At 39.5% G+C, this 60,948-nt stretch overlaps 1 protein-coding gene, 1 non-coding gene and 2 pseudogenes across 6 annotated transcripts; 3 read left to right on the top strand and 1 right to left on the bottom strand.

The window, feature by feature from the left end:
- Positions 1–1,225: 1,225 nt before the first annotated feature.
- Positions 1,226–52,240, bottom strand: RAP1B (RAP1B, member of RAS oncogene family). Of its 4 annotated transcripts, none has more exons than XM_054443538.2 (8): positions 52,003–52,240; positions 14,107–14,189; positions 12,431–12,499; positions 10,845–10,901; positions 8,633–8,773; positions 5,838–5,981; positions 5,054–5,170; positions 1,226–2,468 (listed from the first exon to the last, which is right to left on the bottom strand). In XM_054443538.2, exons 2-7 carry the CDS (start codon positions 14,161–14,163, stop codon positions 5,084–5,086), a joined length of 555 nt encoding a protein of 184 aa, XP_054299513.1. In that variant the 5' UTR covers positions 14,164–14,189; positions 52,003–52,240; the 3' UTR covers positions 1,226–2,468; positions 5,054–5,083. The 4 variants fall into 4 exon arrangements, with proteins under 4 accessions (XP_054299513.1, XP_054299515.1, XP_054299514.1 ...); XM_054443540.2 differs by having other exon boundaries at positions 14,107–14,182; positions 52,003–52,207; XM_054443539.2 differs by having other exon boundaries at positions 51,994–52,206.
- On the top strand, positions 19,835–20,480 carry LOC129009946 (ATP synthase subunit d, mitochondrial-like; annotated as a pseudogene).
- LOC129011051 (small nucleolar RNA SNORA70) lies at positions 35,690–35,824 on the top strand. Its single transcript, XR_008493183.1, has one exon. It is a non-coding gene; the product is annotated as a small nucleolar RNA SNORA70 (small nucleolar RNA).
- LOC129010734 (large ribosomal subunit protein uL16-like) lies at positions 35,690–36,251 on the top strand (annotated as a pseudogene). The gene has a single exon (XR_010122626.1). The product of XR_010122626.1 is annotated as a large ribosomal subunit protein uL16-like (transcript).
- Positions 52,241–60,948: the final 8,708 nt, after the last annotated feature.

The following is a 60,948-nucleotide window of genomic DNA, read 5'->3' as shown; positions in this document are numbered from 1 at the left end:
CCTCCAAGTTCACCTCCCTCGTCCCCCAACAATCCAACTGGGGAACATCTGGCAATGTCTGGAAACATTTTTGGTTGTCACAACTTGGAGGCTGGGGTGGTGTTACTGGCATCTAGTGGGCAGATATTAAAATTCCTATAATGCACAGGAGAGTCACCAGAATACATTATCAAACATAAAACATCGATAGTGCTGAGGCTGAGAAACTCTTCAATAGAATATAAATTCTAGGAGGGCAGCATTTTATAGCTGATCTTGGTTGCTGCTACATCCTTAGGCCTAGAACGATTTTTATACTTAAGTACTTAATTTGTCCAATGAATGAATATTTAGCTGTTTTGAGCCTAGAACTGGGCCTGGTACATAGCTGGTAGGCAGCAAACATTTATTAAAAGTAATTACTGAATTAATGGCAGTATCAATGGATGTAACAGGACATGGTAAATTGAAGTAATTTTAGTGTTTCACAGTCCCAGTTTTTTGGGCTTAATTTTTTTCCCAAATGATTATAAATAAAACCAGTTCTGCCAAAACAAGTCCCTTTTGTAAAGAATCAGACTTTTTTCTTAACATGAAAGCCTTTAAAAATGTATCATTCAAACAGCATGTATTTAGGGGATTAGCAGATACCCCTCTATTAGATATTATCACTAATTAATTGCTCCAGTAGCTGGCAAATACTTTCAAAAAGTTTTGTGTTAATAAGAGCTTTACAATTTTCAAAAACATTTTTAAAATAATTCTGTAAGAATTCAGTTCTTACAGAATTATAGCACATTTAAGAAAAATATCGATTCTCTAGAAGTGCTTAATCCACATCACTCAAAGATTTTTATAACCACAATATTCTAACTTCAATCCTATATTTTAAAAAATCCATAGTGTAACATCCATCAAAGTATGTTAAATCGTTCCTCTTTTACCTACCTCATCAAAGAGCTACTTGAACACTACCCAAAGGCATTTGTTCATAAGTAATACTGCTTGATTTACAAAATTATTTCTCAAGGAAAAGTTCAAAAGATGGTTACGCGGATATTCAAACAATACCAGAAAACTCACTACTTCCTTATTCCTGTAATTAATGAGTCTGGCTTGCCCAGATGTTAAATTATGAAACCACGCTGTGTAAAACGCACCTATTACAATTAAAACCAGGGTAAACCCGTATTTATTTACTAGCACTGTTAAAACATTACACAAAACACATTCAAGTGGCAAGTAATTATAATGCAAGCCCTTGCATGGCAATCCAAATTTATTGAACTACTGATGCTAAGTTATACAAAATTGCACCACTTTAATTAAGGCTTTTAGTTTACATTTGGCCACCTCAAAGTAGTTGTAACATTAGGTTGGTCAATTTAAATACTGTGGCTCCCTGTTGGATAGACACACAATCTTTACATCCAAACATTAATGCATACAAAGCAACAAGGCATTGTTAAATAAAACAGCAATAGTTACTGCAAATTAGGCCTTGTGACCAATTACATATGATTAAAATTACTTCCCACATTCACATCCACAGTACTCGTCCACCATTTAACATCTCAACCAAAACGTTACACATGTGAAACAATCACTAACAGGCAAAAATACTAAACCTGTATATTTGGTATTGCAAATACACTTATGCATGAGCAAGCAAGGGATTCACAGTGAGAATCTACAGCTGCAGAAGCCTGAAAATGATTTACAAAAATTGTTAAATCATTAAAAAATTGTTTGAAAATATACACTTCTTGTTGTAGACCCCCACTGTACACATGACTATAAACATTGTTCCCTATGTAAACAAAAAAAGGAAACATATAATAAGAGATTTGAAAAGTCTGGACATTTCCTTCCCAACAGATATTAAAGGCAACGTCTTTAATCTAAGACATTATACTGAAAGGACTATCATATTTTAAAGACAAGATCACTGTCTCCACAGGTTTTTTAAAAATTAAAAAAACTATATAGCTGTGTTAATCAAAGCGCTTATTTTGTACAATAATAATGACCTTGAATTTCTTAAAAAAAATTACAATAAGCTACAAGTATCAAAGAAGCGAAGTTATCTGGAGTAGTCTATATAGGAGCTCTTTGGACTTTCTTTTATTATGCTAAAATAGTGGTGCTTTTAGGATTTACATTATTGTACTCTCCAATACAAAGTATGGGGCATGTTAAAGTATACAGTACACCATTTTCATACATGTACAACATTGGTGGATGAAGAATGTCTCTTAGCAGTAATACTGGATGTAGCCTCTGGTTTTACCAGCTGCATACTCTAGGACTATTATATAAGTAAAAATCTCTCTTGTGATACTGGAAAGTGATTAGAATGTGCAAACTGATATAGTAGCTTTCATCCGCCTCTTAAAGGGTACCACCACAGGAAAGTCCATTTAAGATGTTGGTAGGTTTAACAAAGTTGGAATGCTGGCACTGTTGAATTGGGCAACAGTTCTTCAGACCTGTCAAAAGGAAAAAAGTTAATTAAAAACATGGGCTAGAAAAAGTAAAGACCCAAAAGGAAACAGTTAAGGAAACAGTCTTAAAAGTGTTAGAAATGAATATAATCTAGGCTCTTGTTCTAGGCATTACATTAGTGGCAACACACCACAATTCATGGCAGACCTTTTCATCTTTTCATTCCAAAAAGATGAAGTCTATTCTGCTGCCCTCTTGAAAGTCAGTTAAATGAAAATCTTAGGAACAGAAAGGGAAAGTACCTTTGTGCAAATTTTTGTGCATTACCTTCCAAGGATTAAAAAGGAAAAAAATCACATTAAAATTGTTAGTCAAGTCAACCTTATTAGAATTAGGATTTAAAAGTCAGATAGCAATATTAACAAAATAGGTGATCCTGTGTTTACACAATCATAATGTACTCCTAGAATTAGATCATAAGTACAGAATGCACATCTAACCAATGTTTCTAGTATCAGATAATCAAGTTCTTCCTCACTCTTTCAATAAGAGTGGCTAAAAAGCTCGTTCAGAGAAGCAGACAAATAGAATTTATTTCATGATGGTGTTTTACAGATTTACAATCACATTATATACTTCCTAATTCCATATTTAAACATTCTATTAAGACTGATGTCAGAAAAAGGTGGTATTATACTAAAATCACATGTAATTAAAGTTTTTTAAAAAGTAAACTTAGAACTGTTAAATATGTACTTTGAATAATTTTCTGCATATATGCCTTGGCTAAAAAAATGTTTCCTATTATATTTTCCTGGTGATCAGACTTGTTACAAGCTCCAGAAGAGTTGTTAATATATATGTGGCTGCTGAAATAATTTTCACAAATGCCTAGAACTTTAGGTCCTCATTCTGAGTCTGAATGAGGTCTGCAATCAAGTTTTCTAAATCCTAGCAGACTGTTGCAAATTAAAAAGGACAGATGGAAGTGTGTGAGCTCAAGCACATGTGTGCTGCTAAGAATGGGCATGTGGTCAGGAACTATAGGATATCAGAATGAGAGGATATACTACTAAACAGAAAGCCCTAGATGGAAGGCAGGAATAAAAACTCTGAAAAGATGCAGAATCAAAGTGCTATGGCAGCATTGAGTCAATTAACATAGGAAGAAATAAGAGTCAGCAATGTCAAAGGTTCTTAAGAATAAACAGTTTAACAATTAACAGTTCAATGACAGCTGAAGAGGAAATCATTATCATTGGCAAACAACAGCAGCTAATAGTTGAGTGTTAACTATGTGCCAGGTACCGATGCGAGATCCGTGCAGCAAACCCCATGGTACACCTTTACCTATGTAACAAACCTGCACATCCTGCACATGTACCCTGGAATTTAAAAGTTGAAGGAAAAAAAAAAGTGACTGGCACATGATGAACATGTCGGGGGGGGGGGGGGGGGCGGCGGTGTGTGGGTGTGTGTGTATGTGTTTTAAATTAGGGACGGGGTTGGCTGGGAGCGGTGGCTCATGCCTGTAATCCCAGCACTTTGGGAGGCCGAGGTGGGCAGATCACGAGGTCAAGAGATCAAGACCATCCTGGCCAACAATGGTGAAACACCATCTCTACTAAAAATACAAAAAAACTAACGGGGCGTGGTGGCAAGCGCCTGTAATCCCAGCTACTAGGGAGGCTGAGGCAGGAGAATTGCTTGAACCCAGGAGGCAGAGGTTGCAGTGAGCTAAGATCGCACCACTGCACTCCAGCATGGCGACAGAGCAAGATTCATCTCAAAAATAAATAAATACATATAAATAAATAAATTAGGGACGGGGTCTAGCTATGTCACCCAAACGGATCTTCAACTCCTTGCCTCTAGCAATCCTGCCTCAGCCTCCCAAAGTTCTAGGAATATAGGCATGAACCAGTGTACCTGGCCATGTTAGGGGTTTTTATTAGCAACACTACCCTGTATTTATCTTAATACAGAATGTATCATGTTTTGCGATTAACTTTCTCTTTCAGTATACCTGAATTAGCTTAAAGTAATTAAGAGTCAAGGAGAGAAGGTTGGTCTTGTTCAACACTGTATTGCCAGCACCAACCAGTATACTGAATGAACTTATTTAGAATATTCACTTAGTTGGGTGTGGTGGCTCATGCCTGTAATCCCAGCACTTTGGGAGGCCAAGGCGGGTGGATCACTTGAAGTCAGGAGTTCAAGACTAGCCTGGCCAACTTGGTGAAACCCCATCTCTACTAAAAATACAAAAATTAGCCGGGCATGATGGCATGTGCCTGTGATCCCAGCTACTCGGGAGGCTGAGGCAGAAGCATTGCTTGAACCTGGGAGGCGGAGGTTGCAGGGAGCTGATATTGCGCCACTGCACTCCAGCCTGGGTGACAGAGTGAAACTCCATCTCAAAAAAAGAATACTTACGTGAAATACTTTACTCATGATGATAAGTAAATAATTAATTAATAAGATAGCATACTAACTCATGGATATCTTATAAAAACAAACCATTTATTTTTCAGAACCAACAAAAAGAATTCTGTACTTGCTTTCATGACAGAATGCCCTTAATAAGGTTGAGTGATTAAAAGTTAAGAGGAAAGATAAGTGAACATACCTGGCTCAGAGCTACAATGCATTTAGTATATTAAAGCAGCTGACATGATGACTTTTTGCGAGCCTTCCCAGGCACTGGAGTTTTTCTGTTAATTTGCCGCACTAGGTCATAAAAGATCTGCAAATACAATAATTTGTTTTAATTTACAGGAGGAACACCTCCCCCCGCCCCCAATGAAAAAAGTAAATCGAAAAAAACAGGAATCTCCATAGATATAAATTAATCCCCAGAATTGTTCAGCTAAGGAATGACAATAAAATCAGGTGTTATAACTGCCAAACTCAAATTTTTGGGGAGTGTTAATATTGTGCTCCTTAAAATACTTAGTTGAAGGAGCTGCAGAGATCTTAACTTAGTTCAATTAGAACATTTACCATCACACGAAGAAAAAATCCTTTTAAAAACTATAAGTTTTTGCTCTACAACACGACTTGGAGCCTTTCAAAAACCATGCATACCTTTCGGAATTTTAGTCTCTATTTTTTATATAACATCCTTCATATACCTTAAGTCTTAATCTGTCTTCCCTATCCCTGTATTTTCTGTCCAGTCTTCCTTTTTCATGGTAAATATCAATGTACAAGTATTTAATAGAGACTGAATTAGTATTGTTGTTTATTTACTACATAGATACATTTGACATAAGAGGTTTTTTTTTTTTTTTTTTGCCTGTAACATCAACATATTACTCTGAGTACATATTAACTTGGGGTTAAGACATTTTCCATTCATCTTCAATGTGGTACTTCAAATGAAGACCCATTGTAAGTATATTTGACCATACCTCATTAACATTTATTTTTGATTTTGCAGAAGATTCTAAGAATGCACAGTTGTTCCATTGTCTTGCTAGATTTTGACCTTGTTCCTTCCCTACAACTCTTTCATCTTCCAAATCACACTTATTACCAACAAGAATCATTGGAACCTAAAAATACATTTGTGAGAATAAAAATAAATAAGTAAATATGCTATATGAATTCAAATCAAAAGAATTCTAACAGTCAAATCTAAGAATTACTTTTCATATAATGCCACAGAAAAATATTAAATAATATATAATAAAATGTACAGCCTTAACAATTTAATCTGTAACATAAACGTAGGTATTAACTTTGATGTCAATTATCTCCACTGCCTTCTCTTTTCATGGAGATGTCAAACGATAACGCCAAAGGGAAGAAAAGAGAGAAAGAAAACTCTCATATGTTAAGTAAAATGAACACAACCTAGTCAATGTAGACATAAATAAGGCACTTTTACATAAAATTTTGAGAAAACAAGCTATGACCCTGTTATGAGAGATGGGGGGAAAAAACCTTAAAATTTTATCATAATGGACTTTAATTATAGTAAGCAAAACATATAAACTTTTTAAAAGGAAGTATGAAAGGGTGTTACTGTGAAAATCCAATATATTTCAGCATTTTAAAATGTTTCTCTAAAGGGTGTGAATCAACTTCAAGTTTTCTGGTTTCCTGACGTGCATTTATTAAACTCAGCATTCTCAGTTGCACAACACGAAAAGGAGAAATTTGGAAGGCCCCCAAAATAGAATTTTTAGTTTCTCATAGTCTTGTATTAAAAAAGTCAATCAAGGCCAGGCACAGTGGCTCACACCTGTAATCCCAGCACTTTGGGAGGCCGAGGTGGGTGGATCACCTGAGGTCAGGAGTTGGAGACCAGCCTGGCCAACATGGTGAAACCCTGTTTCTACTAAAAACACAAAAATTAGCTGGGTGTGGTGGCACACGTCTGTAATCCCAGCTACTTGGGAGGCTGACACAGGAGAATTGCTTGAACTTGGGAGGCAGAGGTTGCAGTAAGCTGAGACTGTGCCATTGCACTCCAGCCTGGGCAACAGGGTGAGACTCGGTCACCAAAAAAAAAAAAAAAAAAAAAAAAAAAAAAAAAAAAAAAAGCCAATCAAACTTAATTTACTAAAAATCAAGCCACTTAATTAAATGGATTACAAATTAAAAAATGTTCCCTGAGGTTGCTGTAATTATGTAGGGTCCCCCCAAATTCCCTTGTTTCAGAAGTCCAGAAAATAAAAGCATTTACCCATGGGTGTCTCCCAGCTCTCACAATATTTGCTAAAATTAAACTGCAGTACAATGAGCCTTATTTATGTATTTATTTTGAGACAAGGTCTCACTATGTCACCCTGGTTGGAGTGCAGTGATGTGATCTCAGCTCACTGCCAACCTCCACCTCCCAGGCTTAAGCGATCCTCCCACCTCAGCCTCCCAAATAGCTGAGACCACAGGCACGCGCCACCATATTGGCTAATTTTTTTTTTTTTTTTTTTTTGAATTTCTGGTAATGGCAGGGTTTTGCTGTGTTGCCCAGGGAGGTCTTGAACTCCTGAGCTCAGGGGATCTACCCGCCTTGGCCTCCCAAAGTGCTGGGATTAGAGGTGTAAGCCACCATGCCCAGCGTGGTTCTTACAGTACGCAGATCAGCATCACCAACACCACCTCAAAACTTGTTAGAAATGCAAATTCCTGGGTCCTACTGCTGACCTACTGAATCAGAAGCTCTGCGATCTCAGCCCAGCAATCTATGTTTTAACTGGTCCTACAGGTGATTCTGATGCAAAATCAATTTTGAGAACCACTGCTATATTTAGTGTGATGAAGAATTAAACTCCATTATGGTAGACTCTGAAGGGGCACCTAAATTAATGTTAGAATCTAATGTATTTGTTGCCTTTCTTTAAAAATTACTATTATTGGCTGGGCACAGTGGCTCACGCCTGTAATCCCAGCACTTTGGGAGGCCGAGGCGGGTGGATTACCTGAGGTCAGGAGATCGAGACCATCCTGGCCAACATGGTGAAACCCCGTCTCTACTAAAAATACAAAAATTAGCCAGGTACTGTGGCACGCGCCTTAGTCCCAGCTACTCGGGAGGCTAGGGCAGGAGAATTGCTTGAACCCAGTAAGGTGGATGTTGCAGTGAGCCGAGACCATGCCACTGCACTCCAGCCTGGTGACAGAGTGAGACTCTGTCTCAAAAAATAAAAATTAAAAAAAAAAAAAAAAAAAAAGGCCGGGGGCAGTAGATCACGCCTGAATCCCAGCACTTTGGGAGGCCGAGGCAGGCGGATCACAAGGTCAGATCATCGAGACCATCCTGGCTAACATGGTGAAACCCTGTCTCTACTAAAAATACAAAAAATTAGCCGGGCATGGTGGCAGGTGCCTGTAGTCCCAGCTACGCGGGAGGCTGAGGCAGGAGAATGGCGTGAACCCGGGAGGTAGAGCTATCGCGCCACAGCACTCCAGCCTGGGTGACAGTGCAAGACTCCATCTCAAAGAAAAAAAAAAAAAAAAAGGAAGGGTGTAACATTTAATTTTCACAGGATAATGGCAAAGGAGGAAATTTCTCACTTTCCACATGATACATATTTGAAAACATGTATGGGTATTTTTGCCTTTCAAGGAAAAAGTTTAAAAAAACCGACACCCCCCTCCCCACCAAAATACACGAGCTTTAAAATGAATTTAAATTTAGACTTAAACAATTATAATCAGGGTTTTGAAATAAAATATATTTATTAGGAAGTCAGCTTACATCATCAGTGTCTTTAACTCGAAGAATCTGTTCTCTCAGGTCTTGTAAATCGTTAAATGTGGACTGTGCTGTGATGGAATAAACTAATGCAAATCCTTGTCCATTTTTCATGTATAAATCCCTCATTGCTGTAAATTGCTCCTACAATACAAAGAAAGGAACGTTAAAAAAACAAGAATGTTTTGACAGTTATTTTTACAATTTTCACAGTCTATAATTATAGCTCAATGAAGAATACTGTAGTATTATGTAACTTTGTTAAAATTATAATCTATGACAAGATACTATTTGAAAAATTAGCATTTTAGTTTCTTTTTTTTTTTTGAGACGGAGTCTTGCTCTGTCTGTCACCAGGCTGAAGTGCAGTGGCGCGATCTCAGCTCACTGCAACCTCTGCCTGCCGGACTCAAGTGATTCCCCTGCCTTAGCCTCCCGAGTAGCTGGGACTACAGGCGCACACCACCATGCCCGGCTAATTTTTTTCTTGTATTTCGGTAGAGACGGGCTTTCACCATGTTAGCCAGGATGGTCTCCATCTCCTGACCTTGTGATCTGCCCGTCTCGGCCTCCCAAAGTGCTGGGATTACAGGCGTGAACTACCACGCCCAGCTGGAAATAGGTTTCCTATTTAAAAATAATACACCAAAGTCGATTTAAATACAAAAAATATACTCAAGTGGAACAGAGATATCCTGTCCCCAAAAGTTACTAAAGGCAGCTTTTAAAATATATCATAATGTATAAAGCACCCCAACTGTATCTGCCAAGTTAATCCATATAGCTATGACTCAAATGCTGTAGTTCTGTAGGGCTCCATCAGCATCATCTAGACCATCCCATTTTCCCACACTACTTTGTCTTCGCTAGACTGTGAGCATTCGAAGGTAACAACACAGTGCCTGACATGTATCAGGTATTCAAACATTAGCTGAATGAATACCATACACCAAGAACAAATCTTCCCTTCATCTTCACATACCTACAAATTTAGTTTGTCTATAAATACATTGAAGGAGAACAGATACCAATCAAAATATTTCTTTTTCTTTTGAAATGGAGTCTCACTCTGTCACCCAAGCTGGAGTGCAGTGGTGTGTTATCAGCTCACTGCAACCTCTACCTCCAGGGTTCAAGCGATTCTCCTGCCTCAGCCTCCCAAGTAGCTGGGACTACAGATGCCTGCCACTGCACCTGGCTAATTTTTGTATTTTAATAGAGACGGGTTTCACCATGTTAGCCAGGCTGGTGTTGAACTCCTGACCTCAGGTGATCCACCCACTTTGGCCTCCCAAAGGGCTGGGATTACAAGGCGTGAGCCATCATACCCAGCTCAATCAAAATACTCACACAGCTGCTGAGGAAATGAATGTATGCCTGTATTATTTGAAATATGGTAATATATTGTTTTAAAAGTACCAGTGAGACTGAAAATTTTTCTTCTAACATATTTTCTAAACTTTTCAATAACTGACCCACTGCAATTACAAAAAGTGCAATATACTTCCTCCGCCTCCCGGGTTTCAAGCTATTCTCCTGCCTCAGCCTCCCAAGTAACTGGGATTACAGGTGTGTAACACCAAGCCTGGCTAAATTTTTTTATATTTTTAGTAGAGATGGGGTTTCACTGTGTTGGCCAGGCTGGCCTTGAACTCCTCACCTTAAGTGATCCACCCACCTTGGCCTCCCAAAGTGCTAGGATTACAGGCGTGAGCCACTGCGCCTGGCCAATATAAAATTAAGGATTCAACGGAACAACAAAAAAAAAAGATTTAAAGTTTAGCAACTAGTACTCTTATTTTTTTTTTTTTTTTGAGACAGTCTTGCGCTGTCACCCAGGCTGGAGTGCAGTGGCACAGTCTCCACAGTCTTGGCTCACTGCAACCTCTGCCTCCTGGGTTCAAGAAATTCTCCTGCCTCAGCTTCCTGAGTAGCTGGGATTACAGGCTCCCCCCACCATACCTGGCTAATTTTTGTATTTTTAGTAGAGATGGAGTTTCACTATGTTGGCCAGGCTGGTCTTGAGCTCCTGACCTCAAGTGATCCGGCAACCTTGACCTCCCAAAGTGCTGGGAACAGAGGTGGGAGCCACTACAACCGGCTGCAAGCAGTACTTTTAAATAAGCTTAACTAATATTTGTCTATAGAGTACTAGCATTTATGAAGTCAATACTGTACAAACAGTGCATATACTTTGGTATTTAGTTTTACCTACCGTTCCTGCAGTATCCAAGATTTCAAGCATACACTGTTGTGCATCTACTTCAACTTGCTGGTAGAAAAATTAAAATACATGTTCATTTTTTAAATGTACATAAAACTACCTTAATATACACAAAAAAGCTAATGTATCAAAAATAAGACACACAGATTATAACAACTTTACAGACTAGTATCAAGCAATACTTCAACAAAGCAGGAGGAAAAATAGCTAAGTAATCAAGATTCAAAGACCCCCAAATTGTAATCAAGTTCAAAAGCCATGTGTTCTCAAGTCAACACAGGGAAACCTACACAATCCAGTCTCAATATGGATCTCTCAGCACTTAATTCTAGAGAAAAAATAGTTTCAAAATAGCTCAAATAAATAAACAAAACCATCAATAGTTCCAACAGTATCATAAGTAATTCTGTCTAAATTCTCCCATGATACTTTAGATATACCTTATTTCTCTAGGTAACTATATGCCCTCACCATACTGGAACAAGATTTCTTGTATTAAGGAAGCAGTGCCACAGCTATTAAATAAATTACACATATATCCCTGTTACCCCTTTCCATCTAATATCTCCTAGGGAAAAATAGGTATTTAGAATTAGATGTAGAAAGAAAAGAGTAATACTGTCTCACAGCTGGGGTGCAAAATTTTCCAGTTTTTTTCGGTAGACTGTGCACATGGAGGGAGGAACGGAAACACAGTATTTGTACAATAGCGGGGCCAGGTTGGCTGCTTCATAAAGGTTGGGAAATACGTCTTTCCCTACTAAGTTAAAAATGTCTACACATTGTTTTATTGTCACATGCTGTTAGTGGACACAGGAATTCACCTTTCTACAGGCTGAGCATCCCTAATCTAAAAATCCAAAACTTGCAATGTTCCAAATCGAAAACTTTTTGAGCCATGTGTGGAACATCATGCTACAAGTGGAAAATTCCACACATGAGCTCATGTGACCAGTCAGTCAAAATGCAGCCAAAACTTTGTTTCATGTATAAGAATATTAAAAATATTATATAAGATTATGTGTATGAGGTGTATATGAAACCATGAATTGTTTAGATGTGGGTCCCATTCTATTTCATTATGTATATACAAATATTCTAAAATCAGAAAATAATCTGAAATCTGAAACACTTCTGGTCCCAGGTATTTCGGATAAGGGATATTCAACCTGTATTGTGAGTGGTGGCACTTTCTCAAGAGGTTAGTAAGTAGAAAGCTTAGGAAGACTTGTGTCCACCTATTTCTAGGCTAAAAAGAAGGGAGCTTGAGAGTAATCAGTCTTGCTAGGTAGGGGACTGGAAGTAACATGGGGCTACTACTTGAAATGAATGGTCTGCTTTAAAGTTTGTGTGTCAAATTACAAAAAATTCTGTGAATATGTGAGAGTATGGGTGTTTATGATCCTCTTAAACTGGTAAATATGCAATGCCAGAAAGTAAGTGTAAACTTTTCCCACTAATTTTGTAAATTAACTCTGCCTCCATCCTACTTTGTATAAAACATTCAATAATTATAAAGCTAAAATAAGTATTTATATTAAAATCAAAAGCAAAAGGCCTTCCAAAGTAATATATACCTTTCTATAAGAATCTTCTATCGTAGGATCATATTTTTCTACAAAAATTCCTTGAACAAATTGTACAGTCTGAAAAAAAAAATTAAGAAACCATTATACTTCTAAAGAAAAGAGTACATTCAATCTTTAAATTGTAAACTGATTTCACACAGGGAGTTACACCATCAATGAAAAAAACCACAGCCAATACTACATTCGAATGTGTACATTTGGTAAGAAAATTACCTCAGGAAGCTGTTTTTTTATTTTTAAATAAATAATCACTATGCTCCTTATTGGGTAATTCTAAATTTAGAGATCATATATTAAAAAATTTTTAATGTCTCTTGTTTCAGTCCTTTGTTATTTTTCTTTGAGACAGAGTCTTGCTCTGTCTCCCAGGCTGAAGTGCAGTGACGTAATTTTGGCTCACTGCAACCTCTGCCTCCCGGCTTCAGGCCATTCTCCCACATCAGCCTCCCGAGTAGCTGGGATTACAGGCATGCACCACCACACCTGGCTAATTTTTGTATTTTTAGTAGAGACGGGGTTTCACTATATTAGCCAGGCTGCTCTTGAACTCCTGACCTCAGGTGATCCGCCTGCCTCAGCCTCCCAAAGTGCTGGGATTACAGGCGTGAGCCATCGTGCCGGCGTTGTTTCAGTCTTAAGAGCTTAAATTTGATTTTTAAATTAGAAACTGACTAATTGTTATGTATACACACATAAATGCAGGATCAACTGACCTCCCCATCACTTTGGATACAAATGAAAAAGCAGTTCATTTTACGTTCTATGTACTTCTCAGTTTGTTCCAAGCATGACAATTCTCAGCTAGGTGGCCTTTCTAAGTGGCCAAGATGGTTTATCTTATGAGTGAGACAGAAGGTCAATCTATTTGCTTGTGAGGCTTTGCTAAGCTTTGAACTATTCATCAAATTATTTTCCCTATGTTTTTCTCCTTTCCCAACCCTCATTACCGAGTTATGTCTTCATTCTTGCTATACCATTCCTTGATGCAGAAAACATGCCGTTAAAAAATGTAAAACTGGACAGTCAAAGGTAATATTTGAAGACTTTTTATAAGCTTTGATATTTTCTAACATAAAATGTATAGGGTAAGACTATTCGTAAGAAAGAGCAAGCCAGGCATGGTGATTTATGCCTGTAATTCCAGCACTTTGGGAGGCAAAGGTGGATTACTTGAGGCCAGGAGTTTAAGACCAGCCTGAGCAATATAGCAAGACACCATCTCTACAAAAATTTTAAAAATTAGCTTGGCATGGTGGCACGTGCCTGTAGTCCCAAGCATTCAGGAGGCTGAGATCACTTGAGCCCTAGCCTGGGCAACAGAGTAAGACCCTGTTTCAAAAAAAAAATAAAAATAAAAAGACCAAAATTTATTCCTATCTGGCTCTGAAATGCGAATGCAAAAAGACATGTATTTGTATGCTCTCAATCTCTGTGCTTAGCTCAAATGGTATTCCAGCATAACTCGTGTCATTCTGGAGTCAATGTTCCAGAAAGAATATGATCCACCCAGATAAAAGTTGAGTAAAATTACAAGAAAAATATTATATTGCTTCTAAAGTCATTAAGGGATTTTATCTTAACAAAGACAAATCATCAAAACCTAAAACTCAACAGAAAAAGAACATCTTGGAGTGAAAGGCTTAGGTAAAGTAAGAATGACTTACCAAAGCAGACTTTCCAACGCCTCCTGAGCCAAGAACGACTAGCTTATACTCACGCATGATGCAAGCTTGTCAAAACCTAGTACCTTATTAAAGGAGAAAAAAAAAAAAAAAAAGAATTCTAAGTAGAGTTGTGTATTCCTGTGCTTTTCACAGAAATAAAACATTCAGGAAAATAGATTTATTTAAAATCATTACTATACAACCCTAATAGGGAGCACCCTATAAGCAGATTTATTAAAAGATGCTCAGAGGTAGAAGAAAACTACAGAATTACAGACATGACTTTGAGTCAGATCCAGGATAGAGCACAGGTCTGAAAAGAAATCCAACCTATCACCTGTTTTGTTACATCAAGTTTTACTCAAACACACCCATATACACTCATTTGTGTATTGTCTGTGGTTTCTTCTGCGCTATAACAGCAAAGTAGTTACAACAGAACCTAAATATTTACGTATCTGGCCAAGCCCTGGCATACATAAATGGTAAATATAATATGTTGGTAGAGGAAGCAGAAGACCAAATATTTGTTCCTAAAGTGGGGGACGTACAGACAACCTGAAAATGGTCTCGAATCAGAGACAGAACTGAAGAATATGAGTTCCCAGACTGAAAACGTCTACTTAGAATGTTTAGTATGATGAAATAGTAGAAATAAAAACAAAATATATCCAGAAAGAAACAATCCATACCAAGGCTTATCATTATAAAATTTCAGTATACGAACAATAGACAGAAGGTCTTAAAGGATTCCAGGGTGGGGGCATTACATGAGAATAACAGGCTCCTACATTCCTAGAAAAAAACTAAAGGGTCAGTAAAGTGGTACAAAAGTAGCCACCAGAACAGGTTTTAAAACTTCTAATCAAGAAATGACAGTTTTTTGGGTCATGGTTAACAAAGCTACTATAACTGATTTAAATTATTTTAATCAACTAATAACAATTTGCCTCAGAGGATATGCTTCTACAAACTAACCAATTAATGAGGGTTCCTTACTTCTGAAACTCAGGCAATCAAAAATGGCCTGTTAAAGAGACACATCCCAAAGCTAACCAATCAACAACTGTCTCACTTGAGTGACAGTGCTTCTATAGCTAACATTAACCTGCTCCTGTCTTTGAAAGTCTGCCAACCATTGAACTTCCTAATTCCCCAAAATCCTGTAAGACCAGCAGTCTAGCAAGGTTGGGGAAATTAAAAAAAAAAAAAAAGGAAAAAAAAGAGCAGTGTATCTGACCAGGATAGCTTAGGTAATCAAGAACTCAGCCAGATGTGGTGGCTCATGTCTGTAATCCCAGCACTTTGGGAGGCTGAGGTGGGTGGATCACTTGAAATCAGGAGCTCAAGACCAGCCTGGCCAACATGGCAAAACCCTTTTTCTTTTTTTGGGGGGTGGGGTGGGGTGGGGGCAGGGACGGGGCTTCACCATGTTGGCCAGGATGGTTGCGATCTCTTGATCTCATGATCCACCTGCCTCGGCCTCCCAAAGTGCTGGGATTACAGGCGTGAGCCACCACACCCGGCTTCAAAACCCTGTTTCTACAAAAAAAAGACAAAAATTAGCTGGGTGTGGTGGTACACGCCTGTAATCACAGCTACTCGCAAAGCCGAGGCATGAGAATCACTTGAACCTGGGAGGTGGAGGTTGCAGTGAGCCGAGATCATGCCACTGGGGTCCAGCCTGGGCAACACAGTGAGATTCTGTCTCAAAAAGATTCAATAGGATACAAAATAAAAATTGATTTAAGGAAATTTTCAAAAGTATTCTGGCACAGACCCAACAGCTAAGGTAAAGAGATGGCCTTTCTTTTTGTATATGGGTTCAGGTCTGAAATAGGAAACTTAAAACGGAAAATTGGTAATCTGAAAAAATCTACAATGGTTGAGATTTTCAGAGTCTTACAAACAAACTAGAAAAAACTAATTAAAAAGGTCTTTGTTTTCGAAATGAAAGCCCACAGATGAGGCTACTTGTACAAACAGAGCCACAGGAGGAACTGATGTTGCATGTTCACTAACAAATGGAAGTACAATAACCCCAAATCTGTTCAATATTGCTGCTCCAAGGGAAATGCATCCAATTCTCCACCCTTCCTCCACTGGGGGTGAGAGTGGGACTGACTGCATATAGTCACAGGAAACCTTTTAGGGGTGATGGAAGTGTTCTAAAAACTGGTTGTAGTGGGCCGGGCACAGTGGCCCACACCTGTAATCCCAGCACTTTGGGAGGCTGAGGCAGGCGGATCACGAGGTCAGGAGTTCAGCCTGGCCAATATGGTGAAACCCTGTCTCTACTAAAAGTACAAACATTAGCTGGGCGTGGTGGCGGGCACCTGTAATCCCAGCTACTCGGGAGGCTAAGGCAGGAGAATTGCGTGAACCCGAGAAGTGGAGGGTGCAGTAAGCCAAGATCGCACCACTGCACTCCAGCCCGGGTGAGAGTGCAAGACTCCATCTCAAAAAAAAAACAAAAAACAAAAAACAAAAAAACACCACCACCAAAAACTGGTTGTAGTGATGGTTGCCTAACTATATATATTCACTAAAACCTCCAAACATAACACAACTGACCGAAACAACATAAAAACTACAATTTTAAAATACTGAATATAAAAACTATACATTTATCAGAGGTGATTTTCTAAGAGACGTATGCCTTTCTTATTTCACAAAGGTGGCTGAGTTGGATGTGGGAGTTATACTTCTTAGTGAGGTGATTGGGACTCTTTTTCCCAGCTGCTTCATTTATCCATGAATGAGCATTATTTGTTGCTAGAATGAGTCAGGTTCATCCATATTATTGTATCTATCAGTAACTTGCTCCTTTCATTTATTACTATTGATTAAAACATACCATATGAATACATGATATTTTCTTTACCCAGTCACACCAGCTGATTTCCAGTTTGGGGATATTATCAGGGTATTTTTGTTACCTTAAAGAGGAAAACAAAACAAAAAACCCCAACAGTACAATAGTCAAGATCTGAATCAGTATTTTTCAAATCTGTGCTTTCTACTACACCAGCATTGAAAAGACTGAAATAACAAACAGATTTTTATTGCAAATGCCAACTCCGACTCACTGGCAACAGCCATTATCCTGTTTTTAGGATGGTGTGGTTGCATCCAGTTTTGCAGAAAAGACAACTCTGTTCAATAAGCAACATAATTGGCTTGTGGTGCCGGTAGGGACTGGGAAAGAGTTGTAGCACCTGTATCTGTATAGTGTATTTGTGATCTTTAGGCATAACCTTTCTGTTCAAGTGTTCTTTTCCTGAAGTCCTTAGCTCAGGTTAAGAATGAGCACTTTGAAATATGTCAATTCCCTAAAATTTCATGCACAATTAAAAATGGGAATAGTTACATCAGATTTTCAAAGACATTTGTGACAACTATTTGAGACACTGAGACTAATTGTTCTCTTTCACAGAACCCCATGGGGGGACAATTTTGACAGCACAGTATAGTGGCTAATGGTACCTAAGTTTCAAATCGTGGTTTTCTATAATCTTGGGCAAGTCATGAAACCTTTCAGAGCCTCACTTTCCTTCCAGGTAAAATTAAGATAGTAACAGCTACATGAAAAGGTTGTGAGATGGATTACAAAGAATGTGTAAACTCCATGAGGATAGGGATTTTTTTTTGTTTTACTCACTGCCATATTCCCAGAACCAGAAACTGTGCCTGAAATATGTGATCAATAAATTAAAGAAAGAATTAACAAGGAAAGAAATGTAGTAATTCTTCAGAGTCACTGACACAACACCTTTCACATACTCGTCAACAAAAGATAAATTTCAGGCCAGGCGTGGTGGCTCACGCCTGTAATCCCAGTACTTTGGGAGGCCGAGGCGGTTGGATCACTGGACATCAGAAGTTCAAGACCAGCCTGGCCAACATGGCAAAGCCTCTACTAAAAATACAAAATTAGCCGGGTGTGGTGGCACATGCCTGTAATCCTACTTACTCGGAAGGCTGAGGCAGGAGAACTGCTTGAACCCAGGAGGTGGAGGTTGCAGTGAGCCCAGATCGCACCACTGCACTCCAGCCTGGGCGACAGAGCAAGACTCCATCTCAAAAAAAAAAAAAGAAAAAAAGTAACTTAAAGTAAGAGTAATGGCAATGGTTTGAGCTGCCACTCAGTACACTAAAGAGAACTGCTATTCCTTCAGTTGAGAATCACTGCTCGACTTTTTTTTTTTTTTTGAGACGGAGTCTTGCTCTGTCACCCAGGCTGAAGTGCAGTGGCGCGGCGATCTCGACTCACTGCAACCTCCGCCTCCCGGGTTCATGCCATTCTCCTGCCTCAGCCTCCTGAGTAGCTGAGACTACAGGCGCCCGCCATCACGCCCAGCTAATTTTTTGTATTTTTTTAGTAGAGACGGGGTTTCACCATGTTAGCCAGATTGGTCTCAATCTCCTGACCTTGTGATCCGCCCGCCTTGGCCTCCCAAAGTGCTGGGATTACAGGCATGAGCCACTGCGCCCGGCCCACTGTTCCACTCTTTAATCTACTAGCTCAAAAACATGTAAGAACCCTTCATGTCAATATAAAAAAGCAAAAAGCTGTGCATACATCAGTATTTTGAATCATTTAAAAATGTTCAGAGATAATGACTGGGAAATAGCCCTCTTTTAAGTATTTAAAAAACACATTACTAAACAAAAATCCTGTAATACTGGCATTGTCTCTGACCGCTAATATTAATCACAGAAGTCTTAATGAAATCTATTGTACCTCAAGTTATGCAGACTGTAATTTTGACAGCCTAGGAGGAATCTCATTATTACATTACCTCAAGGGTACGGAAAAAATCTTGAGATTATAATAGAAAATGAATTTCAATTCCCTGGAATAAAAAAAAGAAAAAAAAATACATGACAAGGTGGTGGGATAGGGAATTGTTTTTCTTTTCCTTTTGCTTATTTTTTTTCCTGACAGTTCTATTGTTAATAAATAGAAAAAAATTATAAAACAAATGAAACAAAAACTGAAGTTAACAGAGGAATTGTGAAGTTGTTCTATAACTACCCCAATATTATCATAAGAATGCTGATAATTACTGGCATTTTTAAGAAGTAGACTTTAGAAAACTCAAAAATACCAAGTTTAGCCACTCAACTTATAGAGTAACTATAAAATATTGATGTTGGAAAAGTATTGGATTAATAAACTATTGGTGAGGGTACCTTTTAAAAGAAACAGATACGCATAAAAGAATCAATTAAAGTTTAATTCTATTCTTTAAGTCTTAATTACTTCTCAGAAAACACTTCTCAAAAAGGACTAAGAGATGCTTAACTACTGAAAATTACAACATTAAATATATTTTAAGTGCTTTATAGAAAAAGGAATACTCAATGTAAATACTGACATTTTAAATACCTATCTTATATCAATGCAAAATTTACAATTAGCAACCAAAAATTTATCTAGAATGAAAAGATAAATACGGTAGGTAGCAAAGGACTTAAGTTAGTACTTTAACTGGTGTGCCACAAGTAAATGATTATATTCTGAGAAGCTTGCTCATTTTTAACTACTTGTACATCAGTAGAAAATAAGGATTAAGTCAAAAAGAGGATAGGAAGTAATACTAGAATACCTGATATTATAAATTATTAAGAGTTCTGACTATTAGAAGGTATTACTGCCATGTACTACCATTTAAAGTGAAGAGATTTTGGAAGAAAAACAAAAACTATAATCAACAGAAAAATAAACTCCGAAAGAAATTTTAGAATGAACAACCTTCAAGAAGTTAAAGGCAGCTGCAGTGGACCGTGGGCAGCCAGGGTCGGTGAAGAATCCCAAGATGGCTGGGCGAAAACTTGCTCTAAAAACCACTGACTGAGTAGCTTTTGCAGAGATCATACCCCAGAACCAAAAGGCCATTGCTAGTTCCCTGAAATCCTGGAATGAGACCCTCACCTCCAGGTTGGCTGCTTTACCTGAGAATCCACCAGCTATCGACTGGGCTTACTACAAGGCCAATGTGGCCAAGGCCGGTTTGGTGATGACTTTAAGAAGAAGTTTAGTGCCCTGAAGGTTCCTGTGCCAGAGGATAAATATACTGCGCAGGTGGATGCCGAAGAAAAAGAAGATGTGAAATCTTGTGCTGAGTGGGTGTCTCTCTCAAAGGCCAGGATTGTAGAATGAGAAACAGATGGAGAAGATGAAGAACTTAATTTCATTTGATCATATGACCACTGAGGACTTGAATGAAACTTTCCCAGAAACCAAATTAGACAAGAAAAAGTATCCCTATTGGCCTCACCAACTAACTGAGAATTTATAAAATTGAGTCCAGGAGGAAGCTCTGGCCCTTGTATTACACATTCTTGACATTAAAAATAATAATTATACAGTAGACCAATAGCACCGTAATTTTAGGCACAGTAAATTAGCCAATATCTCTCATTGCTAACTCAGTTTCATTTAACTTCGTGTTGCCTTTAACAACTTTTTTTTTTATATCATTCTCGCTTGAATTTCCAGTATAAGTGATGAGATTTTGTTCATTTACAAGTGCTCTCTTTATGGTACTCTTTGTAAACAATAGCATTTATTTGTAAAAACTGGATGCAGTTTGAAACTATCTGTACAGTTAAGAATTGCTAGTTAACAATAATATGCCTATGTATGAGTTAATCTGCAAATGTAGTACATTTGTATTCATCTTTAGTCTATGAATCAACCAATTATACCAACTAATGAGGGACTCCTGGATCTTCATTTTACTCAATCTGTTAAACAGAAGACTGTAGCATATATGCGAAATGAACTTAATGTTATCAACACTGCAACTATACGATACTTCATCAGCAAAAAGGTGCAATTTCTACATCATGTAGGCACATACACAATTATAAACTTTATGCATGATTCACATTGCCTCTCCAACACAATCTAGATTACAGATGAAGAAAATCAATTAAATTTCTAAAGAAAGCTATCAAAATACTAAAAATTCCACTACTGTTCAAAGTATTTTCTACACTGTTTTAATTTTTTTTTTACCTTTGATTCAGAGGAACTGTGGAATGCACTGATTTTTTCAAATGCATAAATATTTCTTCTATTTATCTTTGAATATATTTTTTGGGTAGTTTTTAATATTAGGTCATTTACATTTAAAGATTCCTAATTTGAGTTCCTTATATAATCACCTAAAATTTGCGTGACTACAGCTAACCTGATTGATGAAAGTAACTGACAGCTTTTACACTTGGCTATTTACTTCTTGCAAAATACCTACTACCTTACTCATTTGTTTAAAAGTAGTTTATTATTACGTCTACAACTTTTATCCATTTACTCTACAGACTGGAGTTTTATTTGCGTTGGTTCTTTTTTATCAATTTAAAAAGCTGTTTAATTCTAGTTTCAGAGCAAACCACAGCAAAGACATGGAAAGACAAGAAAAGAAAACCTCCTTTGGCATCGTCGAGAGTCCGGTTTCAGTGGCTGCTTCGTAACTGTTTGAAATGAAAGTGGAAGAAGGGGGTGGTGGCTCATGCCTAAAATGCCAGCACTCTGGGAGACAGAGACAAGCAGACTGCTTTAACTCAGGAGGAGTTCAAGACCAGCCTGGGCAACATGGTGAAACCCCATCTCTACAAAAAATATGAAAATTAAGCCAAGTGTAGTGGCACACACCTGTAGTCCCAGCTACTCGAGAGGCTGAGGTGGGAGCATCACCTGAGCCCAGGAGGTCGAGGCTGCAGTGAGCCATGTTTGTGCCACTGCACTCTAGCCTGGGTGACAAGTGAGACCCTGTCTCAAAAAAAAAAGAAAGAAAAACAATCATATTCTACATTAAGTTCAGTAAATTTATCTAAGATAATTATTTCATTAACCGGAAATTATTAACTAGTATTTTCACAAAACAATAATGAATGCTATAATAATTCTGAGTTAACAGAAAATCCTGAAGACATGAATCAAACAAAATAAAAACTGGTCTTATGGGGTAGCTTTTTTTTTTTGGTCTAAATGTGTTCACTATATTACACATCAAAATGCAAATAACTGATTTAATTATCCAACATTCTGGACTGCCTATAACATTCTTCCTAAGATTCAACTGTAGATATTACTGATCCAAATTATGAACAAGAGTTATTCTAAAAAATCACTAAGGAAACTAAAAAGCATAACAAAATGATAAATTCATGTATTAAAAAGAAAATTCTTGTTTATTTGGTGCTGAGATTTATTGAGGACATACTCCATCATCCCAAGAACTGTGCTGGTCAGAAACGAAAATCTAAGAAATGACACCTTCCATTAACACTACTATAATACAGCAATCAATTATTTGACATCAATAAATATATACTGAGTACCTAATATATGTTAGGCACTATTCTAGGCAGTGGGAATATAAAGCAGTGAACGAAAGACCCTGTCCTCAGAATTTATAATCTGGAGTGAAGGGTATAGAGGGGGAAACAAAGTCAATATAAAGTGTCAGATGTGATAAACAGTATGGAGGAAAAAAAAGGAGATAAGAATGGATGGTTTTATATGGGGTGGTTATGAAGGACTTCTATTAAGGTGAAATTACTATATAGCTCAGTACACAGAGAGTCCTGTCAATGGATTGATATTAAATTTTGTTTTTAACAAAAGACTACCATTAGGCTTTGTCCTGTTAAGCATTTAAAAAATCATCTTTGGGCCGGGCACGGTGGCTCATGCCTGTAATCCCAGCACTCTGGGAGGCTGAGGTGGGTGGATCACAAGGTCAGGAGATGGAGACCATCCTGACCAACATGGTGAAACCCCGTCTCTACTAAAAATACAAAAATTAGCCGGGTGTGGTGGTGCATGCCTGTAATCCCAGCTACTCGGGAGGCTGAGGCAGGAGAATCGCTTGAACCCAGGAGGCAGAGGCTGCAGTGAGCCGAGATTGTGCCACTGCACTCCAGCCTGGCAACAGAGCAGGACTCAGTCTCCAAAAAAAAAAAAAAAAAAAAAAATCTTTGGTGGGGTGACATGCTAATTAGTTTGTGGCTGAAGTTAAATCTGGATTTGGGAGTCAAGAGATTTATCCAGCCCCTTCCTCTGTAAAAAGGGGCATAAATGGGATTTCTGGAGAAGTCTAAATGTAGTTGGTCTTATGAGGTGCTGTTTTTCAATATGTACAAAATGCCCTTTGGTGAGTTCCCGTGCCAGCTCTTTACAGGAGGACATGTATCTCTTTTCCTCAGCTGTGTAGCAAAAACAACACAGATCAGGACAGCATATTTCAAGATGCAGTTCTTAGGAGGTTAGTGTCAAGGAAATGTCTCTGAAGCATTCTTGCACTAACTCAGCCCACAGTGACCATTCTCCTTCATGACAAGTTATACCAAATACTTTAGGACTTGATTATGTATTACCTTGTACTATTTTCTAAGGAGACAACAAGCTGTAGAAAGTAACACTAACTTTGAATTTAAGAAGCTCTATTTAAAAAGTTGTATATCTTGAGATAAATCACTGAATTCTTGGTTTCCAGATTCCTTGTCTACAAAAAGATGGAATGAGGGAAGCGGGAAATACTGAACACTCAGATGCCTTACATCAGCCAGGTAACCATGTAAACGTCTGAAGCAGTTAAGGTCTTATTAGGTAATAACATAGACTGTGGTCAAGTAGGGAGTGAATGCTTTACAGGTAAACTCATTTGAATTCTAAAAATTATGAATATTGTATAAACCAACAAAATCAATTTGAGAGATAAGAGATCTGAACCCTGGTCCAGCAGTTTTTGACTTCTCGACTAGATCCCTAAAGTCCCTTTCAATTATAAAATGTTTTGTTACAATAATGTTACATGTACCAGACTTTGAAGAATTAAACATAAATGGAATTTTAAAAGCATCTTAGGTTGGGCGTGGTGACTCATGTCTGTAATCCCAGCACTTTGCGGGGCTGAGGCGGGCAGATCACTTGAAGTCAGGAATTCGACACTAGCTGGCCAACATAGTGAAACCCTGTCTATACTAAAAAATACAAAAATTAGTCGGGCATGGTGGTGCACGCCTGTAATCCCAGGTGCTCAGGAGGCTGAAGCAGGAGAATCATTTGAACCTGGAAGGCCGAGGCTGCAGTGAGCCAAGATCGCGCCACTGCACTCCAGCCTAGGCATACAGAGTGAGACTCTGTCTCAAAAAAAAAAAAAAAAGTTAGATTCCTTAATTACTATAAAAAATATAAATTGCACTGGTAATAAAATTTAATGATAATCTAAATATTATTTCTCTAACTTCATAATGGTGGTTTGATATTATAGATATTTTGGAGTCATTATCTTTCAAAAACAATACACATTTTAAAAAGGAGTGAAAATAAACGTAAGACAACATCCTTACTCTTAAGGTATGCACAACTGGGAAAATCCATTAAGACTAGTGGGCACTCAACCAGGACAAGATGCAACCACATTTTCTTCTACCTTCTCGCATGCTAGTCCAAGATGCTTTATGCAATAAAAGCCATATAACTAAAAATTAGGGCACGGACATGACATCCTCTCTCAGGAAACACACTTCTCTTCAAATAATACCACAAATAAAGAGACTAACTGTATAAGAGATTATACAAATTGGTTACAGAGATTAAGAATGCGAAGTAAAATATAAAAAGAAGTTAAAAACAAGTGAATACCAAGGAAAAAATCTATATACCAAATATACAAAAAATGTGGACTAGTGAGCCCAGTGACACCAGACTGTACTATAAAACATTAAAGCCAACAACCGATTACCTTTAAAGACTGCTTTAATCCTATCCAGGATAAAACACAGTTGAACAATGGAATTTTAAAAACTTTAAATTTGTATTAATCCAGTTAGCAAAATTTGCATCCAAGGTTACCTTAAAAACTTTGAATCCAAAATTATCTTGAAAAGCAAACAATTAACTCATTAAAAAAAGGACCCATATTTAAATAATATAAAGCAATTCTACATTTTAAGATGAAACCAAATAACTGACATTTTAAGAGACTTCCTGAACTGAGTGAGGCTAGTTCATAATTGGTAAATAAAGAAATCCTGGGGCTGGTTTGAGGCCCAAACTCGGTTTTTCCTTATACACTTAAAAGTAAATACTATATCATCTTTGGAGCTCAGGGTGATAAAACATGAAATCTGGAAATAAGGAGACCAAAACTAGCTACGTAATTTACCAGGGGGTGGTCATTTATTTCTAGGCTGGCATCTTTTTTTTTTTTTTTTTTTTTTGAGACGGAGTTTTACTCTTGTCGCCCAGACTGGAGTGCAGTGGTGTGATCTCAGCTCACTGCAATCTCAGCCTCCCTGGTTCAACTGATTCTCCTCTCTCAGCCTCCCGAGCAGCTGGGATTACAGGTGCGTGCCCCCACACCTGGCTTAATTTTTATTTTTAGTAGAGGTGGGGTTTCACCATGATGGCCAGGCTTATCTTGAACTCCTGACCTCAGGTGATCCACCCGCCTGGGCCTCCCAAAGTGCTGGGATTACAGGCGTGAGCCACTGCACCCGGCCTCTAGGCTGGTGTCTTAATCTGTGAAATATGGACAATAATACTGACTGTACCGAGTTGATGGACAGATTAAATAAGAATGTACACTGTTTATTAAAGATTTACATGTTAGTTATTACCATCATCAAGCAGCTGCAGGGTAGTCCTTATTTTGGTATCCACTATTTGGTCTATAAATGTTTGCTGAATAAAGACTAATAATTCATTTCCAGCAAATGACAGAAGTATATAGACTTTAAAAAGAAGAATAGTAAGTTATCTTTTTATAGGTAAATTGCCATTTAAGTTCACATCAATTATTGACAGATGCCATGAATCTCAACTGAAGATGAACTACACAAATCTTGGCATTAAAAAAAGTAGGGACAGGCCGGGTGTGGTGGCTCATGCCTGGAATCTCAGCACATTGGGAGGTTGAGGTGGGTGGATCACCTGAGGTCAGGAGTTCGAGATGAGCCTGGCCAACATGGTGAAACCCCATTTCTACTAAAAATACAAAAATTAGCTGGGCATGATGGTGCACACCTGTAAGCCCAGCTACTCCGGAGGCTGAGGCAGGAGAATTGCTTGAACGGTGACTCTGCCTCAAAAAAAAAAAAAAAGTAGGGATAGGTGTGGTGGCTCACACCTACCTGTACAATCCCAGCATTTTGGGAGGCTGAGGTGGGAAGACTGCTCGAGACTATTCTGGACAACACCGCAAAACCACACTTCTACAAAAAATTTATAAAGTAGCTGGGTGTGGTGGTACGTGCCTAGAGTCCCAGCTGCTCAAAAGAATGAGGTGGGAGGATCACTTAAGCCCACGAATTGGAGGTTACAGTGAGCTATGATTGCATTACTGCACTCTAGCATAGGTGATGCAAGACCTTGTTTCTAAAACAAACAAACAAAAAAACAGTTCTTAAACTTGCCTTCTAGGAATCACAGTCCAGTAGAAATGCCCTGCAGCAGAAACTCTAGTGTTAAAACCAACTTCTGGGTTCCAGAGACAACTGCTCTTAACTTTGTAACCTGATTTATTTCTTAAATCTCATTAATAAATAAAAAAGTAGCTTATAAGAATCAAATCCTTGAAAAGCAATAAGCAACATTTAAAAAGCATAATTTCTGTCCCTTAAAATATGCCAAAAAAATAGCTGAGTGTCATGGTTCATGCCTGTAATCCCAGGACTTTGGGAGGCCAAGGCAGGCGGATCACTTGTGGTCAGGAGTTTGAGACCAGCCTGGCCAACATGGTGAAGCCCTGTCTCTACTAAAAATACAAAAAAAAAAAAAAAAAAAAAAATATATATATATATATACCCGAATGTGGTGGCGGGCGCTTGTAGTCCCAGCTACTCAGGAAGCTGAGGCAGGAGAGTCGCTTGAACCCGGGAGGCGGAATTTGCAGTAAGTAGAGATTTTGCCACTGCACTCAAGCCTGGGCTACAGAGCAAGACTTGGTAACAAAAAAAAAAATCTCTGCATGGGTATAACCAAAATGGAAATTTTGCAAAAGCAGTTCTCCAATCTCAAGTTGTTTAGCTACTACACTCACCCCCCAACCCCAGTTTGAAATTCTGTGATCTTAAATTATAAAAAGAGGCCTAAGTAGGCCAGGCACGCTGGCTCACGCCTGTAATCCCAGCACTTTGGGAGGCCGAGGCGGGTGGATTGCTTGAGGTCAGGAGTTCGAGACCAGCCTGGCCAATATGGTGAAACCCCGTCTCTACCAAAATACAAAAACTGGCTAGGTGAGGTGGCAGGCGCCTGTAATCCCAGCTATCAGGGAGGCTAAGGCAGGAGAATTGCTTGTACCCAGGAGGTGGAGGTTGCAGTGAGCCGAGATCGCACCACTGCACTCCAGCCTGGGTGACAGAGTGACTGTCTCAAAAAAAGAGGCCTTAAATACTGGTTCCTGAAGTCAGGTAACATTACTTCTCTCACTGCACTTTCTGGAAGAGCAGATACTTGATTTCTCCTTTCCACCTCCAACTCCAAAAGTAATACTTTAACAGTTAAAGAGGATAACTGTGTCCTTTTCTCATTCCCAAATAAAATCAACTAATTCAACTGTCAGAAGGACCTGTTATGAATCTGTTTAACACAATGACAGACTTTAAAAATTCTTTTTGAAGGAAAAAATAAGGGGTCCAAACACTACCTCTCCTACCCTCTTTTAAAAATAAAACTTCTAACAAAGAACTATAAAATAAATAGAAAGCTGCTAAAATGAAGACTGCTTATCATATTTACTTTGAGTTGTCTGCCTCTCTCATCATGAGGACACATGGAAAATGTTTCCAATCTTATTCGTTATGCCAAGAAAGATCTCCTGTGAACAAGATTTCTAAATCTAGAAAGTGCAAAATTCGTAGATTATCAAACTGTGTATAGCATTTTTTCTATTCTGATTATATTTATAATACCTCAAGAAAGAAAAAATTCCCTTGCCCTTTTCACGGATTAATACTGCTAGTAAATCAAGTTTTTTCAATTAATCACACCAACTTTCTCCCTGAAATATTCAACAACATATAATTTGACATGCAACGTTAAGGTTAGCTTTTCCAGTTTTATTTCTATAGTTACCTTTTCAGTTCAGTATTTGATCATGTATGGTAGAATATAGAGTATACAATTTATCAATAATCTGACAAATGCAGAAGAGCCAGTTTAATAAATTTCTCAGCTGAGTCAAGAGATAAGCAAAATAGTTAAGAGATTTTTTAAAAAGGAGAGACCAACAATGTCAAAAACAGGTAAAATAATAATAATAATAATAATAATAATACAGGCTCAAGATCACCTTATTAGTTTCTATCAGATCTTTCCAAATAGGCTGTATTTGTGTAGAACTCTTCCCTGCTCCCAATTCTCTAGATGTGACTAAAAAAAATGTCATTTTTTCCCTGTCATCTGAACTAGCAGTAAAATCTATAGGGATGCATACTGACTCAGTATAGGCTTTAGATCCCATTGTCTGGGTTGGAATCAGTTCTACTTGAGTGGCTTTGGTCTTGTTATTTTAAACTGTGTCTCATTTCCTCATTTGAAAATGGAAATAAAAGTATCTACTTCTTACAGTTCTTAAAGATTCAAATGAAATAACTTACCCTATGCAAAATGTGTAGCACAATGAGTAACACATATGAAGTAGCCAGTAAATGTTAATTTGCTATTTTTTAAAATTACATCTATCTAGGTGTTTATAGTGCTGAAGACACCTAAAGGACTTCAACAGCATACTATTTTAATAGGTAACTGTATACCTGGGAGTTGTCATGGATTCTTCTCTCTCCACTCCATTATTGAGTCTGATTCATTCTACCTTGGTATTTCTGCAATCAATTCCCTTCTCTCTACTCCACTACCTTATACTGGGCCTTATTATTTCTTACACAGGAAGAGGAGGATACAAGAGGCAACGAGAAAACATTAATTTGCTTTACACCTCAATTTCAATGACCAGATTAGAGATGTTAAGTTTTTTTTGTTTTTTTGAGACATTGTCTTACTCTGTTGCCCAGGCTGGAGTGCAGTGGCATGATCTCAGCTCACTGCAACCTCCACCTCCCAAGTTCAAGTGATTCTCCTGCCTCAACCTCCTGAGTAGCTGGGACTATGAGCACACGCCACCATGTCCGGCTAATTTTTGTATTTTTTAGTAGAGACGGGGTTCCACCACATTGGCCAGGCTGGTCTCGAACTGCTGACCTCAAGATCCGCCTGCCTCGAACTCCCGAAGTGCTGGGATTACAGGCGTGAGTCACCGCACCCAGCCGAGATATTAGTTTTAACTGTGACAGAGGTTATGTGGCCCAGAAATCTGAGGAAAAGCAAATGTGACAACTACATATTAAAGCCCAGAAGACACTCTGTTAGTTTTATAAATTAAAATGTTCACAGTGTTTGCGCTGTGTTAGCTCACAATCAAGCAGGGTCTACAGAATAAAGTGCTTGCTGTGGATGCAGAGAAGAGAACAATTGTCTACCTATAAAGAACTATCAGGCAAGGCTTCCTAAGTGGATATTTAAACCAGACCAGTGGATATATAAATCATTAGGGAATAGGGGAGTTCACTTGGAAAGTGAGGGCGCTCTGGGGAACGGGATGAGTATGACTGAAGTCATCAAGTCATGGGTGGTGGGGGGTTCGGTGGAGGTATGGGGGAATTTATTTTGTGATAATAAATCTCAACTTAGTTTTAAAGTTTTAGATGTAAAATGTCACCCAATGAACTTTGATGATGTTTTTCCCAGCTTATGAGAAATAGAAATAGGAACAGAAAAAAATACTGCACGAAACTGAAAACCTTTCTAACTTAGTGAGCTTCTCACAATAAAACACACAGTGAATAGCTTGTATTGTACAATAAACCATAACATAAAAATCACTTGCCAGCTGGGCATGATAGCTCACATCTATAGTCCCAGTTACTTGAGTCTTGCTTGAGTGGGAGGATTGCTTGGGGCCAGGAGTTCCAGACCAGCCTAGACAACATAGTGAGGCATCATCTCTAAAAAAATCATTAGCCCACACAGTGCCTATAATCTCTGGATTTGCTCCCATTTCCTCTTTATCTGAAGCCTTTTGTAAAAAGGAGAGTTAAGTGTCTTATATCTTATTTTTAATTTCTCTAGCAATAGACACCACTGTTGTGGTCAAACCACCGCCACCATTTACTCCACATTCTTTTATAGGGTCTACTCTAAAAAAAGACTGTGTCTACTAACCATAAACCAAACCTACTGAAGAGTCCCTCTGCTTGTGAAAACGACATCATTCTTTTTCAACTTTAGTCAAAATTTTCCCACATTTTGGTCTTTTTTATCATCTGAATCTGATCTTTACATTTCTACGTATAAGTATAATCTTCCAAACATTTGCTTAAAAGGCACAAGTAATTTTGCTTTGTTAATTAAAAAAAATTTTTGTTTGGCTGGGCATAGTGGCTCATGCCTGTAATCCTAACACATTGGGAGGCTGAGGCAGGAGGATCACTTGAGGCCAGGAGTTTGAGACCAGCCTGGCCAACATGGCAAAACCCTGTCTCTAATAAAAATACAAAAATTAGCCGGGCATGGTCACACACACCTGCAGTCCCAGCTACTCAGGAGACTAAGGACCAAGAATTGAACCTGGGAGGCGGAGGTTGCAGTGAGCTGAGATTGTGGCTGCACTCCAGCCTGGGTGACAGCCAAACTGTCTGAAAAAAAACAAAACAAAATCCAAAACCCAAAAAACTGTTCTCTTCAGGTTCATTTTATGTGTTTATTTAAAAAATAAAAAAAAAACCTGCAGTAAACTACTGATATGCAAAAAAGATGGCTACATCATGAAGTGGAATCAGAGTGACCAACGGTCCAGGTTTAAGCACCGAAAGTCTTATGTCTGAGGAAACTCTCCATCCTGCGAAAACAAGAATGGTTGGCCATTTTAGTTGGAATATGTTCTGACAGGAATTTGCTTCTTATTTCATAGTCTGAAAGATGGACAAAACATACCTGCTCTCAAAAAGCTTACAATTTTGTAGGAAAAGATGGAGACATAAAAATATGAAAAATATCATGAGATGTACAAAATACTATGGGAGTTCAGAAGGAGAGATCAGGAGATTTATGAAGAGGGTGGCCAAAAAAAAAAAAGTTACAATATTTCAACAGGAAAGAACATACCAGGGATAAGAAAAGTGAGAGCAAAGGCACAAAAGGCAGCATAATATGGGAACATTAATTAGACTATAGCGGAAAAAGCAGTCTGACTGGCTCACAGGGCACAAAGGAATAGGAAAATAAAAATAGCAGTAATCTTCAGTTAAGATTAAGGAGATCTCTGAGTATCAGTGAAGAGCTCTGACTCATTTAATAAGCAACAACAATAGACATTTTGAAGATAAACACGAATACTGAGAAAACTAAAGATACTTTTAAATTAACGAAAGAAGTTCTAACAGTAGAAGGCTGAACAATACATCTAGGCATGGTAAGCATTTCATTAAAATATGAGTAATATGTGGTAATTTTTAAAATGCGTAAGTTGATTTGCAACAAAAACCTGTATTAAAATGGTGAAAAACAAAAAATGAGGTCAGAAATAGCATACCAAATGGAAGAAACTGCAAGAAACTGACATAAGGATAGTTAAGAAACTGGTAATTTCAGCTTTATTCAATATTATATGGATATTAAGTATCTGCTATGTGCAGCCAGTGCAGATATCATATGCAAACATTTTTGCTTCCCTATTTTTTATAACAGGATATTAATTTTGATACCACGGCATCTAATATCTAAGGCACGCTGAAGTTACATTTAGTTATACCACTATCACAGAACATAGCACTTAGGGTATTTGCCTACGACCTCACATGTATTAACAAATAAAGCAGATGTATGGGGCAGGCCCCATTTTTCCCTCAAAAAAGTCCTTCGAATCTGCCAAAGCACATGAAGAAAATCATTCAGGCTGGATGCAGTGGTTGACACCTGTAATCCTTGGGCAATAAGGTGAAACCCCATCCCTACAAAAAATACACAAAATTAGCCAGGCGTGGTGGCTTGCGCCTGTAGTTCCACCTACGCAGGAGGATGGGAGGTGAAAGGATCACCTGAGCCTGGGGAGGTTGAGGTTGCAGTGAGCTGTGACAGCGCCACTTCACTCTAGCCTGGGTAACAGAGTGAGACCCTGCCTTGAAAAAAACAAGAAAACAAAAACAAAAAACACCCCAAAACCAAAAAAGCAAAAAGCCCCAAAACCATACTCAGTTAAGGGTTAAATACCTCATGACCTGGGGCCTATGTGTAATGATTATTGCTATATAATCAAAACTTAACACAGTGCCTGGAATATGGAAGACACCCAATTATTTGTTGAATGAATCAAAACCAGTTTCTTGCCCTAGAGGGGAGGTTGGCCAACTGGAACTCCCAGGCCAAATCCCATTTGCTCCCTGTTTTTGGTTTTTTTTTTTTTTTTTGGTAAATAAAATTTTGTTGGAACACAGTCACACTCATAAAGTTTTAATGGAACATACTTCATTTGTTGTGTCTTGTCCATGGTTGGCTTCAGGCTACAATAGCAGAGGAGAATGGTTGTGATAAGGGATTGTATGGTTAACAAGGCTTAAAATACTTACCAGGCCCTTTACAGAAAAAGTTTGCCAACACTTGCACTATAGGCTAGAGCCTGGAAGAGACAAGGATAGACCTTGCTCATTAACTCAAAGGTGGCAAATGGGTTTTAGCTTAGTCATCAACTCCAAATACTAATAGCTACCTGTAGCTAAGTGCAGTGTTGAGAATGATTTTTGAGATCAACTAGGACTCAAAGGGAAAGAATCTAGTTCTCAATTACCAATGGCTACTGTGGTTTAAGTGAGGGAGAGACACGGTTGTATTAATGATTCCAAAAACATTTGAAAATTTCTGCTGTAGAATATTTTAAACATCTAGCACTGTTGTCTGACGGTTTTACAAAAATGTATTAATTAGTTGCAAAATATATGCCAAATAACCCCCTCAAAACAAATCAAAACACCTATAAAGAATTACTGAGAATGATCCTGCTGAATGCTGAAGTCTGTCTACCAAAACCAACGATTTCTGGCATAGATAGCTATCATTTTTATAACATTCATTCCATATCTCCATGTGACAGGTACATTATTCACTAACAGACTGAGTTGTTTAAGATCATTCATGAGGATGATAAAATAGTATATATAAAGGGAACCTACAGCAAGAAGGTAAGCCCCCAGTACATATAAAAACTTTAAGATTTATAGATAAAATTGAAAAGGACAGCTTGGGTAAAATATATTTCACATTTAAAATGAAAATCTAATCTGTTAATTTTGTGCATTTAGATTCTTCAAGTGGTTAAAATACACACAAGTCTAACATCAAAGTATTCATGCCACTGAGGTTCTGAAGTTTCTCTTCAGATTATTTTAGAAAAGTCCTTTGTTAACCAATAAATATATTTCTAATCTGAATACTGACATGTCTGTATGGTGCTTTTAAAGCTCTTACCATGTCCTTCCATATATTAAATTTCAATCTTCAGAGCAACAATGAAGATAAGGTGCTGTCTTTAGATAAAGGATTTGGCTGGGCACAAGGGCTCACGCCTGTAATCCTAGCACTTTGGGAGGCTGGGGTAGGTAGATGGCTTGAGCTCAGGAGTTCGATACCAGACTGGGAAACACTGTGAAACCTTGTCTCTACAAAAAATTACCCGGGCATGGTGGTGCACGCCTGTGGCCCCAGCTACTCAGGAGGCTGAGGTAAGAGGATCTCCTGAGCCCAGGGAGACTGAGGCTGCAGTGAGTTGTGACTGCACCACTGCACTCCAGCCTGGGCAACAGAAACTTGTCTCAAAATAGACAGAGAGAGAGAGAGAGAGAGAGATAGAGAGAGAGAGAGAGAGAGATAAGACAGACAGACAGATAAATAAATAAATAAATAAAAACAGATAAAGGATTTGTGATTCAGATTACTTACCTGAGGTTGCAGAACCACAAGACTGTAGATTTAGGATTAGAATCCAGACTAGTGCTGTTCAATAGAGCTTCCTGTGATGATAGTGTTCTATCTGGACTGTTCAGTATAGTAACCACTAGCCACAGATGACTATCAAGGACTTAAAATGTGGTTAGTGTAACTGTAAAACTAAAATTTTGATTTTATTTAATTTCAACTAAAACTCTTTCTACATTTTTGGATTTTTGCTTATGAAACTACTGAACAAGGCATCCAGAGCTTCAATATTCATGAAAAGCTTGCATCTACCAACAGTGTCATCATCAGGGCCTCTCTATTTCTGGAAAAGCAGTTTGCCCCAGTCTCATTCTTGTACTTTTCTCTCACAAGGATACCATTTTCTTCACATAAATATCCCTTTGAAAAGTTTTTGCTAAATTTTCTAAAATCATGCATTGGACAAGGTTTCCTGTTGGAAGTTATACAAATCACATTTACATATAAAAATAAGTCATTAAAAAATATCAAGCAACTTACAAAATTACTGTGGAAACTAAAGAACGAAGTTGGAAGCTAACATAGCCACAAACACCCAAAACCGTATTACAAAATTGGCCAGGTGAGGAAACTGCTGTCACATCACTAACAGTAGATGCTTCGGTTTGTATCAGTTGTTTCTGCAGCAGAAAACTGATCTGTGGTGTACATCAACCAAGAGGAAAAGAGAAATCCGTCAGAAATTTATCATCTCTTCCATCTCAAGTTAAAGTACGTGTAATTTTGTGGGGCCTAGGTCAAGTACTCGTGCCCTAGCTGCAAGGGAGGCTGGAAAAGCTAGTATCTGGCATCTTCATTTTCTTCTTTTTAAGAGACAGGGTCTCTCATTCTGTTACCCAGGCTAGACTGCAGAGGTGCAATCATAGCTCACTACAGCCTCAACTCCTGGGCTCAAGCGATCTATCCACCTCAACATCCTGAGTAACTGGACTATAGGCGTGTGCCGCATGCCCGATTACATTTTTTTTTTTAATTTTTTGCAGATACAGGGTCTTGCTATGTTGCCCAGGCTGGTCTCAAACTCCTGGCCTCAAGTGATCCTCCTGCCTTGGCCTCCCAAAGTGTTGGGATTTCAGGAATGAGTCACCACTGTCTGGCCCATTTTCATTTTCTATAAAGCAAGGCTATCTACCAAAACTTAGGTCTGTTTTTTCAGTATACTGGGGAGTCTCTCTAAAGATAAATTAATATACCCTGTACATCTATCTATATGATAAAAGACGCTTTTAGTCAGGTATTATGTTTCCGTTAGATGTAGTTTGGCTGGTATGGGTCACATTCCAGCATGACGTGAAGTAAGGAGCTGCGTATGGGATACTTCGAAAAGTGGGTAAAACAAAAGTAACGCTGGGAATAACGACAGGGGAAGTTTCAAGGTCAGGTCAAATTTAAATGTGAAGGCCCAGAAGCCCGGGAGACCTAATCAATTTTAAAGTAGTGGTTGGCTACCAAACCATTTATACTCCTAACACTATTATTAGTAAAATCTCTCATTCTGGTAGGGATTGGGTGTATTTGTGTGTTTTAAAAAACACCCTGCTGCAGCCTATTAAGCCAACTGAGTTCCTTTCTTCATGGGGGCCCAGTGTGCAATGGCTGGAAACAGCAGCTTCCTTGGTAGTGTATGCAGCCTGTTTGTTGTATGGGTTGCTCTAAGGGACCTTGGAGACAGTCCTTTCAGATGGATGTTCATGTTTCTGACCTTGCAGTACCCCAGTGTAGGTTCCGAACAGGCATGCGAGGTGCCTTTGGAAAGCCCCAGGGCACTGTGGCCAGGGTTCACACTGGCCAAGTTATCATGTCCATCCGCACCAAGCTGCAGAACAAGGAGCACGTGATTGCGGCCCTGCGCAGGGCCAAGTTCAAGTTTTCTGGCCGCCAGAAGATCCACATCTGAAAGAAGTGGGGCTTCACCAAGTTCAATGCCAATGAGTTTGAAGACATGGTGGCTGAGAAGCGGCTCATCCCAGATGGCTGTCGGGTCAAGTACATTTCCAATCGTGGCCCTCTGGACAAGTGGCGGGCCCTGCACTCATGAGGGCTTCCACTGTGCTGCCCCCTCTTAATACTCACCAATAAATTCTACTTCTTGTCCACCCAAAACAAACAAACAAACAACAAAAAACACCCTGGAAAATTCTGATACTACCTTCCCTCTTCCTTAAGACCTTTACCCGAGCCCAGAAATATTAGGGGCTGTCTACTAGGACCATTTTATTCATCTTTTTGCCTATAAAATAAATTTCCCCAATTTAGTACAGAAAAGGGTGTCTGCTATTCCTCAGATCTCCAGAAATCAGATTATTAATAGTTTAAATAAGCTACTCAAATGTCTTAACTTCCACAAGTCACAGATTAAAAATGAGACACTACCTCCAAAGGGATAACTGAGACTGGGGGGAAAAAGGTTATCCAACATGGTTCGTTATGTCCAAAATTTAAAGATAACGTCAAAAACACCCCATAATATTTGCTGAACAGGTTGCAAAGTAACTACAATCACCACAGAAATATCCCTATTAGTTAGGGAAAATAACTACTTTCATATATTTCAAGCAAATACTATACTACATGCAGTTTATAAGCTGTTGGGTTAGAGGTACAAGAAATTGGAAGTGAGGAACTTTAGTGTTAGTAGATAAATAAAGGTAAGAACTCCAGAACAGAGCATACCCATTTTCATGAATGGAAGAATGCCATAAATATCTTCTCAATATAAATGCTTAAGTGGGGTGGTGCTTTTGCAAACCACCACCCTCCACAAGGATGGGTGAAGCTTTTTTAAAACATGATTTTACAGTCTGTTTCAACACAAGGCCGAATATAGGAATAAACAGAATTAGTGTCTTCCATGAGAGGAGAAACAAACGGCTCAGAAAAGTATTTTATTTCATTTTACTGTTAACCTCATAACCAGGATCAGATGACAAGCTTAATATGACCACTCCTGAATACATCTGAAACTTTTTTTTTTTTTTTTGAGACGGAGTCTCGCTCTATTGCCAGACTGGAGTGCAGTGGTGCGATCTCGGCTCACTGCAACATCCGCCTCCTGGATTCAAGCAATTCTCCTGCCTTAGCCTCCTGAGTAGCTGGGACTACAGGTGCGTGCCACCACGCTCGGCTAATTTTTGTATTTTTAGTAGAGATGGGGCGGGGGGGGGGTTCACCATGTTGGCCAGGATGGTCTCGATCTCTTGACCTCATGATCCACCCGCCTCGGCCTCCTGAAGTGTTGGGATTACAGCCATGAGCCACCACACCCAGCCTCATCTGAAACTTTAAAAAAGAATGCCTTGATTTTAGCTTGTGGGTTCATAATCTGCATGATTATACATTCAAAATGAAACTTAAGGACCAGAATATTCCTAATGGAAAATTCCCCAGTAAACCTGCCAGAAGTTGAGGAGAAAAATTAACCAAGTAACAAAACATAGTGGGAGCATAGGCACTTCGTATAATTTTCTCTAATAATAATTTTAGTATTTCAACCTAAGCATTTATACTACGTGCTTACGCACGCACTGGCTTATGCAGCTAATTGTGTTATAAAGTTGTTTTTGACTAATTTAACAGTTCTTCCTTTTATAATCTACCCTCTTCAGTTTATTCAAAGATCCATTTAGAATTCCGTAAAATAAAGACCAGTCAGAAAAATGAAAGGCACACCACACTTCACTGAAGACATAAATAATGCTTACATTGGGCTTTCACATATGAATAAACACTTAATTACTTACTTGCATAATTACTAGGCCAGCAAGCACTTAAAGTAGTTCCAAAAAATGCCTATCATGGCAATTCTACAAGTGATAAGACGGTATCCAAAAAACATTACATGCATTACGTTTGCATCACTGAACATTAGTATATACACCAAACAAATGGATAAAGGCAATGAGAACCAAAGTCTGGGTGGTTAACTAGGCTGTTAGAATAACCAGAGCATCTGAAGAAAACATGGAAAGTGGGCAGTCACTTCCTGTAACCAATTCTGAGTTTCTAAGTAAGCCTCTTCAGATACTTACTTCAATCCTTGTCACTACCAAATGGTTCAGTCGAGGAGCTTTTGTTGTTGTTGTTGTTGTTGTTTGAGACGGAGTCTCACTCTGTCGCCTAGGCTGGAGTGCAGTGGCACGATCTCAGCTCACTGCAAGTTCTGCCTGCCAGGTTCCAGCAATTCTCCTGCCTCAGCCTCCTGAGTAGCTGGGACTACAGGCACACACCACCATGCCCGGCTAATTTTCATATTTTTAGTAAAGATGGGGTTTCACCATGTTGGCCAGACTGGTCTCGAACTTCTGGCCTCAAGTGATCCGCCCGCCCTGGCCTCCCAAAGTGCTCTGCCCGCCTTGGCCTCCCAAAGTGCTCTGCCCGCCTTGGCCTCCCAAAGTGCTCTGCCTGCCTTGGCCTCCCAAAGCGCTGGGATTACAGACATGAGCCACTGTATCTGGTTTGAGGATTTTTAAATGAGGATTACATTAGTCCTATTTATAATATTCCTATTCTAATCTTCTATTGTATTCTTACTTTACAATTAAATGTATCAAATAATTCTTAAAAACATTATTAGGAAACAAACTGCCTAATACCTTATAAGACTAAAAAAATTATCAAGATGAAACTGTGGTTAAGTTATGAGCTCTCAATATTTAAACATTTAAAAAAATGTTAGTGTTTGTTAGGCACCAATCTTAACTATTTCCAAAGATTTAACTGGACTCTGCAATTACGGAATTAGGATTCTCCCATACCCTAAAAGACTCATCACCCTCAGCGGTGCATTCCATCCTGAGTCAGGGTCAAACAATTCCTTGGCAAAGAGGGTTTCTAAAGCTAATTGCTTCAAAGTAACATTTTCAGACCCTGGTATCTTCTCCAAACAGTAATGAATAAAGCCTTTTTAACTCATTTGAAACCAATTTCTCTCTCTCTTTTTTTTTTTTCCAAGATAGAGTCTCACTCTGTCACCCAGGGTGGAATGCCATGGCACGATCCCAGCTCACAGCAACCTCCGCCTCCTGGGTTTCAAGCAATTCTCCTGCCTCAGCCTCCTGAGTAGCTGGCACTACTGGCGTGCACCACCATGCTCGGCTAAATTTTTGTATTTTTAGTAGAAATGGGTTTCACCGTGTTAGCCAGGATGGTCTCGATCTCCTGACCTCGTGATCCACCTATCTTGGCCTCCCAAAGTGCTGGGATTACAGGCGTGAGCCACTGGACCCAGCCTGAAACCGATTTCTTACAGAAATTCTGAAATCCTAAAATCTCTGAAAACTCAAAGTTCTATAACTACGTTGGTGGCAAAGCTTGACCTAATATATAATGGCAAAACTTCATCTGAGCACTGATGGGAGACTATTTTTATCTTTTATTTCTCTCACTTAATGTGACTATCCATGTTTCACATTAATATTGTGTTTGATTACTCTAAAATCTAAAACAAATCTTTCCTCAAAATTCTGAAATCCAAAAATACCTGGCACCAAAGGTTATATATAGATAAAGGATTATGGCCCTATAATCAATTTTATAAACATCTACCAGAGCAAAACACTCTTGAATTTACTTCAATTTCTGTAGTGCTGCTCACTGTAATTCACTGTTAATCTAAAACTCCTTTAATATGCAGATTCTACCTTATTTTTATTGTCTTTTCTAACTACTAGATCCTAAGGGTTTCACTTCTTCCTTTGACTCTAATAAGCACTCATTTATATCGCTCATTTGGATATTCTGAACTGCTAACAGTTTTATACTGGTTAACTTTTCATGTCTTTGCTAAAAACCTTTTGTGCAAAATTACTCAATTTAATCCTAACATATAGTAACTAAGAACAATTAGCTTTCAATAACATGCAATCAGATCAAATAGTCCTCAAGAGACAGATGACCTAAATAAAAAATGAGGAATTATAGTTGGACATAGATATAAAACTTTAAAAATTAGTTTAAGGCTGGGTGTGGTGGCTCACACCTGTAAATCCCAGCACTTTGGGAGGCTGAGGCAGGAAGATCCTTGAGCCCAGTAGTTCCAGACTAGCCTGGGCAAGATTACGAGACCAGGCCGCTATCAAAAGAGTAAAGAAAAAAACCAGTTTAAGGAGTAGCTTATGGAAATTGATATGGACAAACTGTTACACACTTTATATATTTTTTTAACTAAAATAATTCTCTTGAGCACTAGGCAGTTATTGGGCTAACCATTTGAGATAGTGGTGGAAAAGTAACATGATCTTCCTGTCCTCCTGAAACAGTTTAGAGGGGATGAGAGGTAAACAAATGGATAAATATAATTATTGATTATGATAAGAACTACAGAGGTAATGAAGAGGAATGCTCCTTTATATAAGGTGATCAGGAAAAAACTCTGTAAATGTGACATCTGAACTGAGATCCACTGTTGAGACTGAGGCAGAATTGCAGAGGACTGGCAAAATATTGTCACAGAAAGAAGTACAGCTGGCTAGAGCTTAGTGAGTAATGGGGATGAAGTTGTGAAGTAAGCAAGAACTGGATTATACAGTACCTTCTAGGCCTTGATAAGGAACTGGTTCTTAAGGGTAAATTGGGACCAGAGGGTATTACATGATCTGATTTACATTTTTACATTTTTAAAAAGGTCACTTTGTATTCTGGGTAGAAAATAACGTGGGGAAGGACAAAAATGAAAACAAGTTAGGAAGCTCCTGTGAGTCCAGACAAGAGATGACTGTGGCTTAAACAAGGGTGGTATCACAGAAACACAGGATTTGAAAGCCCAAAAAGACCTTAACAGCCATTTAGTCCGACTTTCTCTACATAAAGATAAGGTCCTAAGAAAGGAGTTAACTTGTTCAAGGTTTCATGACCAGTGCCAGAGACTAAACTGAAGTCTGTCACCTAGGTCAATGTTACCACCACTAAACCATGCTTTTTAAGACAACAGAGTACAATAAAACGTCTAACTACTTAAAACAAATACCTGAGTTCTCAGATTTGATTTCACACCCAATGGAATGAGCTAAAACATATGAGGACAATGAAATAAAGGTCTAATTTGAGCACCTGAAGGTCCAGAGGAAAGTACATAAGGGACTGCTGGGGAGCAGAATTAGTCAAAGGCTCTCCAGTCAAACTGCTTAGTGATGAAATTTTAAGACTATAGTCTTGCTAACTCACACATAATGCCAGTTTATCCTCTACATAGGACCTTCTGATGGGTAAGATGTATCAACCACTAAAGCATCACAAGTGTTTTTCAATGTTGAGTTTATCATTCCTGTTGACCAGAACTGTGAAGTGAATTGCTTTTAACAGTAGTCCTGCACTTAACAAGAACCTCTTAATCACCATCGTCACTCTTTTCTGCTCTACTTCCTGCCCTTTCACCTCTTCATTGCCTATTATCACCATCATTAATCATCATCACTTTCATCTAAACAGAGAAACGTTATAAATGCTTTTTCTGTCCTTAAAAGCTTGCAAACCTAGTCTTAATTATTTTTTGCTGAAAGATGATTAAGTTGAGAGCTCCTGGAAGAAAAAAACACAAGTATAAACAAACTAAAATAGAAGGATTTAATGCAATATTTTCAACTAGCAACTAAAACTCTATAAATAATAGTCAGTGACAACCTTGTGACTAATTTGGATGTCCTGGACATAAAATATGACTTCAGTATGTTCCCTAATTCAGAACTGCTAGAACAGCTGACCAGTTAATTATTTAATACAGGGAGCACTAAAGCTTCCTGTTAAATTCCCTTGCTCTCTATGGGATTAGCTCAGGCAGGCAGGAGTTCTATAATGCTTCATCCCTGAAGCTACCCTGAAGTTAGCATTTTCACAGGTATTCCTTCCCTAAACCTTTTTCTTCCTCTGGTGTCAACTTTGTTCTTTGCAACACTGGTGTTCAGACTGAATTCTCTTTTCTCTCCATTTTAATCTCTCTAGGGAAATAACTGGCACTAAATTTCCAAGAAACTCTGCACAATACAAACTGTAACTTAACCATCCTTCCTAACACTTTCCTAATCTGAAACTGATTACTTGATCCAAACACAGTCTAAAAATCCTTTAAAATGTGGAACCAGACCGGTGTGGTGGCTCACTCCTGTAATCCCAGCACTTTGGAGGACTGAGGTGGGAAAACCGATTGAGCCAAGGAGTTTGACACCAGCCTGGGCAACATGGCAAAACCCTGTCTTTACAAAAAATACAAAAGTTAGTTGGGTGTGGTGGCATGCGCCTGTAGTCCCAGCTACTCAGGATGCTGAGGTGGATCAACTGAGCCCGGGAGGTCAAGACTTCAGTGAGTCGTGGTTGTGACACTGCACTCAAGCCTAGCTGACAGTGAGACCTTGTCTCAAAAAAAAAGGAAAATATAATTTGGACTTATCCCATGAGTTTATAAAAACAGTTTAACAAGGATTGCTACAAATGTTTTTAAATTAACATAAAAAAGAAGGCCATGGAGTGGCTTTACCCAGCACTTTGGGAGGCCGAGGTGGTTGGATCACCTGAGGTCAGGAGTTCGGGACCAGCCTGGCCAATATGGTGAAACCCTGTCTCTACTAAAACTACAAAAATTAGCCAGGCATGGTGGTGGTGCCCGCAATCCTAGCTACTTGGGAGGCTGAGGCAAGAGAATCACTTGAACCTGGGAGGAGGAGGTTACAATGAGCTGAGATTGCACCACTGCATTCCACAATCCAGCCTGGGTGACAACAGAGAGACTCAGTCTCAAAAAAAAAAAAAAAAAAAAAACCAACAACCAAGAAACAGCATTCTCCTGAAAGGTAAAAAAAAAAAAGGATCATTCTACAGGTGTGTTTTTGAAAAGTGTCTACTTAAGGTAAGACAACACACCAAATTCTCAGGTCAAAAAGACATTACTAAACTTGAAACTTACAGCTTTACTATGGGAAAGTTACCAAATATTTTAAAACTGAGAAAGTCAACTACTAAAAATCTACTTAAGGATTATGTTAGACTTTGGACACAAGGGAATTCTGTCTATAGATGAGCAGTCAGGTATACAAAACAAATATTAAAACCAAAAATAGGCTTAAAAATAACTTATCTAATCCATTACCAAGACCAAAAGTTGAATGGACTGCACAGAGAAGACTACAAAGAAGTTAAACTTAAACTGATTATATATTAATAGGAGATTTTAAGATAAAGCACATGAAAACATTGCTTCACATTTATCTATGGCTCCCATTCCTGTTTCCAACAAAAATATAAACAAAATAAATCAAAGAAGACATTAAACACTGAGAGCAAAGCATGGAAAAATAAGTAATACAAAATACATCAGACAGTTGGGAATATTTTAATAGCATTTTCAGATAAATCTGGATATTGGTCTTTGACACTACACCAAAGCTCAGCAATTGGTCGCAATATGGAATAGGATACCTTATTGATAAAACTTTATGTTCTCTGTAACATTAAAATCCACTGGTCTAGCTGACACTTTGGAAAGATTTCTTACCCATGTATGATTTTTATAATACTATGCGTTGATCATTTGGAAATACTGACTCAGTTATGCAGATAACCAAATAATGACAGATTTCATTATATACTTACAGCAGCTGATACAAGCTTTCCAAAATTTTTGCTTAAAATCTAGGAACTTTATCATCGACCATAAATACTACCACTATTTTCCCTAAAGCAAAGCCTCACTGTTTTCAGGAAAATGTCAGCCTAATGCCCAAGTCTGGCATTCTTTTAAGCAAAAATGGCATTATACGAAGACTGATTCAGCATGCGACTCAATCACACAAATACTTTCCCTAGAAACAACCATTATATTTCAGTATGCTGCCAAGTGTTTTTGTTTTGTTTTTTGAGACAGGGTCTTGCTCTGTCACCCAGGTTGAAGTGCAGTGGCACGATCACAGCTAACTGCAGCCTCCAACTCCTGGGCTCAAGAAATCCTTCCACCTCAGCCTCCAGAGTAGCTGTAGGTGTGCATGACCACACTAACTTTTTTTTTTTTTTTTTTTTTTTTTTTAAATAGGAGAGACGGGCTCTAACTACATTGCCCAAGCTGGACTTACCCTCCCAAAGTGCTGGGAGGCTTGCTGTCCATGGCCTCGCCAGTGTTTTAAGCATACTTCCCATTTTGTTACAGTATATTAAAAAGATGTGTACAAAGGTAGAGATTTAGTTTAAAATTTTTTTACTTCTTCATCAAGAGCATTTAGGTGAAACTTAAAAAAAAAATGTGATTGCATGGCAGTGAATAATACAATGATTACTAGGACAGTAAAGTACTCTAACCTGGTTTATTCTAAAGCGCCAGTTTTATCCACCACTGTTTTTACACTACAGGTACAAATGTCACTACAGAGAAAACGGCAAAGAATGTCTCAGTATTATAAAAATAGTTTTGCACTTGTAGACTCACCAAAAATGTCTAGGGGACCTCCAGGATTCCTTGGACCATACTTTGAAAATACTGATCTAGGTAATTCATTTGTTACACTAATCAAAACTCACAATTATTTATTAGTCCTTATTCATACTTTAATGGGATTCTTAAGCAATGCCATAGGAGAATAAAAGCTTTACAGGGCTGGGCAAGGTGGCTCACGCCTGTAATCCCAGCACTTTGGGAGGCCGAGGCGGGCAGATCACAGGGTGAGGAGTTCAAGACCAGCCTGGCCAATATGGTGAAGCCCCCGTCTCTAAGAAAAATACAAAAAAATTAGCCAGGCGTGGTGGCACATGCCTGTAATCCCAGCTACTCGAGAGGCTGAGGCAGGTGAATTGCTTGAACCTGGGAGGCAGAGGTTGCATTGAGCGAAGATTGTGCCACTGCATTCTAGCCTGGGCGACAGACTCCATCTCAAAAAAAAAAAAAAAAAAAAAGCTTTATAGAACAAGAACTAATACGGCTGGGTATGGTGGCTCATGCCTGTAATCCTACCAGTTTGGGAGGTGGAGGCAGGCAGATTACTTGAGCTCAGGAGTTCAGACCAGCATGGGCAACATGGTGAGACTCCGTCTCTACAAAAAATACAAAAATTAGCTGGGCATGGTGGCATGCGCCTGTAGGCCCAGCTACTTGGAGAAGTGAGGCTGGAGAATGGCTTCAATCTGGGAGGTTGAGGCTGCAGTGAGCCAAGTTTGTGCCACTGCACTCCAGCCTGGGTGACAGAGTGAGGCTGTCAAAAAAAAAAATAGTACATTACTATATTATTTTATGGTTTATAAAACATTTATGAGTAATACTGCATTTGATCCTCAACAACTCTAACAACAGTATGTCATCATTCTCACTGAGGAGGCAAGGAGGCTGGAAAGCTTCAGAAGGAAAGTACACATTTTGCTTTAAAAAAGTCACTGTAGTGATGGCATTACGGATGATACTCATTTTCTTCTTTATACTTTTCTATATTCTAAACATTGGTAAGAACATCAAAAAGACATATTTGAACTCAGCCAATCTTATAAATACAAATCAGTACACTATCTCAAGTTTGTTATTTCAAGAGCAGTAGGAGAAAACAACAGATAACATATGTTATATATCTCATCCTATCCCTCAATTCAAGATTCCAGAGGAATTCCTGCATTTTCTATTGTATTGAGAAGCTTGTGGATAACTTAGAAGCATCAGCCACAAATATGTTAGCACAATGTAGTAATAGGATTCCACATTCTAACTGCAACTTTAAAATACAAGGTAACAAACAGCTGGATGCAACATACATACCTTTTGACGGATAAAAACTAAGTAAAAATAGATTATAGTCCTTATTTTATTGATACCCTTTCAGTTCTATTAACTGAGAACTTAGGAAGTCCCTGAATTTAGTATAAAGTAACTTTGAAAAATATATTCTAATGTGAGAAGAATAAATTTTAGAATACACAGATAATTATAATTTCATTTTACCCAGCATTTTCCATTTCCTCTCCAGAAGCTTTCACCAAAAATTGCTACTAAATAGACAAAACATGTTTCCTTTCATCTTTTTCCCTTCCCACAAGGCAAAGAAAAGGAAACAGGTAGAGGCAATCCACCACTTCGGCAATCAGTTCACTGTATATTTTTAAAATAAAGTTACTTAGTGAAATGCTGGGCCAGGCACAATGGCTCATGCCTATAATCCCAGCACTTTGGGAGGCCAAGATGGGCGGATCCCTTGAGCCCACGAGTTTGAGGTGAGCTTAGGCAACATGGCGAAACGTCTCTACAAAAAATACAAAACGTGGCCAGGCACGGTGGCTCACGCCTGTAATCCCAGCACTTTGGGAGGCCGAGCCAGGTGGATCACCTGAGGTCAGGAATTCGAGACCAGCCTGACCAGTATGGTGAAATCCCCTCTCTACTAAAAATACAAAACTTAGCCGGGTGCAGTGGCGTGCGCCTGTAGTACTAGCTACCTGGCAGGCTAAGGCAGGAGAATTGCTTGAACCTGGAGGTGGAGGTTGCAGTGAGCTGAGATTGTACCACCGCACTCCAGCCTGGGAGACAGAGCGAGACTCTGTCTCAAAAAAAAAAAAAATTAGCCAGGCACAGTATTCCCAGCTACTCGGGAGGCTTAGACTGGAGGACTGCTTGACCCCTGGAGGCGGAGGCTGTGGTGAACTGAGATCGTGCCACTGCACTCCAGCCTGATTGACAGAGCGAGACTCTGTCTCAAAAAAACAAAAAACAAAACAAAACAAAAAAAAAAGAAAGGCTGGGAGCGGTGGCTCACGCCTGTAATCTCAGCACTTTGGGAGGCCGAGGCAGGCAGATCTCGAGGTCAGGAGATCCAGACCATCCTGGCTAACACAGTGAAACCCCGTCTCTACTAAAAATACAAAAAATTAGCCAGGCGTGGTATCAGTGAGACCTTTTAAATTTTAGCTGAATTCTGGTCTCTTAACTTGTGATTTTCTTCCAGTACTGGGGGATTGAATGTTTTTAACTGTTGTGCAAATAGACTGAATAAAGGAAGTGAGCATCCATTAAAAACTCTAGTAAATAATTTGGATTTTTTTTTTGAGACGGAGTCCCGCTCTGTCGCCCAGGCTGGAGTGCAGTGGCACAGTCTCGGCTCACTGCAAGCTCCGCCTCCAGGGTTCATGCCATTCACCTGCCTCAGCCTCCCGAGTAGCTGAGACTACAGGTGCCCGCCACCACGCCCAGCTAATTTTTTGTATTTTTAGTAGAGACGGGGTTTCACTGTGTTAGCCAGGATGGACTGGATCTCCTGACGTATATATATATAGTAGTATAACTACAAAAACAAAGTAAAAGTAATTACAAGTAAGCTTTAGGAAATGGTTTGATATAAAATTCAAACTCACAAGATTAAATAATTACTCTCTATGGTCAGAGACAGATTTGTAACTCAAAAGAACATTTCTAGTATGCAGGCACCTCATACACAATCAAGTAAATTTTTTTTTTTTTTGACAGAGTCTCACTCTGTCGCCTGGGTAGGAGTGCAGTGGAGCGATCTTGGCTCACTGCAATCTCCGCCTCCCAGGTTCAAGCGATTCTCCTGCCTCAGTCTCCCAAGCAGCTCGGATTACAGGCACCTCCCACTAGGCCCAGCTAATTTTTTGTATTTTGAGTTGTATACTGATATCACAGAATATAGTCCTCCTGTACAATAAAAATCAGACAGAAATTCTGCAATTCATGTTGTAAATATTTTCATTTTAGGGAATTTAAATTAAAAAAAAAACTGGTACATTTCCCCTACATTTTCATTTTTTCCTGTTTTAAGGTTCTTTGCAAAGTTTTAAAAATTTTGACCCTCTACTGATTCAAAGGAAAAAAAAATCTTTCTAAATTACTACTTAAATAATCAGTTGCTACTGTACCCTTGATTTGACCAACATTAGGAATAAATAGTCCAATGTTAGGAAATACGGAATGTAAGTGATACTATTTTTTGTTGCTGGTGAATTTTAAAAAGTGATGTTTTTAAGGCAGCACAAAAGTTCCTGATAACTTTTCTTGTTTAAAATAGAAACTCTACGACCAAAGAGACTTGTTTTAGAATCCAGTGCTCAACTGGGTTCAAAGTACAACAGATTATATACAAGTCAGTTTTTACTGCAAATGGATAAATTCATCTATTCTTTTGTAGCTACTGCTTCCACTGTACTCATGAGATTTACAAAGAACTTAAGACCTCAAATGGTAATTAGTACCTTTCAATATAATTGCAAAATAATCTATGAACACAGAAAAACACTAGCTTCTAGAGCCATGGTACAGTACTCCTGTTTATAGATGGCTGAACTAAAAATTTTGTCCAATGTTACAATGAATCATTGCATCAGCCAAAATGTCTTAACTTGTTCTGAAATTCAATTCAATTTGAAAAGGCTAACAAGAACTTCAGCCTAATCTCTTAGACCATGGAGTCCTCAATAATGACAGGAGGGGGAAGAAAACCCAGGGCATATTTTTAGTCACAACCTATGTCTCAGAAAGTTTAAGAAAGACCAATCTTTACCTAACTTTTCTATAGAGTGAACATGTAACATCACTGCTATAAAATAGCAGTAAATAGCTAATTCATAAATGCTAAATTACTCCTAGTGCCAGTCAAATCTGGACACTGCAGATCAATACCCAACCTCCTCTTTAGCAACACAAACATACAGAGAAACACGGTTATTTTACATCTTTAAGGAAATGATGCAAATCAGTAAGATCTGTGTGATAGTCAATAAAACAGCCTATTTAAGCAATACTTATGGGGAAAAAGTAAATGGACACCTTGTAAAATCGGTCAAATTCTCTGTATCAGATCCAATTTCAGATTAGTTTCACTACCTCAATAAATATTTATCGAGTGAGTACCTACAACAAAAGGCAAAAAAACCTGAACGTGACCTTTTCATCCAAATCTTAGACTGCATTTAAAATAACATGTCTAATCAGTTACCAAGTTATCAATCTTTGCACAGACCTTCCACCAATCTTGAATTAGATAGGAAGATACACTTGAAAGGATCCTTACAAAAATGGATCTAGTTATTTTAATGATTAATTCTTTGCTATACCCTCCTTACATGGTAGCTCTTTATTATGGGAGGGGGTCATTTTACCTTTATATAGCTAAGAGAAAATATTGGAATTCTGAAAAGGATTGAGGATAAAACGAAAATCAATTTGTCAAGTAAAAGGGATTCCAAAACCAATATGGAAATGTTTCTTTTTAAAGGATTACACTGTTCTCTTCAAGTATCCTCTCTTTGAATGTTCATTACCATTAATCCCTAAACTCAAACGCTAACCATTACACTGTGTCCAGGCAAAGCTCTACGAAGAATACTGTGAAGAATGAAATGGATCAAGTCCCTACCCTCATGGTACTTACATTTAACTGGTGTTGAATGTCTATTGCAAGGCACCATGCCAGCGCTTTAAGGCATACAAAACAATATATATCTTGTGGTTGGAGTTCACAATTCAATGGAATAAATAATATATAATGGTAACAGGAGGCAGGAAATAATGTGTGTCATAGAAGGTAAGAGAGATGACTTTCACGCGGCCGGGGGTGAGGGGAGAACGTAAAAGAGAGCACAGCAATCATTTTCTTATCTCCTTTTTTTTTTTTTTTTTTTTAAGACAGGGTCTAGCTCTGTCACCCAGGCTGCAGTACAGTAGTGCAATCTCGGCTCACTGCACCCTCCGCCTCTCAGGTTCAAGCTGGTTCAATCTGAACCTCCCAGGTTCAGATTCTCGTGCCTCAGCCTCCCGAATAGCTGGGATTGCAGCCACTACACCCGGCTATGTTTTGTATTTTTAGTAGAGACGGGGTTTCACCATGTTGCCCAGGCTGTTCTCGAACTCCTCACCTCAAGTGATCCGCCTGCCTCGGCTCGGCCTCCCAAAGTGCTGGGATTACAGGCGTAAGCCACCACGCCCAGCCAGAGCAATCATTTTCATGCCCAATACAACATTTTAAAATTAAGTCAGTTTAGTATTGGTTCTGCAGTTGTATTTTGATACCTGGCATATTAAAAACAACAAACTGGCTACATGTGTTCCAATGATTTACTTTAGGACTTCCTCAGATAAGGCAGCTTCACGATTTATTGTCAACGTCAAACAAGGAAATGCAAGTGAAAACACCTAACGTAGTACAGATTAAAAGCACAGATGAGCTCAAATAAGACTACCATTCAGGCTCTGTGTGCTTAAAGTTATTTAATCTGAGTATCAGTTTCCTCACCTAAAACCTGAGGATGAAACTACTCAAGTGGTTTTTCCTATTTGACTAAGGTACCCACTTTTAAAAGTGCGATATGGGAAGAATAGTCTTTGTAAGATGATAATTCACTATAAAAATGTTGTATTTCTTTCTCCATGTTGTCTCTTACGGATAGACTACTGTCCTAAAGGTCAGTGGACCCACTAACTGGTTATCTTATCTAGGCCTCAGTTTCCTCCTCCATAAAATGACAGGGTGGGTCTGGATGATCTAAATAGTCCCTTCCGGCCCTTAAAAAGTCCCATGACTCCACTATGACTCAATAAATACTATTTCAAGGGTCAGCTTTTAAGAGTAATATGGGCTTGAAGTTAAATGAATGTCTCCCTTTTCTATAAGTTACTTTTTGTTAAGATAAGGTCTTGTTGAGCAAGTCCAAACAGTATTCTAATTACAAAAAAAAGAGCTGAAAAATAAATTTACGAGTCAGAGCTTTAAATTGTTAAGTACTCGACATATATTAGATGCTGCCAGCAAAACCAAAATCCAATTAGACGGAATTAATTTTAAAATACTAAAATCACAATCTTCATTTAGCGTCAACTTTCTACCCCGTAAAAATGTGATTTCCCGTTACTGCAATACAGAACTGCTTCTATTCATACCAATCAGAAGTTACAGGGCCAAAACGTTTTTCTAAACTATTAAAGAGAGTGGGAGAGGGGGGAAAGCGAAAGGGAAGGAAACCATCTGCTTTAACTTGCAAAAATGATCTTTTCTCCAAAAGACATCAGTGTTTTTCAGAAGAAAAACCCGAAGGGCTCGGTTCATTGGGCGTAGTTTTAAATAAAATTCATGGCGCTGATAGTTTTAGGATTAGACACCTCGAGATGGCGAAAAAGAGAAGAGGACAAACTTCCTGGATTTTCTCTCCCTCTGTAAGAGAAAGAGATTTCCTCTTGCTGACGAAGGGAAAGGCCCCTTTAACAGTTTTTCTCTACACGGTGGCTGCTGCCAGACTAGGTGGGGCTCTCTCCGCTGCCTTCCTGCCACTTCCCGCAACAAATGGAGCAAGCCAGCCCCGTTTCAGGCAAACTTTTTCCCTGTCAGGCTCAAGCCCGCGGGGCGCCTGGGAGTGGTTTCCCCCGAAGGCTCCTCGCCCTAGCTCGGGGCTGGGAGAAACTGGGTCTTCGCAAAGGACAACTTTCTGGTTTCCGTTCTAACTTCCACCCATACCACGGAGGGAACCCAGGCGACAAGCGAGGGGGCTCGCGGCGGGGAGCGAGTCTTCGGGGGAGCCGGCGGGGAAAGGAGCGCGGCGGTAGAAGCTGCGGCGGACGCGGGCTGAAGAGAGCGGGCGGGTGGGGGGGGTCCTCGGGCTCTCACTTCCTCCGCCATATTTCAGACATTTGACCCCTTCCGCAAAGCGCGCTGTTCTCCCGCAGCGGCGGCGGCTCCTCCTCGCCGGCCCGCAAGGCAGCGCGCTCGCCGGCCCCGCGCCTGGCCCTCGCGCCACCTGCCGCGCGCCGAGGGGCTGCCGCCGCCGGGGCCCCTGACCGCCGCGCCCGGCCCGCGCCTCGCCGCACCCCACCCGCTCCCCTCAGCCGGCGCCCGGCCCCCGCCCCGCGCGGCCGCCGCCGCGGCTTCCCTCAGCGGCCACGCACTCACTCTGCGAACCTCTCACGCTGTCACCGGGTCCCTGCAGCCAGCGTCGCCCTGCGCTCCCTCTGGGTCGCTACTCTAGGCGCCACGGCGGTCCTGCCGCTGCCGCGCCGCTCCGGCTGGTTTACACGCCTGAATCTGGGCGAGGTTTGGCGATGTCGCCTTGACGTCAGGCGTTCAGCCTCGCTCCAGCTTCCGCCCGCGGGCGGGGCGCGCGGGTGCGCGGCCCGGGAAGGGGCGGGCCCTAGGGGGCGGGGCGAGGGAAACCGAGGGGGCGGGGCCGTCGCGCGCCGGGTCCTCGGCGCCGGCCTCTAGCCGGCCTGCTGCGCAGCCGGAGCGCAGGCCCTGCCCACGGGCCCCTTAGCTGCCTCTGGGCGGCATGTCTGCCGAGGTTCTTCTCTCTAGCTGCGCCGCGCCTTCAAGCTTGCTTCCCCAGGCTGTCTGGTGGGCGGAATCCGCGCGTCGGTGTTCCTGACCCTCGTGGGTTCCAGTGGAACCCTCCGAAACCCAAAAGGCGCCGCCTCTTAATGCAAACTGTAGTCACTGACTCGTCCAGTCTATTGGTATTCGCGTCGTCCTTTGTGCTGGGCAAAGTAACCGAGAAGTAACGGAGAGCGCTCATTTTCTACACCTAGAGCTCCCTGAGGGAGCCTGGGCCAGCAAGTCTTTCCATTCTTGAGATGCCTTTTCTCCTGGATTGACAAGTGTTTTATCCATTGGTATCTTAACCCGGGCGAACTCCTTCCAAATTCCCGTGCCAAACGCAGTTATCAAATCGATGATTTCTAAATAAGTTTGTACCCTGCACCTAAACCAACGCCATTTATATAACTAAAATAAATTGCGTATTTAAATGCATGGCCTGGACGCTTTATTCACTTCACAGGATTACCCATAGGCAGGTAGGTTTATCGTGTGACTTCAGGGCACCAGAAAACACTTTCTGTTCCAAAATGCCTCGTTCCAAAAAGGGCGGGAACTTAACACGGGAACTTACCATTCTTACCCTTAGTACAAGAAACTTATCAGAACTTTTTCTTGAAGCAGTTTTGATGGGCGAGGAGATTAAGAGAGCAAAGTGCAGGGAAAAGTGGGGATTGAGGGGTCATTTAAGACTAACTTTCTTGGTTCATAATTTAATTAGGCCCCGTACAAATTATTCTTGAAATAATAAACGTTGATAAATTTGGAAGATAAATGGAATGTGACTAAGTTCACTCCGTTTAAGAATATGTAGTGATTGAAAACTAAGCTAACCTAAGTTAAATGAATAGATGAAAATGAATTATAACAGTTCTCTGTTTTATAATGTTTTACAATTTAGGTTAATTGGGTAGATTACCTATTTCGATAATTTCTATTTCCTTAGAAAAATATTTTTTTAAATTATTTACTGTCTGCATTTATTGTGTATACAACATGATCGTTTGAAGTAATGTATACATTGTCACATTACCTCACAGAGTTATCTTTTTTTTTTTTTTTGAGAGTATTGCTCTGTCACCCAGGCTGGAGTGCAGTGGCATGATCTTGGCTCACTGGAATTTCTGCCTCCCAGGTTCAAGCGATTCTCCTGTCTCAGCTTCCCGAGTAGCTGGGATGACCGGCGCGCGCCACCACGCCCAGCTAATTTTCAGTAGAAAGGGGATTTCCCCATGTTGACCAGGCTGGTCTCGAATTCCTGACCTCAGGTGATACGCTCGCCTGGGCCCCCCCAAAGTGCTGGGATTACAGACGTGACTCACCTCGCCGGCTGAGTTAGCATTTTTTTTCTTTTTTTTTTTTTTGAGACCGAGTTTCGCTCTTGTTGCCCAGGCTGGAAGGCAATGGCGTGAGCTCGGCTCACCGCAACCTCTGCCCCCACCCACGGGTTCAAGCGATTCTCCTGCCTCAGCCTCCCGAGTAGCTGGGATTACAGGCATGCGTCACCACGCCCGGTTAATTTTGTATTTTTAGTAGAGACGGGGTTTCTCCATGTTGGTCAGGCTGGTCTGGAACTCCCGACCTCAGGTGATCCGTCCGCCTCGGCCTCCCAAAGTGCTGAGATTACAGGCGTGAGCCACCGCGCCTGGCCTTGAGTTAGCATTTTTTTAATGAGAACACTTAACATCCATTCTTTCAGAAAACCTTTTTAAATGAAAGTTTCAAAGGCAAATTTCAGAGCAGTCCGTTGGAATTACTGTAACTTCTCAATGAATGAGTGAATTACAAATAAATTTGACTTTACTAACTTTTCAGTTATTGCATAAAAATTTGATAACTCAAAGTCTGAAACTTTGAGCTCACAGAAGTGTTACCTGGGAACACTGTGCTTTTTCTTTCTTTCTTTTTTTAGAAAAACTCTTTGTCCTTTGGGGAATTGATTTTTTTTTTCCAGAAAGAAATTGGTTTTAGAAAATTGAAGCTAGAATTTTTAGTTTGAGAGAACATGTAAAATAATCTATTTAATTAAAAACACATTTTCTCTTATTAGACTGGAAATCATTCTTATTTGTATTAAACTGTTATCACTATGCAGAGAATACCATAATCTGCATCTCTTAACACTGAACTCACTTTTCAGTTTGAGCCTCTTTCCTATTTATTTCCTTGACTTCTTCTCCAGGATATTCCACTGGCAATTTGCACTGGTCATGTGTGCAAACTGAACTCATCATCTTTGTAACCAAACCAGTTTCTTTTCCTTTTCCTTCGTTAATTGTATCACCATCTTTTAAATTACCCAATCTTCAAGCCTGACACTTAGCTCTCTGCTCTTCTTGAATAATCCATCAATTGGCATATCTATTAGATAGTAATTCGACACGGTCTTTCATTGTGTTTCCTCTTTTCCATTTCAACTAAGACCATACTTAGTGAGTTTTTAGTTGCCAAATTTAGGTTGGCAAAACTCATCTCCTGGACCTTTGCAGCCTGGTGACCTCCAGTCTGTTCCTGCTGTGATTCATTCTACACATTGTTGCCAGATGATTATCTTAAAGCATACCAAGCAAGTCAGTCCCTTCCTCAAAGAGCCTTCAATTACTCCCTTACTCTACCAAAATAAAATTAAAATCCTGTGTCTCACTTTTTCCTTTCACTTAAAACTGATTTACAGTCAGAATGGACAGTGGACTTTTCATCTTGCCCACATAATTTGCTTCCCCATCTCTTTGTTGTGCATAGGTGAATGATTTCCTCTGCCTGGAATGCCGCTTCCCATTCCATCTCATTCTGCAAATACCTTGCCCATTATTCAAGGTTTATCTACTTTCTCTTAAGAATGAGCTTCTTGGCCAGGCGCTGTAGCCTATAATCCCAGCATTTTGGAAGGCAGAGGCAGGCGGATCACTTGAGGCCAGGAGTTCAAGACCAGCCTGGCCAACATGGCGAAGCCCCATCTCTACTAAAAATACAAAAATTAGCTGGGCATGGTGGTACATGCCTGTAATCCCAGCTACTCGGGAGGTTGAGGGAGAAGAACTGCTTGAACCGGGACCTGGGAGGTGGAGGTTACAGTTAGTGGAGATTGCACCACTGCACTCCAGCCTGGGCTACAGAGTGAGACTCCGTCTCACAAAAAAAAGAAAAAAAAAAGAGCTTCTTTTCTGATACTTCTAACCTTATGTGTTCTCTTCTCTTTAGAATCCCTGAAACATTTTATTGCTGCTTTTCTTTGTCACTTGTGTTTGGCCTTCCTGTGAATAGGGATTTGCAAACTTTTTCTGTCAAGGGCCAGATAGTAAATATTTTAGACTTTGTGGGCCAGACAGATGGTTTCTATTGCAACCACTCAACTCTACAATTGTGGGACAAAAGCAGCCATAGATAATACATAAAGAATAGACCTGACTGTATTCTACTAAAACTTTATTTATGGACACTAAAATTTGACTTTCAAGTAATTTTAACGTGTCACCAAATATTCTTTTTTTTTTCTTTTAGCCATTTAAAAATATGAAAATCGGCTAAGTGTGGTGGCTCACGCCTGTAATCCCAGTGCTTTGGGAGGCTGAGGTGGGAGGATCACTTGAACCTCAAGAGCTGGAGACCAGCCTGGGCAACACAGTAACAAGTAAGACCTTGTTTCTACAAAAAGAATTTAAAATTAGCCAGGTGTGGTGGCACATGCCTGTCGTCCCAGCTACTTGGGAGGCTGAGGTGGGAGGATGGCTTAAGCCCAAGTCGAGTTTGAAGTTACAGTGAGCTATGATCATGCCACTACACTCCAGCCCTGGTGACAGAGCAAGACCCTGTCTCAAAAAGAAAAGAAAAGAAAATAAATGTCAAAATTGTTCTTAGCTTATAGGTGCACAAAAACAGGGGCGGCCTGGATTTGGCCAGTAGGCCATAGTTTGCTGAGCCCTGTACTCAGGGCCAGCTTCACAGGCATATGACCCATGCATGCAGTTGTACAGAGCCCTGTACTTAGAAGGGTTCCATGATTGGTTTAATGCTCTAATGTCACTATCTTGATTTTTTGTTTGTTTTTGAGACGGAGTCTTGCTCTGTTGCCCAGGCTGGAGTGCAGAGGTGCGATCTCGGCTCACTGCAACCTCTGCCTCCTGGGTTCAAGCAATTCTCCTGCCTCAGCCTCCCTAGTAGCTGGGATTACAGGTGCCCACCACCACGCCTGGCTAATGTTTTGTATTTTTGGTAGAGACAGGGTTTCACCATGTTGGCCAGTCTGGTCTCGAACTCCTGGCCTCAAGTGATCCGCCCGCCTCAGCCTCCCGAAGTGCTGGGATTACAGGAGTGAGCCACCGTGCCTGGCCATCTTAATGTTTTAAATAATTTTTTAAATAAGAAGCTTGAATTTCCATTTTGTACTGGGTCCCACAAATTATGTAACTTGTCCTGCCTATATTAGAAGCTAAAATCCAGATCAGAATGTGTATGTGTGTATGTATATTTCTTATAAGATCAGGATTTCCCTCCTCTCTTCTCCTCCCCTCCCCTCCCCTCCCCTCTGCTCCCTTCCCCTCCCCTCCTCTCCCTTCCCCTCCCCTCCTCTCCCCTCTCCGCTCCTCTCCTTTCCTCTTTTTTTGAGACAGAGTCTCACTGTTGCCCAGGCTGGGGTGCAGTGGCGTGATCATGGCTCACCGCAGCCTCCAACTCCCAGGCTCAATCAATCTTCTGCCTCAGCCTTCCAAGTAGCTGGGACTACAGGCAAGTGCCCCCACACTCGGCTAATTTTTCTATTTTTTGTAGGGACAGGGGTCTCACCATATTGCTTAGGCTGCTCTTAAACTCCTGGGTTCAAGCGATCCTCCCACCTTAGACTCCCAAAATGCTGGGATTACAGGTGGGAGCCACTGTGCTGATCATATTTCTTATCTTTATAAGAAATACAGCTTAGTGCTTTCCACATAATAGGCATTTGAGATATATTTGTTGCTTTCGACATAATAGGCATTTAGGATATATTTGCTGAGTTTTCTTTTCCTAAGGTAGTGTGAAATGGCAGAGAGTGTGAGAATCAGAGTCCAGCTCTTATTATACTTATTAACCTAGTGGTCTTGGAAAAATCCCATTACCATGTTGAATCTTAGTTTCCTCATCTATAACATGGGGTGATAATATCTGCCTTACAGAACTGTTGTAAAATAGTGTGTAGAAAATAGCAATGTCTCAGTCTCTGGGACAAAAAGCAGCTCAAAGCAAGTTTTTCCCCTTTTAAAGAAAGTGAATTAATAGTGTCCTTAACTATTTAACCTGATAACAGTATTTCTAATTTTTCATATTATTTACTTCCTTAAAAGTTTTACTTTTTTTTTTTTTGAGACAGAGTTTCACTCTTTCCCAGGCTGGAGTGCAGTGGCACAATCTCGGCTCACTGCAACCTCCGCCTCCCCGGGTTTAAGTGATTCTCCTGCCTCAGCCTCCCAAGTACCTGGGATTACAAGTGTGTGCCACTACGCCTGGCTAATTTGGCTAATTTTTGTATTTTTGGTAGAGACAGGGTTTCACCACGTTGGCCAGGCTGGTCTCAAACTCCTGACCTCAGGTGATCTGCCCACCTCAGCCTCCCAAAGTGTTGGGATTACAGGCATGAGCCACCGTACCTGGCCAAAAGTTTTACTTTAAAGGAATAACATCTATGCTTCATTGGTTTCATTTTAAAAAGTCCATATGAGTAGCGGTCTTATTGCAAATCCAAAATTGGATTTTTAAAAGACCCAGATTTATAATTTTCCTAATTGACAGTTAATGATTATCAATGTAAACATTTAACTTCCAATTTATCATGGTTATCAGTAACATTAATGTTCCTTAACATTAAACATTAGTATATTATTTCATTCACAAATTAACAATATTGAATTTGATCCTTTCAAGGCACTTCCTTACTGGCTTTTCCCTCTGTTGGGTGTGTGTGTGTGTATGCATGTATTATATAAATCTATGTATGTGTATATAGTGTATGGTATATAAATACAGTTCTGTACCTTTGCAACACCCTGTGTGACTGGGTTGGGAAGTTGAAAAGAATAAGAAGACTGCTTATTAGATGCAAAAGAGAAAAAATACATGGCTTACATCTCTAGTTATTAGTTTGTACACAGCTGCTTAAAAAAAAAGAAAGCAAGAAAAAGAAAAAAATTACATCTTCAGTAGTTTCATTCTATTTTCTTGGTCAAAGATTGCATTCCAAACTCAATGCAGTTATTTTATAAATTCTACCACTTAATCACACAGGAGACCAGGTAAGAGCATATTAGACTATTGCTATTATGAGAAAACAACTCAGAACTCATACTCTCCTAGGGTAGTTTGTGTTCCTCTAAGATTTCTGTTTTGGGGAAACCATGCACTTATATATAAGAAAAATGAAGCAGCTTGGCATGTTTCTACTCTGTGTAATAACTATAATAACTGCTTATTTGTCTCAAGATATATTTCAAATTCTGTCTATACTCAGTTTCAGCAGTTGTGGGCTTGACCACCAAACCCGCCTACACCATATTAAATAAATCTAACAGCCCTCTAATTTTGTCATTGCTAAGGTCTGTGATGCAAGGAACAGATTATACTTAAAATCTCCCCATCTCAAGTCTTAGCTGAGAAAAACCATAAAAATGAAAATGGCATTACCAGAGCCATCATGTAAACGAGTGTTAAAACACAAAACTATTGGAAAAACCAACTTCATAAAATATACCCTATTATGAAATTTTCCAAAGAAATTTTAAATTAAGAAAATCTTCAAAAACCACATATACTTTCAGAATCTGGGCTGTCCCCAAATCAAACAGCTAATATGCCCAATATGCTCGAGTCAAGCATTTCTTGGGACTTTATTATTAGGATAGTATTTAGCTTCTGGTTCCAGTTATGGCCAAGTCCTGTGTATGAGTCACATATCTCAATAATAGTTATCAAATTCCAAGAGGTAGGTTTTAATGACCCATTATAAAGATGAGAGAATTTCTTCTATTTTGTATTTATCTAAATCTTAGTCATTCTTCAAGACCCAGTGGTCCCTTCCTTCTCTGAATTTCCCAAATAATTGTTGTTTGTACCACTCCATTTGGTACTTATCATACATTGTCTTACTTAAGTTGCTTTTGTCTTCTTTCCGTTCTGAGATCCTCAAAAACCGAAACTGTATCTTAAACTTCTTTGTACCTACTATACTGCCAGGCATTACAGATTAGAATCAAATGTAGGGGGAGGTCTTTCTAATCTTGGTTAGAGTCTCCAAATTAATCATAGTGGATTTACCTCTGGCAGTTATTTAGCCTTTGAAAGTTTCTCTTTATTAATCTTTATTCTTTTTTAAATTTCAAGACAGGGTGTTGCTCTGTCTGCCAGGAGTGCAGTGGCATGATCACCGCTAACTGCAGCCTCAACCTCCTTGGCTCAAGAAATCCTCCCACTTTAGCCTCCTGAGTAGCTGGACTACAGGCAGGCACTATTGTGCCCCACTAAATGTTTAAAAATTTTTTTGTGGAGACAGGGGTCTCACTATACTGCCCAGCCTGGTTTCAAACTCCTGGGCTTGAGTGATCCTCCTGCCTTGGCCTCCCAATATGTTGGGATTCGAGGTGTGAGCCACTATGCCTGGCCTTTTTATTAGTCTTTAAAATGCTCATAACAATGTTTGTAATATAGCCCTTTTAAAAGGATTTAAAATAGGTCATGTGTCAAAATGGAAGTAATATAGAGTAGTGGTTAAGCGGACCAGCTCTGATGCCATACTGCACATGTCGAAATACAGGCTCTACTCATCCTGAGGAATTTACTTCTGGTATTTCAGTTTTCTCATTTGTAAAATGAGTACAATAATATAACCTATGCCATGGGTTATGGTGATAATTAAATGAGTTCACAGTACAAATAGAATAGTGCTTACCACAGAGTAAGCACTCTGTTAACTACTGGCTATCATCATCTAACAGATTATCAATATATTTTGCTTTCTGCTACTTCCTCTGGCACAATAATGCTTTGTGCAAACATAGTAAGAATTCAACAAATGTTTATTAAACTTTCACATTGCTTTGCTTATGACGGTTCTCAAAAATTGGTTGCGTTTGTCAGTAGATTGCAACTTGAAGATATTTCTGCAATGGAAACAATGCTATAAAGTTTATACCATGAGTACGTTAACATGCTACTTGATTATTAGGGAAGCTCAAAAAAAGTCTATTTTAGGCAAGTAATCCCAGCACTTTGGGAGGCCAAGCCGGGCAGATCACCTGAGGTCAGGAGTTTGAGACCAGCCTGGCCAACAAGGTGAAACCCCAACTGTACTAAAAATACAAAAAAATAGTCAGGTGTGGTGGCCGGCACCTGTAATCCCAGCTGCTTGGGAGGCTGAGGCAGGAGAATTGCTTGAACCCGGGAGGCGGAGGTTACAGTGAGCCGAGGTTGTGCCACTGCACTCCAGCCTGGATGACAATAGTGAAATTCCGTCTTAAAAAAAAAAAAAGTTTTTTTGTTCCCTTAGTTTTTACAGCACCACATTCTTACAGTTTC

The sequence above is a fragment of the Pongo pygmaeus genome, chromosome 10 (genome assembly GCF_028885625.2).
Source record: "Pongo pygmaeus isolate AG05252 chromosome 10, NHGRI_mPonPyg2-v2.0_pri, whole genome shotgun sequence".
In the NCBI taxonomy this organism is placed as follows: Eukaryota; Metazoa; Chordata; class Mammalia; order Primates; family Hominidae; genus Pongo; species Pongo pygmaeus.
The sequence above is the reverse complement of the archived record's forward strand: the minus strand, read 5'-3'. Positions and strand labels throughout refer to the sequence as shown.

Bases quoted from the DNA above. Each gene is read 5' to 3' on its own strand.
- RAP1B (XM_054443538.2), bottom strand. From the start codon at position 14,163: ATGCGTGAGTATAAGCTAGTCGTTCTTGGCTCAGGAGGCGTTGGAAAG. The intron at 8,774-10,844 runs GTAGGTAAAACT...TTTGTATTGTAG, and splicing joins TCTTGGATACTGCAGGAACG to GAGCAATTTACAGCAATGAG. The intron at 5,982-8,632 runs GTAAGCTGACTT...ATGTATTTTTAG, and splicing joins GAGTTAAAGACACTGATGAT to GTTCCAATGATTCTTGTTGG.